Source organism: Cajanus cajan, chromosome 7, assembly GCF_000230855.2.
Source record: "Cajanus cajan strain Asha chromosome 7, NIPB_CcT2T_4, whole genome shotgun sequence".
Classification (NCBI taxonomy): domain Eukaryota; kingdom Viridiplantae; phylum Streptophyta; class Magnoliopsida; order Fabales; family Fabaceae; genus Cajanus; species Cajanus cajan.
The window spans coordinates 6,808,703-6,865,404 of record NC_138523.1 but is presented as its reverse complement, the minus strand read 5'-3'; the positions used below and the strand labels follow the sequence as shown (position 1 = coordinate 6,865,404).

Below are 56,702 nucleotides of genomic sequence, written 5' to 3'. Positions count from 1 at the left end.
GTCCGTGTTACATTTAACAAACCTAACACACCCGAGGGTGCTAATCAACTTGTTTTATAATTGTACTTTTAGGAGGACGAATAGTAGCATGCAACCTTTTAAGCATTAATATACCTCTCACCAAGTGTGAGATGCAAGCCCCGAAGATAATGTACTCGATAAGGATGTGGCCGAGATCATCATATGAGGTAGTTTCTAAAGCGCAGTTTTCTTGTTAAACCAAACAACCCAAATTGTATGTACTATTGCAAAGGCAATGATATCTTTTGCCTGGGTGTTCCAATAAGCTGCTTAATAATGGACTGTAACTAGGGCCACAGTTTCATATGGCAGCCGAGCACCTAAGGAATAAATGATCAGTTGTTGTTTCTTCCATTTGACCACAAAGACTATTGATAGAGACAACAACTACTCAACGAGGACATAGGTTCTAATCTGTTCTTAACAGACGCCAAAATAGAAACGACCTAGAGAGAGGGATAACTTTGGACCATAGAAGCATAGGCCATGCAATCTGTTGTCTCAAAGGCTGAACATGTATCAGTCCAAAAGTTTACACTTTGTGCATTTTCAACAATCCACCTTGTGTTATCAATGAAATATTGCTAGTGAAGAAAAACTGAAGGCCTAATTGAAGACGATTTGTAGCTGATCATAAGGGATCGGCGTCGCAAAAATCTAGCTCTTGTAAAATGGCCCATTGTTATTTGGAATAGATAAAATTCCAAGCCAACTTTAAGGTGGCTGCTTCATTGAGAGCATCAATAGAGGTCAGCCCCAAGATCAAAGATTTCGGTCAAGGGTAGATATGAAACTTCTTGTTCCATTTGTTGTTTTTCTTATTGTGCTTTTATATGAAAAGCACCTTGTACTACCTCATCATGTCTCATCATTCTGCTCTCTTCTTGTGCTTGTAAAGCATTTACCAATTTTCTAAGGGTGATATTTGACAAGTATTTTGACTCCTCTAATGATATTTCAGACTCATACTTTTTAGGTACAGTAACAAGTGTTTTTTGCACTATCCTTTAGTCAGAAAAATCCTTACCGAGTAGATGTACCTTGTTTGCAATGCTCAACAGTTTGTCAGCATAACTTTTGATAGTTTCTGTCTCCTTCATGCTCTGCATCTCGAATTCTCTGGCCAAGTTTAGTGCCTTCACACCTTTGGTTTGCTCACTACCCTAATACCCTGATTTGAGGTAGTTCCAAATGTCCTTCGCAGAATTCAAATTCATAATTCTCATAAATATGAATTTTGAAATCGAAGAGAAAAGACAAGCTTTGGCCTTGACCTTTCTTATCTTCCTCTCTTTGTGATTCTTTAGTTGAGCCATGATAGGATTTTCAGGTAGTGGATGAACTACGTAGTCTTCTTCTATCGATTCCCAAAGATCTAGTGCTTCAAGATGGGTAGTCATCCTTGCAGCCCATAGGTCATACTCCTCACCATCAAAAACTGGTGGTGGTATTATGTGTGATGTGTCTGCTTCCATTATGGTTTCTCTCAACTCACAGATCCCTCAAGATGAAAGCTCTTGATACCAATTTGTTGAAATTAGATCAAAAAAATGAAAGGGAAGAGCATATATATTTCACGAAGAATATCATAGTTGTTATTCATTTTCTCTTTAAATAGAGCTAGAGTCAAATATACAAAACAAAATATCCCTTATTTTTAGGCATGACAAAAACAGTTTCTGAATTGATGAAAACAGAATCAAAACTCCTAAAAAATAGATTCTAAACAACATAAAATTTTAAAAATTAAATATATTGGCTAAAAAATCCACGTATGCAACTATTGCAGACACACTTTCAACAAAATTAATAAACATTTCTCTTCTCAAGAAGCAAATAATGAAGATAGACAAAGGAAGGCATGAGAGAGAAACTCATGAATATGGAATAATCATTTTCACTAAAATTCTATAAAAGGAAGTTTGAAATTTAAAAAGAAATGACAACAATCAAAAATGAAATATTATTTCTTCATTCTCTCTGTAACATCTTTTTACTTAATATGGTGTATTACATCTTACAAGGAAGATGAAACCAATCAGTAAATATTTTATAACTTTTAGTTATTAGGTTTGAACTTTGAGAGGCTTGTATCTAAAAGAACATTTGTTGCTTGAATTTGGAGAGACTTATCTGTAAAAGATATTACTCGATATTAAAGCATGAAAAATTGTGTAAAAAAGAATACTTAGGTAATTGCTTGAAGAGACAAGTCAAAAAATACTTAAGATTAAGTCAGAAGTGGCTTGGTAAAGAATACTTGTATCTTTGATACGATAGTATAATTTAATCTAGTTAGATCAAGAATTGGACATACTCTCAATAGTTGAGACAAACCAATATAAATTCTTTGTTTTGTCTACCTTCTCTTATCTATTACACTACTACTTCATTGCTCAGTGAGAGAGAGTGCGAAATTTCGAGTAACATTATTCAACCTTCCTTCTAGTATCTCTTTTTTCTCCGCAAGAGCGAATTGAGAGGGTCACTCATTCTGTGATGATCTGATCCATGTGCTCCAATGATACCTCATAATGTGAGCACTTTATCTGGAGAGAATGATACAACATGCATATAGAGATAAGAGTATAAAAGTTTATGTGTCAACTACTATGCCTAGATTTACAAGTCAATTCCACCATACTCGTAACTCATCTAAGCCGGTCACCTAATGATAGCGTTATCGAGTTACTATCAAAAGTAAGCTGAGTTTCCCCTAAAAATTTGCAATGTAGGGAACAACCTAAGTCATTCTTCACAAAGATACAAGCATGTTAAATTTGTATTTTTATCACACAATTAGGAAGAGAATTTTTAATATTTGAACAAATTTCAATCAACAAATTAAGAATTAAGAATCAAAAATTCAATCAGAGGAGTATTGATACAAGGTTTCAATCTGTACCGTAAAATTTTCATAGTTCAACAATAAATTTAAATTCTCAATCAACCTAGTTCAATATGTACTTAATAAAAAACGTAGATCTAAATCTAAATATATAGATTCCATTAAAACATGAAACAAAATTACGATCTCATAATTTTAATAAAATGCAAGAATAGTGAACGGTTGAATTAGACACTTTAGGTTATTTTAGGTATAAATCTAAATCTAAATTTAGATATAAAATTATTCTTCAATCTATATTCTAGATCCAAAACAAAATTCGCATTCATGAAAATGAAAGAAAAACCTAAAATAGAGAAGAAGAGAAACAAAGAATTCGTTTTGTAAAAAGATCAAAAACTCAAATTTTAATGTAGTTATTGAAACCCAAAATCGAATAATGAACTAACAACACATCGTAATCATGTTGCAACAATCCAATTCATGTAAATAAAAGAAAATCACAGAGAAAGAGAGAGAGAATTTTGAGAGACTTTTAAGAGAAATAATAACTAAATTTATAAAAAATGAGATATATGATATCAAGTGTATATAGTTACACATGATTATAAACTACAGTAATGGACCTAATATGAGTAATTAAAGGCTCAGCCCACTAAATCAACTAATTACATCACTAAATAAATCCTAACATTATAATTTAAAAAAGAAAAAAAATATTGTGTTGGGCCGCAACTTTGCAATGCAATTTTAGGTCACTTAATATCCGAGTTGACCTTTCCTTACCATAGAGAAGTTGTAGAACTCTCTCTTATCTTTCTAGGTATACAAAGAACGTCTAAATCTAACATTAGGAGCTTTAGATATGACCTTCATAAGAAACAATGCCAAAATAGGAAACAAATTACAAAAATTAACTAGAATTTACAACTAAGACCAAAATAACTCAGTAGAACAAATTAAAATCAATATATTGCAGTATGATACTAATAAAAGTTAAATAAACAAAAAATAATGCATAGAAAGATATACAAAGATTGGTCTATCACCTAATCAAACCATAAACTCTAATATCACTTGTTGTGCACTATGAGCTCACATACATATATCCCATGTTAGTATGATATTGTTTACTTTAGATGTAAACCCTTAACAAATTTACTTTTGGTCATCACCTAAAAGACATCTTATCAATAAAGACATTTGTGTGTTTATTAACACAAGTTCGTCTTCTTATTCTAACGACGTGGAATTTTGATTGTATCCCAACTCTTATTATGCACCAAGAGTTCACATACACGTCTTTACATTGACATAATATGGTTCACTTTGAACCTAAGCCTTCAAAAATTTTCTTGTAGATCACCTAAAAGACCATTACAATGAAGACTTTATGTGTTTATAAACATATGTTCATCCTCTTGTTCTAATGATTTGAGAACTTTGATTATATCTCAACAATTCTCTTTTCAAACATAGGACCATAGTTTAACCTCCTTACAACGAAAGCTAGTCCACGAGTATATCTAATGGTTGTCCATGGAGTACAAACAACTCTAGGTACTTGCACCGTTGCTTTATCGTTAACTCACGATACATGGATCCATTATTAGGAAGATGTTTTATGCAAGAAATCTTATATCTATATCTACCTACCAACACCATCATACTCGTTGAGCTGGTCACCTGTTGAAACTATATTGACTTTGATAGCAAGTATATATTGTGTACTAGATGTTCAAACACATGTCTCTACATTGATATAATATTATTCACTTTGAAACTAAACTCTCATGATTTTGTTTATATAGTTATCATCAAAAAAGTCTCTTGCTAATAAAAATTTTATGTGTGTTTATAAATTCATGTTTATCTTCTTGTTCTAACAATGTAAAACTTTGACTGTATCACAACCCAACAAATTACCATTCAAAACATTCAATTAGTTAAACTTAAGGTATCTCTCAACACAAGTTGGTAGGCTAATTTTGTTTGTAGATTTTGGTTAATGGTTGATCTTGGTAATTTTTTCTATGATCCCTTAATTTATACTTCTATTATATTTTTATTTGGCGGTGTTTTCTGAAATGAGTATAATATTAGGTCCGTTTTCTTTAATACAATTGTTCCTTGTACAAGGTAAAGTTAAAAAATTGTTGACTAGGCTTGCATAAATCTAACGATGATATTATATGTAAGAAATGATGCTTAGGAAGAAAAAGTGACTTAAAATTCCTCTTGAATCTCGATGACTCATTTATTTTATCTTGATCTCACCATAATACTTGCAATTCACCTCGTAGCATTTTTTTAAATATCTTTTCTTTCGGTTTTTTAATGAATACGTGAAAGTTTGTTTTTAGACTTATATTTTTAAAACATTAATTTTTAATTCTTTATCTTTTGAATGTATAAAAAAATTTATTTGTCACTAATTATGTTAATCTAATTTAATAATTGAGCATCACTATTAGATTGATTAACATAATTAATAACGAGATAAAATTTGACACTTTAAATAAAATAAAAATTAATATTTTAAAACTAGAAGACTAAAAATAAAGCTTTGTATATTTATAGAGAAAAAATGTTACATATTTTTTTACTCCAGCTGATTGTTCATTATAACGCAGGATTTGAAGAGCCGCAATGAAACTACTCTTTACCAAATTAGTATTAAGCGTTTGATTGGGTGAGATTTGTAACATTAATTTTAAATAAAGTTAGTTTTGTATCAAGTGAAATAATTAATATTTAAATGTTTTATTAGAAACAAGTTAACAATAAATTTAACATTAATTTTTTGATCTAATATAAAAGTTATTTTAATTCCAAATTAATTTTAGATATTTTTCGATAAGATTAATTTTAGATCATATCCTTAATATAACAAATATTTGGCTTTAAACAAGATTGAAATTTTTTAAAGGATAATTAATCTAAAAAATGTTTAATTAATTTTTTTATTTTCATAATAATTTTGCCTTTTAATTTTATAATTAAAATATTTTATTTTAGTCTTATACATAATTTTCTTAATCACTATAATTTTGTTAATTTTACTTTATAGCTCTTATATAAAAAATGACAAAGGTTAAAAAAATACAAATAATTTTAAAATAGCATATTTAACTAAATAAAACATAAAATTTTAAAAAATTTAATTAAAAAAGTAAAACTATTTGACAATTTTTCTTAAATGGATATTTTGTGTCATAAAAATCCATGATAGCTATACACCTGTCAACATAATGATGTTCTTTGAACTTAGACATGGGAGTCACATGGGGTTATACCCTTCTTGCCAAATTTCATTAAGTGGATCACTAAGCTGCCCTAAGAAAGTAACCATGTGGCATAATTGTGCAATCCATTTTTCCTAATCATAGCAAGACACACCAGAATCCTTCTCTCATTCATTATGTCTGCCTCATCAGTTTGTGTGTGAAGTGTGAGATTAGGCTAAAAATTGATTTTTGGAGCCAAAGTGTTACTTGTACTTGCAGAGTTCTTTTGTTCTGGGCATTATGTTTCAACTTCAAACACTTCTTAACTTTTGTTCATTTATTTAGTTTGTGTTTAATAAAGAAGACAGAAGTGAAGGGGAAAAAAGTAGAAGATAAGAGAAGTGTGAAAAAATATAGAAAAGTAGGTAAAAATTATTTGATAAAGAAAAATAGATGAAAAATAAAGAAAAAATTTATTAATAATATTATTATTTTATTATTATAAAATTATTTATTTTATCAATGTTTTTTTCTTTTTTAACTTTATATATTTCTTAGCACTTCCCCTTATAAGAGAGGGGGAGTTTTTATATGTGTCTCACCTCATTTTCATCATAAATTTTTATAATTTTCCTTTATGAAATGATACCAAAATCTCAACTCTTTACACTTATTTTTTTTCTCTCTCTCTCTTTTTTTTTTCTCTATTTATTCCTTATCAAATAAGGATTTAATGTTTATTGGTTTAAATTATTCTTTTTATTGTTCTACTCAAGTGATATACAATTTATTTTTTATTATTAAAAAATGATTTAGTTTTTTAATTGATTATGTTTGTGCATGTTTGATTGACACCAAGATCCCTATTCAAGACTAAAATTTTGTTCATAATGCAAAAGTTATTTCAAATAACCTCACTATAGATGTAGAAAATCATATCACTAACATGACCAAACATGCACTTCATGTAATTAAGATTAGTGACATTCAACTTTTGTATATGAAATTATCATGTCAATATTTTTTATTATGTCATCTGTAGGATGAGTTAACATTGTTGGCCTAAATTAAATAAAATTATTATAATATTCTTTTAAAAATTAAGAGAAGAAATTAAAATTTTGATAATAAAATAATAAAAGTACGCCAATTAAATAAAATAAGTAAAAGAGTAATTTCATTGTTTTCTCTCTTGTTCATTGTGCCTTTTATTATTTTAACCCTTAAATCTTCTTAAAATAATTTTGCCATACATAAGTAGGTCACTATCATTTGTTAGTTCAACTTAATTATAAATGGGAATCTAAACTAAACTTATTAATAGGCATGATTGTAATATATCCTAGTTAACATTCAAGTAAAATTTTATCTTTAAAGTAACTAATAGTTGCATAATGTAACACCCTGATTTTCATATTTTATATTAATAATATTTTAGAAATTATTTTAATATTTTAATAAATTTATTAAGGATTTTTTGGTATCATTTAATTATTGATATGAATACTATTTTATTAGTGATATAAAATATATTTTTATGAAATATATTTATGAAGGGTTACACTCATGTCATTTATTAAAAAGGAGGAAAGATGATTTAATTATTTTTAATTATTTTATGAAAAAGATGAAGGAAGAACGTGGTGGTAATTTTGTTATTACTATTATTATTTATTTTTATTATTTGAGAAAAAGGAGTGGAGGGGGTTATTAGAAGTTATCTTACATGTTCTCATTCTGCTCTCATTTCCTTCACATGCTCTCTGAAGACTAAGAAGAATCAAGAGAAGGAGACTAATATGATTCTGGCCGTGCTTCATCTTTTGCTTATCAAGGTAAGAGAGAGTGAGAAACCTCACTTGAGAGTGTGAAAATATCTGTTGGATAGTCGAATTGACCCTCAATCCCATGCCTAATGCATGCTCTTAGGAACAGACACTTTTTGAATGTTTTTTGTTTTCATGTTTGAGTTTATTGTTGTGTTCCTTGATGTTTGCTGAGTGCGAATATGTGTTCAATTTTAAAAATAGATAATTAAGTTTTTATATGAATTAGAGTGTTCTGTGAGTTCCTGTGTGAGACCCTATGAGGTAAAATTAGGAACATGATCTTTGGTTGAGATTTGAGTTGCTTTTATGTAAAATTGAGTATGCATTCGTGTTTTGGGTGATGTTTGAAGTGTTTTGACCAATTAAAATGATTAATTATCTACCTAGTTGTATAAATTATAAGAATTTCGCAAAGTGAACACCTGCAGGTTTGCATTGGGGTGTCAAGCGTAGTTCTTGATGTTAGGTGCAGATTCATGAGTGTGGGAACAAAGTTCCAAGGGATTCTCGCATCGGGCGTGTGCATGTTGAGTCCCATGGACACTTTTGGGAGGAATCACGTTTGTAATTTTGTGTATGAATCAGTAGTTTTGTGGTTTAAGACTTATCCCATAGTTATTGTTCAAGGATCAATTGTGATTCAAATTAATAAGGGCTCATTGTGCTTATTAGATATTAGAGGAAGCATATCTGATTGACACATTGGTTGTGATTTCTTCAAATAGATTCGGAGCCTCTTCAGTTTCATGCTTTGTGTGGCATTCCTTATGAAGAAGTGAATTGTATATTGTTTGTCTCTATTGAAGAATTAAATATGGAAGGCATTCTTTTAAAATTCAGGTTATATTCCTTGTTAGCATAATTTCTATATATTATTTGTGTGACACTCATTCTATCCTAAGATGTAGTACAATTTAGAAAGAAATAATTTCAATAAATTCGCAGGTAAAATAAGTTCACATATCCACCATCTTTAACATCCAATCCATTCAAAACAAAATTATAAAATATAAAGTTTACAATTTCATCCAAACAAGTAATGCAATTCAAAAGTGAAGTATAATCTCCTAATCTAATCCTTTTGTCTCGATGTCACACTTATCAGAGCAACCCATAACTTTAACTCTCGGCACCTTGAATACCACCCTCATCATGGTCATCATTACCTAAAATAAAACCACAAAGTATATGGGTAAGAAAAATCAATATTCATATTACAAGAAGAGAACTCCATTCCAAACATATAGTATACTTAACATAAAATTCAACTACAACCATCTCATCACAACATATATTCAACATTTATTATCACCCTAGTCACATCATTATACAACTCATATTTCGTGCTCATTTTGACCTCAATGCAATGCAACCTCATAAAAGCATTGACTTAGAGTGTTGCACGACAGGTGAACCTCGTCGATCTCCTCAGGCACTGCCACGCATAACCACATTATTCACATTACTTATAATCGATGTCACATTGTTAATTACCACACAGGTCAATGTATATAAATAATGCATCCCCTGTTAATCACAACACAAGCCAAGGTATAAATAATGCATCCCATGTTAATCACCATACAAGCCAAGGTAAATGTGTATGCAATGTGCACCCATGCTCATGCCATGTCACATCATACATTCCTTATTTTTATCCATACTAATGCACAATTAACAATAGAGTCACATATAAACACAATTGTATATCACTCATCTAAATACAAACCATTCATACTCAATTATACTCAACTAAATAAACACCATTTATATGTATTCATACAATAGTCATCAAGGACCTTATACAACTCACAATCATCTTCAAACACGTCAATACATATACCACATCACAAATTCATGCCTGGCGCCATAAATTCTGACAACTTGACCTTTATTCACTATTTTGACCATAACTTGAGTTATACACATCCTTTTTGAGTGATTCCAACACCATTGGAAATATAACATCCACGGCTACAAATTTTATCTAGAACATGAAGCCTTAAAATGTAGTTAAGATCACCTTGTATGACTAACAACACAAAAATTAATATTTCGTGTACTAGAATGGAGACCGAACTTATAACTCACATAACTCGATCAATTCTTTTTGGCGCGATTCTAGAGTCTACGTTATAGCCTCAAGTGTCTACTTTCTAATCCAACAAATGGAAATTGATTTGGTTAATCACATAGAATGATATTACAAAAAAGATGATGTACATCCATAAGTAAAATTTCCCAATGCAATCAATTATTATCCTATTCGTATTTTGCGTTGGGCTTCACCAAGTTGCGCTCAACTTTAAGCCACAATAGAGAGCATGAGGTCCTCTCTCGCGCCCGGTGCCAAGAATCCACGCCTGACGTTAAGGAGCCACAAAGAGCTCACCACATTATCACGCCCAGCATGATACATCTCATGCCCAGTGTGATTCTGTTTGGGCTTCACATTCATCAACATGAATGTAAGCCCCGCGCCAAGAACTCAAGTCCAACGCCAACATGTTTTCCAGGAAATACAGTACGAATAGAACATTCCAAAATTCACATTTAATCAAACAACCATCCTTTTTCTAATCCAATTGGTCAGAAACACTTCTTGTCACACGAAAACACATCATACATCATTAATTTCCTGAATCACACATCAATAAGCATTATCCCAATTCCTTATGCAACCCTGATCCATAAAGACATGCATTTCAAAAGGATTAAATTTCCACCCAGATCATCAATTTTAACAAACAATACAAGAAACACAGACATAATACAGAACTTAATTGAATTATCAATTTCAGTTTTAAAAAAGAATTGGGAAAATCTTAAGAATTTAGGGACTTCTCCCACTACCCAATTTCTCTTGTAATCCCACATTTGAATCACTCATTTCCCCTTGTACCTTGTTGTGATGATTAGAACAATCTTGGTGCAGCTTGGGACAAATTCCGAGCACTTCTCCTTAAAGCTCTTTCCTTCTCTCCCTTTTCTCTCTTAATCCTTCATAACACAAAATGAGGCAGATGAGATTAACTCAGTCTAATCCCTTTCTTAAAATTGACTGGACTGGATCAACCTGATTCATTCCTCTTTTCTCATTAAAATAAATAGATAAGAAAATAAAATAATTCCCCATGTGAAAAAATAATTAATATATCTTACTATAATATAATAACATTAATAATATTATTATTATAAAAAAATAGGATGTTACAATTTGAACTCAAGTATGCTAGTTTTTATATATTTCTAGCTTTACACTGTTATCCTGTTTAAAATCAAACAATAAGTTCATTTTTACTTAGTCAAGTATTTTTTGTCATGCATGTTAGTCGTGAGTCATATTTGCTTAAATAATTTATTTGATGATCAATTTTCTCATTACCAGGATCTTAAGTTTATATACCATATTTCAAAAGAACAGGGATGATGTTCTAACCTTTTTTTGTATTGACTTTCATTATGGTGTTCCACTTTTCTGAATGACATAGTAAAGATGCATTAGTGGACACAAACTGAGATTTAGCATAATATAGTGTTATTATTAAAAAAAGAGCAGAAGAACATGGATGATGTTCTAACCATTTTTTGTATTATCTTTCATTATAGTGTTCGTTTTTCTAAATGGCATAGTAAAGATGCATTAGTGATATACAGACTAAGGTTTAGCAGAATACACTGCTATTATTAAAAAAGTGCTTGCTTTTCAGAAAAGGAAGAATCTATCTTGTTCAATATAATTGGACTTTCAACATGACTGAGTTGACATATGAAATTGTGATTAACTCACTAAATCAAATGGCATTGGATTGTCAATGAATTTCGCTTTAATATAAGTTGTGCGTGCATCGATTAATCCAATCATTTATTTTAAGATCAGCTTTATGCTTTAGTTTTCCATCAGGTAGTGTCAACATAACCGTCTAGTTGCTCAAATAACAAGTTCAATGTATGAGTGAGACTCTTCTGTGGTTTGCTTTGAAGTTGTTATACTTCTTGAGTTGTCTGTCTAAATTTCCAAAGTTTCAGAATGCGGTCTTTGTCATGCTCCTTATGCTTTAATCTTCATATAGAAAATGAATTCTGGTTTCAGCATTGCATGATCATGCTTCCCTTGTGTTAGATTTTCGGCCAACTTTTAGTGAATTGATTTGATTCTCTTTTTTGATAAATAGTCACAGTTTGACCTCCGAAACATATGAAGTTAACTACTTTCTTTTTTGATTTAAATATGTTTTTATGTTTTATAATATGAACAAATTTTTACTTTGGTTCTTATATTTATTTTTTATTGTTTTAAATTTTGAACTATTGTTTTGTCTGTATTATTACCTAATCATTTTTAATTACTTGTTTATTTTTTAAAAAGTTAGGTGACCCTCTTATTAAGTATTGTTTACAAGCGTTATGTTAGTATTATCATGTAATGTTAATGTGTGATACTACTAAAATTTTTTTTTCTATAATCACTTAAAATAAATGTTATTTATAAATATTACAAAATTGCTAGAGATAAAAATAGTGATTGTTTATTTTAGATAGATGAAAATCAAAAAGAAAATATTTTACTAAAATTGAAATTTAATCATTGCAGATGCAAAAAACGATTTCAAAAGGACTAAAAATAATATTTACAAATTTTAAGAAGTTGAAAATAAAGTTTTTTTCACTCATTTTATGTAAACTAAAAAAATATTTAAGTCTTATTTTAATCAATCAAAAAGTTTAATTTTATTTTATAATTATAATATTAATACAAAATATTTATATATTTTAATTAAAAAAATACAAGTCATTATATTTATGTCAATTAATATTAATAATTAAAGAATTTATTAATAGAGATTAAATTAATCAAATGAATAAATTAAGGAATCAATTAAGAAATTAAGCGGCGTATTTGCGTACATTTTCTTGATTTTTAAGTCAAAACTTTCTTTTCCTTTCACATTCTCCCATTTAAAACTTAAAACAGTGGTTTCTAGTTGCTAGTTTGAGAAATAATTTAAGATAGCATTACAGCCATGTAGTTATACAATACATTTAATTTAAAGTATCCATGATTTTTAAGTATGAAGTACCTACGGATTAAAAAAAGTAATAAATACATTTTTTTATATTAAGTACTAATAGACTCAAGAGATTTTATATCTTTATTAAAAATAAAAATAAAATAATAAAAATATGTTGATCAAATTAATATTATAATTAATTTTGGATCTTCTAGATATAAAAATATTATTTTTAATATAAAAAATAAAATAATTATCAAATACAAACATCAAAGTAATCATTAAAATATATTAGTATAGATTTTATTTTATGTTATAAAAATAATCATTTTTAATTTTTTAATGAGCACCAAAACGACCTTTGCCAACATTTTGCATAATTGATTTTTTTTCTGCATGCCTTTCAACATTGATTGACGTTCACAAAGGGCGTTTACGGTGGAAGGAATCTTTAACTTATATAAGCAAGAATAGCTTTCCTATTATTATTATTATTATTATTATTATTATTATTATTATTATTATTATTATTATTATTATTATTATTATTATTATTATTATTATATTAAGTCATAGGTTTATGTCAATATACTAATATTAATCAAATAATTTTTTTGAAAAAGCATCAAAGGAAAGTACATGAGTTGGTTGAAGAAGTAAATATAACTTTTTTACTCTAACATACTTGGGGAATTGTTTTTTCAGTTCCGGTATGATTATTTGAATATTTTTATATATTTAATTAACATTATCATGCTCATTTGTATATATTTTTTTCTCACCTATCTATGTAAAGTCTAATAATACAAATTTCCTCCACCTAAATGATATATACTCAAAGAAGAAAACGATGTATGGATATTCTTTTGAGTAATAAATATTTTTTGTGTTTGATTTTTAATATTACCTTCATTTGTGTTTATAAATTTAAAGTTAAATTAAGATGTATTTTGGTATCATATTTTTGTAAGAAAAAGCTTTAAGTTATCAAATTTTCAGATATTGGATTTCTTACTTTTTTAAAATCTATAATTAATTTTATTTGTTAAAATTATTTTAATGGTAAGTTTTATAATATAATTGTTACATTTTACTTTGTTTTAAAGATATTTGATTTTTTAAAATTAAAAATTTCAGTCAATTATTCGAAAACAATATAAATAGTAAGTTGTATCACATTTTATTTCCATTTTTTTATATTCATATTCAATATTTTATTTTCATGAACTTTGAAATAAAATTGTTAAATATTATTTTATTGTAACAATGTTACTATGATACAATATAGAAAAATATTAAATATTACGAAATTAAATTTCTCTAGCCTTAAAATTTAACTTAACTAATAAAAACTATATTAAAATTTTTTTATTGTATTTTTTTTTACCTGTCTTTCTATTGAAATGGTGATTTTTCTAAATATATAAATTTTGATTTAAAACTCAGAAAATTTGGTTAAGTTATAAAAATGTTTTGGTAATTTTGAAAATGAAGAAATTATAATTAAAAATGATGACATGTGAAATATTATTTTATAAGAATTAGTTTATGATTATTGTCCATAAGCTTTATTATTATTGTGGGCTTTTTTTAACAGGGGGGTGGGTTTTTTTAAAAATTTCTAGAATGAGTAATTTAAAAAAAATGAAGTCCTTTTTAAAATATGAATATATTAATTTTCCTACAAATATTTTTACGGTAAGGAATATTATTTTAATAAAAAAAAAAGCCAACAAAAGGATAAGTTGTGTTCTTCAAACACTACTTAGTATTTTTTAGAAGAGAAATAAATAAAGCAGTTTTATTAAACATGATTTCTATCTTTAAAAAATTTAAGTAAAAGTTTTATTTATAAAACATGACTTCCACTACTTCCATTTAAAAGTCATGTTACATAAAGACAACTTAGTCGTTTCGAGATTTTTTTTTAAAAAAAAAGTTACCTATCTTGATATTTTTTTAAAATAAATACCTTTCAAAGGTATAAAAAAATCCTTTATTAAGTTATCACTTAATTTTGAACTCTCTTATCCAAGTTAGAACTAAACTTAAAAATTAACACATATAAGTGGCGCATGGGATAGAGAAATAATTATTTTTCATATTTCATTATTCAAGAAAAAAACTATAGAGACCGAGCCTTTTATCATTAAGATATTTTAGTTGGGTATCATTATTGATTTTGGAGATAAATGTCTAATATTGATGAGGTTTGAAACATAGTTATATAACAAGTTGTATTTAATATAAGGTAGAGATTGATTGGTTTTATTATATAGAAGAAATAGTAAATAAAATATAAAATATTATATTAAAATCAACCCATGATGAATTTGAGAGCTTCATATATTATCATACCTCAATAGAATAAGAAGTTTAGATAATCTCAAAGTTCAATACTTAAAAAAATAATATTTATTAAAACTTTTATTAAAATGTAATTAGTTAAAAAAGTCGGATTGTAAATTATTTTAAAAAAACTTATCAGGCCTAAAATATCAACTTATTTAAATAAAAATATAAAAGTAAATGAATATTTATTATTATTATTATTATTATTATTATATCAAAATTATTATAATGTATTAAAATTATAGATTTATTAATCTTTTCAAATATATATTAAGTATGTTGACTCATAAAAAAATAAAATTTATCAATTTATTAAAAGATAAATTTATGTCATATTTAGAGATTTTATTATAAAACATATTTTTAAATAAACTTAATTTTTGTAAAACATATGATCTGTATTTTCACTTCTATCTTGATCTTAAATTAATACAAACTTATATAGGTCAAGATAAACTTGAATTTATGTAGGTTAGGCAGTAAAAAAAGTCACGACTAATAAACATATCTAACTCATACTATATATTTTCTATCAAAGTCTGACTCATGCTTAACAAAACCTAACATATTTTCATCCAAAATTATCGATCCTCACATCTTAACACAATTAACGCTTGTCTAGAGTCCCAGTTAAAACATGTCTAGTTTGATGATTCATAAGAAAACCTACCAAAATAAAATATTATAGCAAAAATAATTTAAGACCAATATAGATAAAGTGTTTGGATAAATTGTTTCATAAATGCTTATAAGATTAAAAAATCTAGAAAAATAAAATAAAATTAACTTTTTCATAAATTAAAATTAATTTAATAAGTTAATTTATAGAAACTCTCATATTATTAACCTTTTCAAAATTATATTTATTAACTTATGTACAAGATAACTTTAACTTATAAAAAAGTTTATTTTATTTTTTTCTTCTAAAAGTACTTATAAAGAAATTTATTTGAACAAGTTTGAAATCTAACTCAAGATTGAACCGACAATCAACAAAAAGAAAGCAAAACACTAACACTTATTTATTTATTTATTATTATTTATAAAATATAATTATTTAAAACAATAAATATTTACAACAAAAGAAAGAGAAAGAAAAAATGAGATGTAGTGGAGATAGAAAGAGAAAGTAGTGGAGATAGAAAGAGAAAGTATAGCATTATAAATTTATGTATCAATAGAACGACTTATTATTTTATTAATGGTTAAAAATATATAGTAGTTATATTTTTAATGACAAGTTTATAAAAGATAAAATTTAATATTTTTTTACACAAAAATATCTTCCAACCGATAGTTCAGGGCATAGACATCATAAATATGAATATCATGTCTCCCAAAAAAAAATTAAATTCTATTCACATGGTTTAAAATAAAATCTCTAATATAATATGCTATGGAAGAATTTAACTATTAACCAATTGTATTAGACTTTTTTTTATGTGTACATATAATCGTATTAACAAAATTATAACATAAAACCTTATACATATTACTTAACCTCCTTATTAACCTTAATTATTCATGTTGGACTATGTATACATATAATCGTATTAACGAAATTATAACATAAAACCTTATACATATTACTTAACCTCCTTATTAACCTTAATTATTCACGTTGGACTTTGTTAGTATGGTAAAATTTACCACTAATCACAACCTACTATTACTATGATAATTATAATTAACCAATATGAACCGCTAACAAACTAATAATGAATCAACAACCAAATACTTTGTATTTAGATAAAATAAAACAATAATAAAAAAGATTTTACTTTATAATTTAATTATTATTATAACGATCTATCATAATTTTTACTTAATAATTCAATTACTAAAAACAAAAAATAAATCTACGACTACCTAAGATTAATATATGACAATACTTAGATATATTCATAACAATATATATAATATATACGTGTAAAGGGAATTTGTGACAAGTAACTCAACTACACTTGCTACATCAAGTAACACAAAAGACTCAACTTTACCATCAACCAGAATGACCTCAAAACCTGACATCAAGCCTCTAGCCTATCTTTGTCCTACTCCCATATAAACTTGATCATCGCAGTCTAACTACAAGAAAAAAGGGTAAACTAGTATTTAAAGAGATCAACATATAACAAGTATAGAAGTAAAACAACTATGCTACCAACAATATCATGTAAACCATACACATCACCTTATATGGCTTACAACATGTCATTCAACAACCTTAAAAGGGTAAACAACAATCTCATCATACACCAACAACCATGCCATCCAACAACCAAACCAAGTAGCATATGAACAACATTAAAATAACCACATCATTTGTATAACACCTCAACTACGTGTGTCATCATGCATTCACCTACGATGATCTCATACAATAAAAGTGAGCAATTTAAAGACTTAACCTTACCAAACCAACACAATCTTTTTACACCTTCTAGATCAATAACAAATATTTATTGATAAAATACAATAATTAATAATAAAAAAAATATAGTGTTACAATTATATATTCATTGCTATTTAATGATAATAATTTTTAAAACAATACATCAATGATTTCTAGTGGGCTAATTTTCGGCCTCAATTTTCTTAAACAAAACTGTTGGAAAATTATAACTTGAACCTCATGTATATATTCTCACCCACGACTGTTCCAAAAATCCAACCATTTCGCTTCTTTGTTCCACACACTAGAGAAAAACTCCCAGGTTTTATCACATTATTAGCTATTAGCTTGTAAACTAAGAGTGAAGAATATGGCATTTTCCAAACTCCATGCAATAATAGAAAATGTTGGAAGTTGTTGGAAAACCACCAAAGGCTTCACCCTCCAAGTTCTTACAGGGCGTTGGTTCATGGCGTTCTCCTCATTCATGCTCATGTCAGTATCAGGAGCAAGCTACATGTTTAGTCTATACTCAAGGGAAATCAAGTCAGTTTTGGGGTATGACCAATCCACCCTCAATCTCTTAAGCTTCTTCAAGGACTTGGGCTCTAACGTAGGCATCATTTCAGGCCTAATCAATGAGGTCACACCCCCTTGGGTCGTCTTAACACTTGGTGGGGTTCTCAACTTTTTTGGCTATTTCATGATTTGGCTTGTAGTGACCACAAAAATATCCAAGCCCCAAGTGTGGAACATGTGCTTGTACATCTTCATTGGAGCCAATTCTCATTGTTCCACTGACACTGGAATCATTGTCACCAGTGTAAAGAACTTCCCATGCAGCAGGGGCATTGTAATTGGCATTTTGGGTGGGTATCTTAGTTTGAGTGCAGCAATTATCACTCAGATGTACTATGCCTTCTATGGAAATAATTCTAAATATCTAATTTTGCATATGGCATGGCTACCAACTGCTGTAAGTTTTTTTATTTTACCAGTTATCAGGCACCACAAGGGAGTTGTACAGCCAAATGATTCCAAGGTTTTCTATAATTTCCTCTATACCACTTTAGTCCTTGCAAGTTTCCTCTTGGTAGTGATCGTATTGCAAAAAAGTTTCACTTTTACGAAGAGTGAGTATTATGTCACTAGTTCTCTAATGCTTCTCTTGCTCATCCTGCCACTTGCTGTTGTTTTGGTTGAAGAACAAAAGATATGGAAGAGGAAACAAGAAAACATCAATACTGAAAACCCTCCTAAGCCTTTGAATATAACAACCGAAAAGCCAAATCTAGAGAAGCCTGCAAAGGCTACACCAAAGCAAGTTTCCTGTTGGAAAAACATGTTGAGGCCACCAAGTAGAGGTGAAGATCATACAATATTTCAAGCCCTTTTTAGCCTTGACATGGTGATTCTTTTCTTAGCCACAATTTGTGGACTTGGAGGTACCCTCACTGTGGTAAATAACTTGAGTCAGATTGGTGCATCTTTAGGATATTCAGGGCATAGTATAACCACATTTGTGTCCCTTATGGCCATTTGGATTTATATGGGTAAAACTGTGGAGGGACTAGTGTCAGATATTATCATAACCAAATTTAAAGTCCCTAGGCCTCTCGTACTAACATTAATCTTTGTGTTACCTTGTGTTGGTTACCTACTAATTGCTTTCAATGTCCCAAATGGTCTCTATGCAGCCTCGATTATAATTGGTTTCTGCTTTGGGGCAACCTGGACTGTAATATTTTCCATTATATCTGAACTTTTTGGTCTTAAATTTTACTCAACGTTGAGTAATGTTGGGGCAGTGGCAAGTCCAATTGGGTCATATTTGTTCAGTGTAAGGCTTGCAGGGCATTTTTATGACAAGGAAGCCACAAGGCAAATGGAAGCATTAGGACTAAAGAAGAAACCAGGGGAGGAGTTGAATTGCAACGGGAGTGAGTGTTACAGAAAGGTTTTCTATATAATCACTGCATTTAGCTTGGTTGGGGCACTTGTGTCTCTGATCTTGGTGCTAAGGACTAGAGAGTTCTATAAAGGTGACATATACAAGAAGTTCAGAGAGGATGTTAGAATTGCTGAAGCTGAAAATGGTGTGAATCAGAACAAGATTGGACAACCTGCTACAAATAAAGGATAGATATCTTTGGTAAGGAATTGGTGAATACTTTCTGAAAGGCATAGACAGCAAAAAGATACTAGAAGCACGGAGCTTGAGCTATAACAACTGCAATAAATATCCATTGATTTGTAGTTTATTTACAGGAGGTTCTTATGATATGTTTTTTCTTTCCGATGAATTACTTAATTTAAAAGGTTGCGTTATTTGTACAACAATTCATATATTTTATATAATAATATTTTTTTACTTATAATTTTTTTCATTATATCATTTATGAGGAGGTATACGGTTACTTTGAGAGTAAGTTTACCTAAACTTACTTCGTTCAATAATTCATGTTCTATATCAAATTTTAATGATTCAACGATTAAATTTAAAGTTCTTAATGTATATATCAAGTGTATAAACCTTTAAAAAATTTGAAAATTATTTGATACTTTGTTTCATTAATTTAAATTGACGGATAATCATAATAACATTTTATAGGTTGATTTGAATTAATAAAATGAAATATTAAATAATTTTCAATTTTTTTTAAAAAATTTGCAAACTTGATCTATCTATTAAGAACTTTAAATTTAATTGTTAGATCATTGAAATTTGATGTAAAACATGAATTATTGAACGGAGTAAATCTAAGCAGAGTTACTTTTGGAGTAAACGAATCCCTTCTCATCATTTATTATATCTTATATTTTTTTCTCTTAATTATATAAATTTTTGTCCGAGTTGATGTGCAAATAATATTTCTCAAAAAGTACAATTTATATCAACTTATAAAAAAAAGTTATGTAGTATGAATAATTTTTATCAAATATGGACAAATGGTAATTTTTTGTGTTTAGAGATCAAAGATAAGGAATTGCTTTTGAGAGCTCTTAGACTTAGTTAAATTTTGCAATACAAGGAACTCTTGGTCAGAATGTTGAGACACATATCATTGAACACGAATTTTACAATGCGAATTAGTAAGGAAATTTTTAATAAACATTTTGTATGCAATGCTAAAATGTATGAAGATTTCATAATATAATTGAATTCCAATTGGAGAAATACCAATTTAAGAAGACAATTGTTGTGATTTTTAAGAATAATCTGAATTCCATCATTTAAAAATTAATTCAAATGAAGAAATAAAGAATGCAATCGCGTTCTATGAAATTTCATCAAAATGCAAATGTAATCACAATTAGCAAGTCTCTGTGAAATTCTTTCTGAATTGAATCCAATTCACTGCTTTAAGAAGTTCACATTAAAAAAGAGAAAACAAAATTGAAATTCAAATAGAAGAAAAGTTACCGCAACTATTGAATTCTTGAATTGGTAGAATGAATTTGGCTGAACATCTTCATCAAGATGCTACCAAAATTTGTGTAGAGATGAAAAAGCAATAAAATTTGGATAGAGAAAGAGAAATAAGAGAGAGAGAGAGAGAGAGAGAGAGAGAGAGAGAGAGAATTTCTGGAGAAAGAGAGAGAATTTTGAGAGACTTCTAAGAGATGAAACTCAATTTTTGAAAAAAGAAGTATGATATCAAGTGTACATGTGTTACACTTATTTATAGACTAACTAATGGGCCTAATCAACTAAATCAACTAATTACATCACTAAACAAATCCTAACATTACATTCTAAAAATAAAAAAGAAAATACTAATGAGGGTCACAACTTTACAATGCATTTTTGGGCCACTTAACATCTTAATTAACCTTTTATCCCATCAAAGAAGTTGTAGAACTCTCTTTTATATTTCTAGGGACACCAAGAACATCCAAATATAATGTTGGGAGCTCTAGATATGGTCTACACAAGAACCAAGTGTAAAAAGGTCAAATTGCAAAAATTAATAATAATTTACAATCATTACTAACTAAATCCACTAATACAAATCACATCTAATATATAAATTATTTACACTATTAAATGTAAAATAATCCCAAATTAATGCATTGAAGTATGTTTCCCAAATGCACTATCAAGCATCTACTAGAATGGAGCCTAATGCCATGGTGAGCTTGATGGACTAGTAGGAGATTAAGGTTACTCCATTAATCATCACCACTACAATGGGATACTACTAGAAAATTGCAAAATAGCGACCGAAATTTATCAGTCGTTATTTAGCGACCGATTTAGCGACCGATTATGAATAATCAAAATAGCGAACGATTTAGCGACCAAAATAAGTCTCGCAAGAAAATAGGTAGCTATTTCGGTCGCTAAATAAGAAATTTTGATTTTTTAGCGACAGAATTAAATTCGGTCGCTATTTCGGTCGCTAAATTATAATGTTTTGATTTTTTTAGCGACTGTAGACCCCTAAAATTGTCCGGGTCGGAAATAAAACTCGAAGACCCTCAAAGATCGAAGGAAAGTCAGCCAGAAGGACTCCTAGAAGACCATAGGATGGCTATCTGTAGGTTTAGAGGTCTTAGAGTAGCTTAAAATAAGGAAGTGGAGGGAATGAAGCCCAATACGGCCGTACTAAACTTAATACGGCCGTATTGAAGCTTCAATACGGCCGCAGTGAACTCAATACGGCGTATTGAAGTTTCTGAAACTTCAATACGGCCGTACTGAAATCAATACGGCCGTATTGAAGCTTCAATACAGCCGCAGTGAACTCAATACGGGCGTATTGAAATTTTAGAATTTCAATACGGCCGTATTGAACTCAATACGGCCGTATTGAAGTTCAAAAATTTCAATACGGCCGTATTGATTCCATAGCCCGTATTGCGCCTGTTCCCTATAAATATGGCGTCATTTTGACGTCATTGGACACTTTTCCACTGAGTTTTGACTCCCTCCTTGAGTATTCTGGGGTTTTTGAGCAGTGTTCTGCCCTAGAAATCTCTCTGGGAGTCGATCCGACGAAGTTCTGGAATTCCGAGCATTTAGCTTGGAGATTCGAACTTAGTCGAAGGGAAATCCATCGGATTTCCAAGTCAAAAATTATTTTTAGGAAGGAGTGAGCGGGCTTGTAGAGCGAGGGAACGCCAAAAAGCTTCCCAGTTTTACTTGATATATAAAAAGCACGCTTCAAGAGGTTTCTTTTCTAAAAATCCCTTCTTTTACCGCTTTCTGTGTGTACATATTTAACTGTCATCATGTAGATAGTTAATTTATAATTGCTTAGAATAAATAGGGGTAATTTAGTAATTTCGCACTATAATTGTTAAATAATCTGTCATAGGGAACCCGAAAGGGGCGCTGTGGGGTGCTAACACCTTCCCCACGCGTAACCGACTCCCTTACCCGACTCTGGTTGTAATGGCCGAAGTCGATTTTTGAATCGATTGCCTTAAACTTCTTTTTCCAATGTTTTGAGTAAAACATTGGTGGCGACTCCATGAACCCTTCCTTTTTATGAAAACCGCTAATCCATGGAGGGTCCCGCTTGGGATTAACATGGATTGGTGAGCCTTTTAATAAAATTGCTCGTTTGACAAGGTCTCAGTTTGAGAATAAGTCATTCTAGCAATCCATATTTTCAAACAAACAAAAGAGTCCAACCATCCTTCGCGAGTGCCGAAAGCCCGTTTCGGGCCGGTGGCGACAGATGGCGACTCCACTGGGGAAGCCTCGAGAGTCAGTCCCATTTAGTGACAGATTATTTTTAACAAATAATAGTTAAAATTACTTTATTACCCCTTGTTTGTATGATAACATGCTTTATTTATATGGCTTTAATAACTGTTGTATGTTTAATTTTACGCAATTGTTTGAAATAAAAACTGCACACAAACCTTTGCACACAACAGTTCCCTCTATACCCGGGGGCATGAGTGGTAAGCCATAGGGAGTGGATGTTAGTACGGCCGGTTGTCGAATGGGTCTATAGGTGCCCGTAGACCGTTGTCGGAAAGCATCACTCAAGGTGATAACCATGAACTCGAGTCCGACAGTGCGTTGGAGCTTTCCATCGGCTTACGACGAGAGGAATTGGGTCCCTATAATGGGGGCACCTTGGGGGCCTCAGACCGGTGAGAACAGTTAGAACCACCTTGAATATGCACTTTTCTGCAGGATACCCCTACCTCGTGATTCGCTCGTGACTGTTCGTGGATGAGTGAATTGTTTGTGCATTGATTATGTGAAATTGTTTGAGCATACATTGCATTTCTTTAAACATACAACATTCCTTTTTTAAATAAGAATAAATAGGAATAAGAATCTTCTATTGCATGGTGTTAACATCTACCTTCATCACATTCATGTAGGTAGTTTCCCTTTTCACCCAAAAAAATACAAAAAACAAAATACCCAAAAAAAAGGAAAAAAGGGTTATTTATCCAAACCAAGCAATATCATGCATCATCTTAGGGACATCCTAAAAACATGATAATGCTTAGTTGAATAAACACAATGCATGCATATTCATCGCCATCATCTCATATCATGCATTCTTATCAAAGATCATGGAGGGATCTAGGTTTGCATTTCATACATCTCTCCTAGTAATCCATTAATAACATTAATAAAAAGGAAAAATTAATCGATGCGTATGTTCAAAGAATGGATCGCACGCCGTTTGTTATCAAGTGTAAGCCAACAACCGCGCCAAGCGAACACACGTCAACTCCGTTGTTGGTAATCAAGACAAACAAAGGGGAAGGTCCAACACCATTAAGGATCACCGCTCCAAGGCCTTTCCCTTACGAATCAAATAAGGCTGTGCCGTGGATATACGACATCCACTCTTCTGCCGACAGCGATATCTCCAACATCGCTGGACTTGGGGGCATGACTAGGAGTGGCAAGATCTACACTCCCGAAGATCTTCAGGATAAAGCTCCCAAGAATAAAGGAAAAGAAAAGGAAAAAACCGAGGAAGATAGAGAATCCGAGGAGGAGACTGATGAACTGTTAAAAATCATCAAACAAAGCGAGTACTCCATCGTGGATCAACTTCATAAGACGCCAGCAAAGATTACTCTGTTGTCATTGATCCTATGCTCCGAACCGCATCGACAAGCTCTGTTGAAAGTCTTGAACGAGGCATACGTTTCGCACACTATCTCCCAAGACAAGTTTGAGGGGATTGTTAGTCACATCACGACTAATGATCACCTCACTTTCACCGATGAAGAGATCCCCGTCGAGGGACCAAATCACAACAAGCCCTTGCACATCTCTGTAAAGTGCAAGGAGTATCACATCGCAAAAGTCTTGGTGGATAATGGATCTTCCTTGAATGTGATGCCAAAGAGAACGTTCGACCAAATGACAATCAAGGGAGTCCAAATGCGCCCGAGCAACATGATCGTTCGAGCTTTCGACGGCTCTAAAAGAGAAGTGGTGGGAGAAATCAGTCTTCCAATCCAAATTGGGCCCACTATCTTTAATGTCGAATTCCAAGTAATGGATATTACTCCTGCATACAGCGATCTCCTGCCGAAGCTAGTGGAAGCACGTCTTCTAGCTTACGTTCCACCAAAGAAGATGGATCCACCTTATCCCGAGTGGTACAAACCACAAAATAAATGCCTATACCACTCGGGGGCACAAGGGCATTCAACAGAGAACTGCCTAGCTCTCAAACACAAGGTCCAAAGCCTTATTGATGCCGGGTGGATCACTTTTGATTCGACAGCGCCCGACGTGAGCAAGAATCCTCGGCCAAAGCCGGATTAGAGAGAAGAACAAGCCACGATAGGGCCCCTCCTTAATTTTCCATATTCTTCTTTTAGGGACTCATGATCAGTACCCGAGATCATGAGAACTTTTTCATGTAAATAAGGGTTTTACAGTTTTTTTTAATACATATCAATAAAGAGGCATTTTTCACACATTATTCTCTTTTTTGTTCTTTTCTCTCTTCCCTCATTAACATTAATAATTCTAAACCTAAACAGAACCAATAAAATAATTGTGTCTGTAATTGTTCGCTCTGACCGGGATCCAAAAGTTGAGGATAAATGGGTTGAGTTGGACAGTAATGAGGAGACCATTTCTCCGAATCTGCAAAGATTGCTCGTCAAGAGAAATTAGAGACTGTGAATTTGGGGCATGGCCAAAAGATATAAGAGGTCAACATTGGGACCCATATCAGTGATGAAATAAGGACACATGTTTCCGCTATGATTATAATAAAATCATTCTTCATTGCTTCTTTTCTTGCTTATAATAAAATTCTAAACCGCATCATTTTTAACCCTGCTTGAATAAACATGAATGAGGTTAAAATCATCTTAATAATAATAAACCCACATCATTTTCATGTGGAGGTGTGTGTGACAACTTGGAGCACCTTCCCTTGGCCTTGACAAGTGCCATCATGGATAAAAATAAATCCTTCAAAATAAAAGAAGCTCGGCAGGAAACCCAAAAAGGGGACTGCGCAAAAATAAGAGCAAAGAACCCGCTAGGAATCCCACGAAGGGGTGACCTAGGCAAAAATTAGGGTTACAAAATAATGAACAAAAACAAAAGTCCGCTAAAATATCACGAAAGGGTGTTTTAGGCAAAAATAAGGACAATCAAAAAACAAAATAAATCCATGATGGTACCATGAACTGAATTCAAAAAGAAAGGTTCAAGGGAAGCTATCCAAGTTGTCAAATCACAACACGACTTTTTAACTTCATAAGTGTTTAATCAAACAAGCCTAAACAAATAAGCCTACCTTGGCCATCCATTCTTACAAAAATCATTTTTGAAAAATAAATCCCCTCTAAAACACAAACTTCAGAACAAAAATATCTTTCCTTTCTCTTCTCTCTTGTCCCAAAAGATTTTAGAATAATCTAGTGGAAGCATGGAGAAATAAATCATCACTGAAAATGGATCTAATCTGAATAATAAAATGGTGGAAGAACTGTGCCAAGAATTCAAGATCCAACACCGCAACTCTTCCCCATATCGGCCAAAGATGAATAGGGCAATCGAGGCAACCAATAAGGACATCAAGAAAATAGGGTAAATGATGGTTGCCTCATTTAAAGACTGGCACGAGATGTTACCCTTCGCTCTTCATGGTTATAAGACTTCAGTACGCACATCTACAGGAGCTACTCCATTCTCCCTCGTCTATGGGATGGAGGCAGTTCTACCCGTCGAAGTCAAGATACCTTCTCTAAGGGTAATCATGGAAACAAAACTTTTCGAGGTAAAATGGGTTCAAAGCCAATACGACCAGTTGAACCTTATCAAAAAGAAACGGCTGAACGCCATATGCCATGGTCAAGCCTATCAGAGGAAGATCAAAAAGGCTTTTGACAAGAAAGTCCACCCTCGAGTCTACCATGAGGGAGAGTTGGTAATGAAGAAATTGCTACCAACTCAAAAGGACAAAATCGGAAAGTATGCCCCAAATCACGGAGGACCATACGTGGAAAAACGAGCCTTCTCAGGAGGAGCATTGATCCTCACAGACATGGATGGAAAAGAACTTCGATACCCAGTCAACGCTGACGAGGTAAAGAAGTACTATGCTTGAAGACGTTGCTTGCATAGGCCCGCTAGGATGAAAACCCAAAAAGGGCGTCCTAGGCAAAAGTTAGGGCAAAATAAAAAGCCCGCCAGTACAAGGGTACTAGGCAAAACAAAGGCGAAATTATCCCCGCTAGGATACGTCCTAGGCAAAAGTTAGGGGCAAAAGAATAAGATGTAAAAGCAAAGCAAGCAACGATCGCTTGAATCGAAAACCGAAAGGCGGTTCAAGTGATTATCTTCTAGAAGCAAGCGTCTTGCAGCATCTGCGCTCCTGGCTCAGGCATCTCACCCGAAGCAACTAGGGAATGTAAAGAGCAACAATTACAGATATAATTGTTAAGTCCAATGTATATAGCCTACCCTGGCCAGCCATTCTTCAGAAATTCCTTCTGTATATCTTTCTGTAAAAACACTTGTGAATATTAATAAAATATCTATTCATTTCTTTTCTCTCTTGACCATGTGATTATGCCTCTAAATTGGTATTTCTAAAAATTGTATGAAATTCCTTAATAATCGGTCAATAAAGAAAATTGGAGGGGTTCCTATAAAATCCATAATCTCCTGCATAAAAGGCTCACAAAAATATTCCCTCACGTCGATGACAGAAATTCCTCCAAGAAAAGGAGGATAGGGAGAGCCATTCATTTTTCTAAAAACATTAAATAATAAAACTTGCATTTGTGCATCACACACATTAGTTGCACATTCAAAGACCTTATCATGAGGCAATTGCATAAAATAGAAAAAATAGAAAATTGCTTGTGTATGACAGCAGTCAACAAAAGCCGAAAACGAAAAAGGCAAGGATACAAACAATACTCCTCAGTTTGTACAGAATAATTGAGCCTGGAGAGGCTTGCTGAAAAAATACTTCCTCAGAATAATTGAGCCTGGAGAGACTTGCTGAAATAATACTCTCGCAGAATAACTGAGCCTGGAGAGGCTCGCCGAAATAATACTCTCTCAGAATAATTGAGCCTGGAGAGGCTCGCCGAAATAATACTCTTACAGAATAATTGAGCCTGGAGAGGCTCGCAGAAATAATACTCTCCAGAGATATCTCAGCTTCCACTCACGGGCCAAATTCCCCAGTGAAAGCTATCAAACCAAGATCAGCAAAATTCCCCAAGGGAGGCTTGATCATCTAAACAGAATATCCAAGTCGAAAGGACTTAAACTTCCTCAGTGGAAGGTAGCTTTCCAGCTCAAACGAAGAGTGAAGCTAAGCCTGAAGAGGCTTTCTAAATAATACTCTGGGATACATAAGAACTTCAAATCCCCAGTCGCCTACACAAGAGGCACTCCTTCAAAAAAGGAAAATCAAAAATCCAAAAGATCAATAATCATTCCCCAAGTGGAATCCGGCTCTCAGCCAATCATTGAACGTCAAGCTGATACGCCTAACAGAAGAGGCCAATTACAACCAATGACAAAATCCCCTAGCGGATAACAGCCTACACAGAGGCAACAAAATCCAAAAATCAAAAAGAGTTACCCGAATAAGGATAACCGGGATACTCCACCAACGTCAAAGGACGTCAGCCAAACATAAGGCATCGCTCAATTCAAGAAGAGCATCTGTGTCTACACCCCAAGGAAACAGAAATTCCCCATGGGTACCAACTAAGCAATGCAAGTTGGGGCACAAAAACCTATGAATGACTGCACATCCCCTAGACGGATCCCTGCATTATCCAGCCCTCAGTGGCACCAAAATCAAAATCAAACCGTCGAAGCAGCATCGTGGACTGTGGAGACAAAATCATCTCAAAGCCTAAGAGGCAATACTTAGCTACCCAGTTGTCGAGAGCACCGAGGTATGCAAAGCCTGGAGAGGCAATACTCAGCTACCCAGTTGTCGAGAGCACCGAGGTATGCACAAGCCTGGAGAGGCAATACTCAGCTACCCAGTTGTCGAGAGCACCGAGGTATGCACAAGCCTGGAGAGGCAATACTCAGCTACCCAGTTGTCGAGAGCACCGAGGTATGCACAAGCCTGGAGAGGCGGTACTCAGCTACCCAGTTGTCGAGAGCACCGAGGTATGCATGAGCCTGGAGAGGCGACGACTAATACTCGACCTGGAGAGGCTACTCAACAATTTTCCACCGGAAGACACTACAAGTCGGAAGGATGGCTTATTCCCCGGACAATTGGGTCAACTCCTTTACTTGTCAAACGATACACTAAAGGCCGTCCGACTAAGTAAAGGGGGGGCAGCTGTAGACCCCTAAAATTGTCCGGGTCGGAAATAAAACTCGAAGACCCTCAAAGATCGAAGGAAAGTCAGCCAGAAGGACTCCTAGAAGACCATAGGATGGCTATCTGTAGGTTTAGAGGTCTTAGAGTAGCTTAAAATAAGGAAGTGGAGGGAATGAAGCCCAATACGGCCGTACTAAACTTAATACGGCCGTATTGAAGCTTCAATACGGCCGCAGTGAACTCAATACGGCGTATTGAAGTTTCTGAAACTTCAATACGGCCGTACTGAAATCAATACGGCCGTATTGAAGCTTCAATACAGCCGCAGTGAACTCAATACGGGCGTATTGAAATTTCAGAATTTCAATACGGCCGTATTGAACTCAATACGGCCGTATTGAAGTTCAAAAATTTCAATACGGCCGTATTGATTCCATAGCCCGTATTGCGCCTGTTCCCTATAAATATGGCGTCATTTTGACGTCATTGGACACTTTTCCACTGAGTTTTGACTCCCTCCTTGAGTATTCTGGGGTTTTTGAGCAGTGTTCTGCCCTAGAAATCTCTCTGGGAGTCGATCCGACGAAGTTCTGGAATTCCGAGCATTTAGCTTGGAGATTCGAACTTAGTCGAAGGGAAATCCATCGGATTTCCAAGTCAAAAATTATTTTTAGGAAGGAGTGAGCGGGCTTGTAGAGCGAGGGAACGCCAAAAAGCTTCCCAGTTTTACTTGATATATAAAAAGCACGCTTCAAGAGGTTTCTTTTCTAAAAATCCCTTCTTTTACCGCTTTCTGTGTGTACATATTTAACTGTCATCATGTAGATAGTTAATTTATAATTGCTTAGAATAAATAGGGGTAATTTAGTAATTTCGCACTATAATTGTTAAATAATCTGTCATAGGGAACCCGAAAGGGGCGCTGTGGGGTGCTAACACCTTCCCCACGCGTAACCGACTCCCTTACCCGACTCTGGTTGTAATGGCCGAAGTCGATTTTTGAATCGATTGCCTTAAACTTCTTTTTCCAATGTTTTGAGTAAAACATTGGTGGCGACTCCATGAACCCTTCCTTTTTATGAAAACCGCTAATCCATGGAGGGTCCCGCTTGGGATTAACATGGATTGGTGAGCCTTTTAATAAAATTGCTCGTTTGACAAGGTCTCAGTTTGAGAATAAGTCATTCTAGCAATCCATATTTTCAAACAAACAAAAGAGTCCAACCATCCTTCGCGAGTGCCGAAAGCCCGTTTCGGGCCGGTGGCGACAGCGACGGAATTAAATTCAGTCGCTATTTCGGTCACTAAATTATAAAATTTGATCTTTTTTAGCGACGAAATTCAATTCGGTCGCTAAATATTAGTTAAAATTTGCGACGGAATTAAATTCGGCCGCTAAATAGTAGTTAAATTTAGCGACAGAATTGAATTCGGTCGCTAAATAATAGTTAAATTTAGTGACGAAATTGAATTCAGTCGCTAAATTATAAATTTTGATTTTTTTAGTGATGGAATTTAATTCGGTCGCTAAATATTAGTTAAAATTAGCGACGAAATTAAATTCGGTCGCTAAATAGTAGTTAAATTTAGCGACGAAATTGAATTCGGTCGCTAAATTAGAAATTTGATTATTTTAGAGATGAAATTGAATTCGGTCGCTAAATATTAGTTAAAATTAGCGACGGAAGTGAATTCGGTCGCTAAATAGTAGTTAAATTTAGCGAATTCAGTCGCTAAATATTAGTTAAATTTAGTGACCGCATTGAATTCGGTCTCTAAATCATAAATTTTGATTTTTTTAGCGACGGAATTAAATTCGGTCGCTAAATATTAGTTAAAATTAGTGACGGAATTGAATTCGGTCTCTAAATCAGAAATTTTGATTTTTTTAGCGGCAGAATTAAATTCGATCGCTAAATATTAGTTACAATTAGCGATGTAATTCTATTCGGTCGCTAAATATTAGTTAAAATTAACAACAAAATTCTATTCGCTCGCTAAATATTAGGTAAAATTAGCGACGAAATTATATTCGGTCACTAAGTAAAACTTAAAAAAATCTATAAATTGCTTAAAAGTGAGGATAATATTGTTGTTGAGTATCAATCCCATTTTTTTTTTTTTTTGTAAGAGCAAGATATTAATTTATAATAAAAAAATATTTATATACACTCCTACATAATTAATACCAATAATTATTTATGTCAAAAAATATTTAGAGTTTTTTTTTACGATTAGATTTTTAGGTAGTTTTTTTAATTAGAGTATATGAATTTTAAAATTTCTTATTTATTTTGATCCATATTTATAAGGTTTATAGTCATGTACTTTCAATTTAAAACCTTTTACATTATCAACTTTTTTTAATAATCATAGTATTGTACGAAATATTCACTATCTATCGTTAGAAATAACGACTAATCTAAAGTGAAAACAATGAGTACACAATGTGTTAAGTGAATATTCTCTTCTCAATATAATCTATTACATATTTAAAGCCAAAAGTCAAACATAAATGTATATTACGAAGATGAAATCTCAATTTTAATTGTTAAACAACAACATCATCACGCATAATATTGTAATAAGTTTTTTCCCATGCATAATTCTGGACAATTCTTCTCACTTTTTATGGAATAATTCGTACTATTCAATAACAAAACATTGTCCAATTTGTTTTAATTTAAAAGAAAGATTATAAAAAGGTTCTTTCAAAAAAATTAAAAATTAATTATTTTTAAATAAATAGTTCAGATGAACTTACTAAAAGAATTAATTAAAAAAAATAAAGTTAAAAAACAGACACGTTACTAAGCAAGGCCCTAATAGATTACAGAAAAGCTTATTGATCACACAAAAGACTTCAGTAAATCTCTCTAGAGAGTCTACCCTGCCCAGAAGAGTTGTAATTCAATTTAAATTTCTTGTGAAGATGGCTGCAATTTTGGAAATTACTTCTATCTTCATTTGTCAATCTCTATTTAATAAATCAGAAGATGAAAACAAGCAATCATAGTTCGTTATGCTAAAATAAAGTGGCAGAGTGAAAAATGAAAAATTTTCATTTTCTTCTGGTGTTCATTTATAATTAATCTAACATTACAATCATTACACATTTATAGTTATTGAAGTTTACAAATTACAATCATTCCACTGGTAAGGTAATTTCATAGAGTTGGAAGTTCTCAAAAGGTTGAACCTTTTTGTTAAAATTATTTTTTTAATTAACTGCATGATTGAGCCATTGACTAAAAACTTGACAAAAATCTTCATATGTATGATGAGAAAGGTTCACCACTTGAAAACTACACACACCAATAAAATTACCCTAGAATAGGATATCGACTTCTCAGTATTTATTCAAATTCAGAATTATTTTCAGAATATTTGCTAGAATACAAAAGTAGAAGTTTCCAATAAGTTGTTTAGCCACCACTTATTGGAGGTATTATGGCCAATTCATCCGTGTCTTTAACAATGGCTGAGTCAGTTGTATACTCCTCATTCAGAGCCAAAACCATGCACCTTCTTATTTCTTCCAAACCTGGAAACTTGATAAAAAGCTTTTTCAAACAATCATGTGTAGTACTTCCGGATGACACCTCCAATGGCATCTCACTCAGGCCAGTGAGATCACGGGCTCTAGCGAAAAAAAATACTTTTATCTTCACCAGAGAACTTTCTTTCTTGTTTTGAGTGTCATCTCCATTCAAAATCTCAATATCTCCTTCCATCATATCCCTTTTCTGCATAAAATAAGTAGTTAGATACAAACTACATATTGTACACTAAACATGTTTCTACAAACTGCAGAAAATTCAATCTGACAACATAAATATATGTTTGCAATTTATTCACTGCTAAAACTAAATCAGTGGAAGCAATTCTATCCAAACCATCTCTGGCTGCTAAAAATATTCAAATGAAAATATGTTAATCGTCTAACTGGCATAATCTATATATATACAGTGAACACAAGAACATGCTTATGGAAGCAAATGTCATTGGCAAGTGTCACAATGAGTCACAATCACAGAGGCAACCAGATTTTTAAAGTTAGAAGCTACCACTAATTTTTATTTGAAATGGGAAAAGATTTTAAAAAATACATTTTTATTAAGAAATTGTCTTTAAAATAATATTAAATTTAGTGCTGGGAAAGATAGAAACTTATGGGCTAAAATGGTTACCGTATAGTTGGTGGTGCAAACATTTGATAACTCATTCAAAATCAAATTCATTCCATATAAAGCAAATAAATAAATAAATGATAGCGAAAAATCACAAGCTATGAGAAAAAGTGCAACTGTTGTCCAGACTCCAGAATAATAATTTGCAGAACCTGAACCCACTTTCAAAGCTAACTAATATAAATTGGAATGGAATAAAGGGTGAGCTAGTGCACAAGGTTCCCATTAATTGGGATCTCGAGAAGGTCAAATAAAGTAGCCTCACCCATACAAGTAGAGGCTATTTCCAGAATTTGAATCCACGACTTCAAGTTCTAGGTCACAAAGTAGCAACTTTATGGTTGTGTCGAGTTTCATCCCTTATGAAATGGAATAGAATTAAAATGTGAAATTTGTATGATTAAGGATCATATATGTTTATCTTTCCAACAAGCCAAATGGTGCATAATTTCCAACTCCCTAGCCTACGCTATACACCAAACACTGCTGTCAAACAGTTACAACATTCAGAAATAGACCATTATGAAAGAAAAAAAAAGGTAATGGATGGGAGAAAATCAGTAAAATTTATGAAGGATAGCCCCAAAATCAGTAAATTTTATGAAGGATAGCCCCACATGTTAGGTTTCCAGAACAATAAATCAATGCAATCCTAATTTGTGTAGCCCAGGTTAAGTGTAAAACAAGTGCTGCAAGAAAGGGGAACTATGCATAAATAGCACCAGTTTTGACAAAAATATGATATCTATAGGCGAAGAACTAAATCTGGGACTATGCATAAATGTTAGTGCCCTGATAATCTACCTCACCTTCCATAAGGATCCTAATCACCCGACATGAGGATATATTGCAAAATCCTTATCATTCTAACATGTTTAATGCTCATAAGTCAGCCTGCTTCAGAAGCTACATTGTATTTTTCCATTCCTGCTTAACTCTCTGTTTCCAGTGTTTATTTGGTATCTCTAAACCCTTGCATACTATAAATATGTGGAGCTTCTACATCACAAGGCAAGACCTCCTCTGCTCTCAAGTACAACCTCAGAAGATTCAAATTAATCACCATGGCATTGGCATTGTCCAACAACGTAGCTGCAAATACCACCACACTACAACACTTTGATCTCAGCTTCAGCTCAAATTTCAGTTGTCGTGGTGCTTTACCAAATTCCATGATTGCAACAAAGAGACTAGTACTAAAGAAACCTCTATGCCCCTGTACTAATGCCAGCCTTTGGATCCACTAGGATATAGTCATTGTTGGATGACATCATGTTTATTTAATTACATTGGAACCAACAGTTTCGTTATTAGTAACAAAATGCAGCAATAACCACCATTTCTATCCTAATGTTGCTCTGACTTGGTAGTTAATACCCACTAGCCATTACCAACCAGTCACAAGTCTTGACAAGAAGAAAAAATACTAGACACATAAGAACACATCAACAAACTCACTATGACTGGATCCAAAGGGCGTGAGCTTCCTCCAGAAATCAAAAATTACAATATCAATATTGTTAATAGGGAAAAAAGAAATATCATTAGATCAGCAAGAACACCTCCTAGTTCTCAGTTACACCCAGCTTGGAGACTACCACAAGTTAGCAAGAGTGGGAACAAAGAAAGAAAAATGGCTATTTGTCTAAGCTGAAGAATATATGGTATTGAATTAGCCTTAGTTAAGAAGAATTTGACTTATTCATAAGATCATAAGTGGCACAAAACTTTACAAACTACGATTCAGTGCGACAGTTCAAATACATATCATCATTTAATCATAATTACAAGCAAGAATCCAAAGGAAGCTAATCAATTCATATGCTAGAGAATTCAAAATCCCTAAAATAGTCTTGGTAGAAGAACACACAATCAAAATCCAGTTTCCCTAAAAAGGCAAAACCAAAGACACAAATCAACAAATCCTAGGACCAAACCTAAATCAACAAAGACTAGGAGGAAATGAAACAAAATAGCGTGATTGGAAATGAAGGCTGAGGCGTGAACCTGAAAAGGAAGCTAAACAATAGACGATGAAGACTCTGGTGGCACGCTGGAGTATTTTGGAGGAAGAAGGTTTATCAGAACTGGTCCCAGATGAATTCGTTAAGGCTAGGTATGTTGTTGGATTAATTAAACCACATAGGTTTATTATAAAAAAAATTAATGTTATATCAATATACCTATAAGATAATAGAGATTGTCTGATTTGGTATATACATTTTTTTATATGATTTTATCTTTAAAATTTAAATAATAAAAAATTATTTTAAAAATTATTCTTTTCTATAAATAAAATTTATATCAAATTTAACATCTTTAGATTTAAAATTTAAATATAACTTCAATTGATCTATTAAATATTAATAATTTTTAAATATTTTTATAAAATAAAATAAAATAAAATAAAATATAAAATATCTCGACCCATTATTATTATATAAAAAAGTTTAAACAAAGACTTGTTCGTCTAGTTTTTTTTTATAGCTCTTAAAAGACACTTGTGGTAGGCATATAAGAGTTTGGTAGAAATAAGAGGATATAATAAGAATAAGATAAATTTTAATGATGTAAGTTTCACATATATTATCATAATTAATCAGATAATATTATAGTTAAAATACTTTTTTATTTCACATATTTTATTTTTTTAAATGTTTGTAGTTTAAAATAAATATTTTTAGTTTTTGAACTTATTTGTTTCGTTTAAATATATTTTTAGTCCTTTAAATTTAGGATAAATTTATCTTTAGTCTTTCAAATATAAAATTATTGTTTTTAGTCATTGTAATTTTTAAAAAAATTGTTTTAGTCCCTTAAGTCATCAATACTACATATGAAAGCAATAAATCGAGACAATTATATAATATCAGTTGGATTTAATGTAATATTTTTAGTAATAAGCATACTAATAGGTAAATTTTATGCGATAATATTTGACAAATTTTTAACAAAATTTGAATATAAAAAATAAAATAATATTGTTTGAAATTATAAAGAGTAAAAACAAATTTATCTCAATTTTAAAATATTAAAGACATATTTAAGTCTTTTTTTAATTCCTATAATTTAAGGTATATCTTTTTAATTCCTATATTTGTAGTATCTAACATTTTTAGTTCTTGTTATTTTTTTTGTAACATTATTTTTTTCGTGTTGACGTGATAGAGATATTAATTCAACTTTACCATGCCAGCATACAAGAACATAAAACAAAAGAGTTACAAAAATAACGATAGGGATTAAAATGATTAAAAGTAAGTATAGGATTAAAAAATCTATATTAAACTAAAAGAATTAAAAATGATTGAAAAAGATAAATATAGAGACTTAAAAAAGACTATTTTAAATTATAGGGTCTAAAAGATAAAGTAAGTGAAACTATAGGGACTAAAAATGTATTTTAACCTAATATTATATATATATATATATATATATATATATATATGTTATGATATTATATAAATTACATTTAAGTAATAAAATTTTTGTTTTATTAAAATTACATATAATTTTTTAAAATTTTAAATTAAAAGTGTAACCTTGTGTTTAATTTTATTAATTAATTATATGATTAATTATAATTGTTGTCGTTTTAGAGCCCTAAAAGTCAAGGATCTTAAAGAGTTAAGTTGTCTCTGTAATAGTTTTGGTTAGAGTTAGTTGGGTCACTTTAAGAAATGATATATGTGATTTTTCTTAAGAAGTGAACTTCAAAACTTTAGTTTTAAAGAAAAGTAGAAAGAAATTAGAGAGAGGGGCTTTGGAGCCAATGACGTTCGTTCATTCTTTTGCTTCTGGTGATCCTTTCTAATCCCTTCCCTTAGCTAGACAACGATAGTAGATCATCGAATTTGAAACTTGGAGGCCAAAATTTTTTAAGTTGTGAGCTATGTGGTGCCTTTTCTATTCTTCTTCCATATTTTCTTTTCTTCCTCTGCTTGTTTTCGAATTATTTGAGGTAAGGAAAGTTTGTGACCGATGAATTATTGTGTTGTATTACTTGTAAGTTGATTGAATGCATCGAATGTTAATTATTTTGATTCAATTCATAAGGACCGTTTTGACTTAGTCACACTAGGTGTGGAGTGATAAGTGTCAAGCATGAGTACTTGAAGAACTTTCTAATTTGGTGACACTAGGCCCCAAAATGAATGACATCAGGTGTGATCAAGACAAAGACTCTCTATCTAGATGATATCAAGCACTAGTATTGTGATGTCGGGCATGAGTCAAGCAGAGACTTTTTGCCTAAAATGAGGTCAGACGTGGGTTTGGCTATGCCAAATGTGATTGACTTAAAGACTCTCTATCTCATTCATGCAGGATGTAGGTGGATTGGCATTGAGTGTGGACGAGCCCAAGACTTTCTACCTCAATGATGCCCAATGCAAGAAAGATGGCGTTGGGCGTGGTATGTTGAAATAAAATGTGATGTTTTAAGTTGTTTAACTTAGGGATGAGCACCAACCCAAGACCCGACCCGAAATTGAAAAATCTGAAAGAAAAAAAAGGGTAAAATGGGTGGGTTTAAGCGGATTACCAGTTTAGACGAGTTAAAAATAATTCGTGAAATATTAAGTTTTGTGTTGTTAGCCATGCGAGGTGACCTTAATGACATTATTAGACTTTGTTCTCTTCATAAAAGTTATAGCCTTGTATGTTAGCTTTCAGTGGCATTGGAAACACCTAAAAAAAGATCTAGAATAGGGGTCAAGTTGTCAGGATGAATTATATCTGTTTCAGTTTTTGAAATTTTTACCTAAGTAGATGATTTCTTTTAGAATTTCATGTCTTCACAAGAGTTGTAGATTATCCTCTTATATTTTTTTTTGAGATAGGTTTGAGCTTATTTGGCTGAGCATAACTCTCTATGTGTTGTTTTCTCTAACATTTGTCGAAGGGAGATGTATGTTGTTTTGATGTTCTAAGGTGTTATCATATGGATTGAAAAATGGTTTAAAGTTATATGATACTATGTTGTAGAGTTAGTTGATATATGTATGATGATGTGATGTGGATTCATGGTGAATTGTGTGAGGGGTATGTGAACCATTGTTTTGTGTGGATTTATCGATATTGTGTATATGATGTGGAATTGAGTTGTGGATTGTGGTATGTTGTCTTGGCACAAATGTATGCATGGCACGACGCTGGGCATGTGATGTGACAACAATGGTGTGAGCATGAAATAGTGCGGGATGTGTGGCAAAGCATAAATGTATGCGTGGTACGACATTGGGTGTGTGATGCGACAACAGTGGTGTGAGCATGACATGGTGCTAGTTATGTGATATGACGGATATAGGCTTTTCTACCGAAACTCTATTTCAAAAAATGAATGTTTGTCACCATCAAAAAGGGGGAAGAATGCTAGGTTTAAAGCCAATATTATACCCATTGGTCTTAAGTTTTGTTGTTAACAAACATAAAAGTTATTTTTATCAATAGTATAAAGTTTTTGAAATGACTAAGATAAATCTTTCACTAAGACATAAATCGTTAGTAAGACGAATCATGATATAAGATGATAGATACATTAAGACGATTCTATTAAAGAATAAGATGAATCCTTAGTCATAAAAAAAGATGTGCATTAAATCTTTATTATTTACACTCTCTAAATAAGAAACTAATTACATCTGATCAATTCCTTAATAGATCAAATTTAAAAAATGCTCGCTCGATACCAACATTTTACAAAAAAGGAAATAAAGACATGCATTGAGGTAGAAAAAGACAAGTAAATCCCTACAAAAACGGAAAACAAAAATCAAAAGTTTTTCATCACTATAATGTATTGCAACACACATGGTTCTACCTACTTGGTGCTAAAAGGTGATAAATAGCTTTTTTGATCATAAAAGAAGTGACAAGTTGGTGAAAGCCTTTAATGGAAGCATTTATTACACCAACAGATACTTCTTTCCTCAAGAAGCAAATCATGAAGTCAGATGAAGCAAGTCATGAGAGAAAAGCTCAAAGATTTGCAACGATTATCTTCACTGAATCCATATAAAATGACGCTTGAAACTTAAGAAGAATGTGACAATAATAAAGTGTCTACAATAGAAATTGATCATTCTTTCTTTATGTAAAAATTCATTATACGTAAATTTGTTGTATCACATCTTAATAAGAAGAGGAAACAACCTTGTAAACTTTTGTATTTTTAAGCTATTGGTTTTGAGACTGAATAAGCTTCTCTATAAAAGAATACTTGTTGTTTGAGCTTGGAGAGACTTGAATGTAAAAGAATAGTCAATGTTGAAGCCTAGAGAGGCTTTGTGTAAAAAGAATACTTGGATAAATTTCTTTAAGAGGCAATTCAAAGTATACTCAAGCTTAAGTCAAAAGTGGCTTAGTAAAAAAATACTTGTATCTTTGACAAGATAGTGGAAGTTGATCTGATGGATCAAGAATTGGACAAAGTCTCAATGGTCAACCAATGTAAATCGCTGAGTTTATTCTTTATTTTGTCTGATTTCTTATATCTTTTACAAGTACTATACTTCATTGATAGCATTGTCGAATCACGATAAAAAAAAACTACTAGAGTTTCCCAAAAGTTTTGTAATGTAGGGAACAACCCAAGTCATTCTTCAAGAAGGCACAAGCCAATAGAATCTAAAATTATCAAGCAATTAGAAAGGAGATTTTTATGAACAACAAAGAGAAATTAGAATATTACAAACACAAACAGAAAATTCAATCAAAAATTACATCCATTTAAGATTTTAATGTTACGGTAAAATTTTCATGGTTCAAATTATAATTGGAATTCAATTAACCTAAATCAACACGAATGTGGTCTAAGTGTAGATCTAAATCTAAATCTATTGAATTTCATAAAAACATGAAACACAATTACAATCTCACAATTTCTGTGAAATTTAAGAACGGTGAACGATTGATTTAGGAAATTTAAGTTGTTTTACATTTAGATCTAAATCTTGATCTAGATCCAACATTAATCTTCAAATATGATCCAAATATATGAAAACAAAGTTCATGATCATGAAGAATGGAAAATAGATCTAAAATGAAGAAGACAAAGAGACTTCGTATGGTAAAAACAATTTAGGAACTCAAATTTTATCATAATTCATGAAACCTTGAATCGGATGAATGGCTTAGTCAAACATCTTCATCAAGACACTACAGTTTCTTTGTGTAAAAAATGTAAAGAGAAATTCCAAGAGAGAGAGAGAGAATTTAGAGAAACTTGTAGAGGAAACAACTCAAGAATATGAAAAATGAGTGTAACATATACATAACAAGTCTCGCAACACCTATTAATAGAGCTATAATGGGTCTAATTAGAACATTTATAAGGCTCAACCCACTAAATCAACTAATTGCATCACTAAAGAAATCCTAACATTATATTCTAAAAAAAAGTGTAGAATTACAACTTTGTAATACATTTTTGAGTCATTTAGCGTCTAAATTGACCTTTTCTCTCAATAGAGAAGTTGTAGAACTCTGTCTTATCTTTCCATGGACATTAATAATGTTCAAATCCGATGTCAGGAGATCTAGTTATAGCATGTACAAGAATAGATTAAAAAAGTGGGTCAAATTGTGAAAATTAATAATAATTTACAATCATCACTAATTAAACCCACTTATACAAATCACATCTAATATATCAATTATTCACACTATTAAATTCCAAATCATACCAAATTAATGCACTGAAATATGAATCCCAAATACACTATCATTTATTACACTATTAAAAATGATTGTTTTTGAGTAATAGTATTCAACCCCCTCCCTTTTCTAGTGTTTGTCTTTTCTCTACACGTTTTGTTGGTAGTATGCTTAGAATTGTTGGTCATTAGTTGTGGGACTAATGGAAAGTAAAAAATATAGCCCATATGAGGCTTTGGTTTATTGGATAAATAAGTACAAGGAGGGTAGGCAAAGTTCTTTTAGTTCAAGAAGGATAAGAAAAATAAATAGTTCATTAAGTGAGAGAAATATGTGTATTAATGGTTGGTTTAGTGGGAGTTCATGGTTGGGTGAGGGAGCTATTGGAAGGATACATAGGTGTTAAGCCATGGATGAAGTCATGGAGGTTTGAGGGTGGGATGTGCAAAAAATAAAAGATGTGGGAGGAGAGTGCATTCTTGGTGTCACATGAGAGAGAGTCTCATAGAGTTGTTAAAAACAAAAAGTGCAAGAATGATGATCTTGTGGGTGAGTGTGTGAGACATGAATCAATGAGAGGATAAAATATGTACACTTTAGTCCCACAATATCGCAAAATGTGCAATTTTAGTCTCTAATTTTTTATTTTATTTTTTACAATTTTGATCTTCCTAATTTTTAAAAATAATTGAACAATGTTGATCTATTATTACATGTCATTCAAAATAAAATAAAAATAGCTAATGTATCTGTGAGCTATGTTGCATGGACATGACATGAGATAGTCTGACACTCTTTTGGAGTGGACATGCCACAGATGCGTCTTAAACACTTTGACAGACTTTGTCCACATAAATCTGACACGTCTCCATCGTAGACAACTACAAAATTAATGTGTCTTCATCATGAATACTTACAAATGAACAAATCTCCATTTTGACGCATGTGGTCCAACTGTCTGATATGCAAATTCGAGATTTTTTGTAAAGAAAAATATATTTCGACAAAATAAAGGGAGGATTTGAAATTTCTTTTTAAAAAAAAGAAAAATATATATTGATATAAACAAAAATAAAGAATGGAGAATTTGAAATTTCTTTTGAAAAAAAAATATCGATAAAAATAGAAACAAAGAAGAAAGAATTTAAGTTTAAAAAAAAAAAACCAAAAAAAAAATCTTGATAAAAACATAAATAAGGAAGAGAATTGTTCTCATTTCTCCTTACTTAACCTTCACATAATAGAAATGAAAAAAATAAAACCAAGGAAGAGAGGATTCAAGATTTAAAAAAAAAAATTTGTTGTAGACTCATGCCTCTTAATAATTTAGTTTTGAGATTAGTAAGTTATTGTTATATTAATATATAATTATTTTGTCAGATTACATATATTATATTATATTATATTATATTATATTATATATATATATATATATATATATATATATATATGTGTGTGTGTGTGTGTATGTATGTATCATGTCCATGTGTCCTATATTTTTATTTTATCATATTCTCGTGTCCATGTTACGTCGTGTTTAAATCTGTGCTACACAGTTTGTGAGTACCACATTTTCTTTCATGTAAAGAACAATATTGCTTTTTAATAAATATATATATATATATATATATATATATTATGTTTTTTCTTATGTAAATTAAAATTTATAATCTATGAAAAATTATTTAAAACTTTTAATACTACTATTTTTTAATGTAACTAACTAATTACTTCAACTATCACTCACAGACAATCATTAAATTTTTTTTAAAATTTTTTTATTTATTTTTACATGAGATGTTAATGGTGAATCATCATTGCTTTATTTATAAAATAAAAGGATAAAATTTATATTAAAAAATTAGCATATCAAAATTGTATATTTATAGGATTATAGGACTAAAATTAGATTTAAGTTTATCTCTTTAATTTTTTTTATATGAAAGAGAGAGCAAACGAAGAAGATATAGGGTTCTAGTGATCCTTAATGATGTGAAGAGAAAGATAAAAAAAAAAAAAAAATTTAAATGGGAGAACACGGTCAACGCAATAGGACATTAGGGAAGGAACGTCTCATTGCTTATCACTAGAAAGGAAAGGTGTGTAAGGGACATTAAAAAAAGAAAAAAGAAAAAGACATGTATTCATATTTTAAACTTTTTTTTTATTTTAATATTTTATAAATTTTTATTTCATTATATATATATATTGTTTATAAATTTTTATTTCATTTATATATATATATATATATATATATATTTAATATAATTTATATTTTTGTCTTTTCTTCACTTCTTTATTTTATTATTTTTCTATTTTAATATGCCAGATCTAACACCACGAACAATTATTAGTACAAACTTTCCATGATTGACATTGTGAGAATAAAAAATTATATACTTTTACAAATCAATGCATTATATGGCATGAATTCTGTTTATCATTGTCATTTCGTATTTTTGAATAATGCACTGCAGTAGCATTATCTCTGCGTGATTTTTAGATTATGCATACGAGACATTAATTAATAAATTCAGATGAAATTCCGTAATATTTTGTCACGTTATGTTTAAGTATTTCTTTAATGAATATAACGACGATAATGGGAAAGGAAATTAAGTTTTTATTAAACTGATATATATTATATAATAATTTAATAAATATGTTTTAAATTTTTAAGATAAATTTATGTTTAATTCTTTAAATTTAAAATTGATCTTTTTCATCTTTAAATTTAAGTCTTTATAGTTAAAAAAAAACATATTAAATATTATCGCATAAAACTTATCTATTAGTAGGGATGTCAACGAGCGGGTCGGGTACGGGTTTCATGATACCCGTCCTCACTGTTCAAACTCATCCTCATTCTCGTACCCATACTTATTGAGTATGAAATTTTCATCTCATTCCCGTCCTCGTCGGGTATTGGGTATACTCGTACCTATACCTGTATCCGTGAAAAGTTAATTAATTTTTTTACAAAAAAAGATACACAATATTTTTAGCTTATTTTTCCATTATATTAAAATTATAATTAGGTTGTTTGTCTATCTCATATTTTAATCAAGAGACTTCTTAATAATTAAACAACTAAAAATGTTTCACATCATAATAAACAATTAGACATAATTAAATATTAAAATTCTTTAAAACAATCAAATCAAGGGAAAGTATTAAACCAGGGACAAGGACGGAGACGGAACGGGTAAGTATATACTCGTACTAGTACCTGTACTTGATTTAAGATATCGAGTTTTAACCGTACCCATACTTAGTCAAACCAGATATTCCTTGTCAAAGTTGGTACGAGTTTGAGTATTATTCACGGGTACAGATTTATTTGTCATCCCTACCTACTAGTGTTGGTACTAGTAAAACCATTACATTAAACCTAACCAATGTTGCATAATTGTCTCGATTTGTTACTTTAAATATGTTATTTGTAACACTATATAGCTTTATTGAGTATCACTGATTTTGTAATGATTTGTTATTTTTATGTTGAGAAGCTATGGGGAATTAAGGAGTTTTTCTAAGTTTCAATTGTTAAGTGATTGTTCTTAATAGAGGTCAAGTTTACCAATAACAAAGGGTATATAAGGCCTTCTTTAAGAAGTACACCTCATGTAGACACCCAATTTCGTTTAGACCCACAAAAGCAATGAAATGAACGTCTATTATCAAGGAAAAGAACTCCCGAAGCATGGAAGCAATAGGACATGACATCAGAAAGCCTAAAGCCCAAATAAGTTGGTTTTAGTAGCTCGGAACGGGCTGTTCTAAAATCGGAACGGGCTGTTCCAAGTTACAAAAAGGGCCTAAAACCCTAGTTTGGAACGAGTTTTTCCCAAACTGGAACGGGCCGTTCCAAGCTCCTAAAAAGGGCTAAAACCTAAGCTTAGAACGAGCCATTCCTAAATTGGAACGGGCCATTCCAAGTTACAAAAAAAGGCCTAAAAACCTTAGTTTGGAACTGGCCGTTCCAACATAGGCAGTTATGTGTTAAACTCACCTCTGAAACGGGCCGCTCTGGTTTTAGGAACGGGTCGTTCCAGTTACAAAATTAACACAAAATAGTCAGATTCAAAATGGGTTGTTCTGATTTTGGAAATCAGAGTAAACACAATGTTGTGCAGAGTCTTTAGAGAGCTTCATTTTCTTCTTCTTTTTCTCTAAAGTTAAGTCTAGAGGGTTTGTTGTTCATGAATTGAATAGAGGTGAAAAATTGATGTTATTGATCATGATGCGTGTTGCATGTTGATTTTGAAGATGGATATGAACTATTTAATGTGTAGATATGTTTTTTTTATTGCATGTTGGAAGTCTTTTGAGTTTCAGGTGGATTGAACAAAATTTTGATTTTGGTAAGTATAGATTTCACTATTGTGTTGGGCGTACCTTCACGGTGCCGAGCGTGACTCACGTTAGAAGATCTCTGCCTCACTCACTTCAAATGTGAGATTGGTAGCGTTAAGCGTGGGTTAAGGAGAAGTCTTTGACTTGATCATATTGGGTGTGGTTTGAACATCATCAGGCATAAAGAGAGAGAAACATTTTTGACTTGGTGATGTCGAGCCATTAAGTAGCGCCTAGCATGGCCAAGACAAAACTCATTTCATAGATGACGTCAAATGCTAGTATGGTGACATTGAGTGTGAGTTAGGTAGAGACTTTCTACCTAAAATGAGGTTGGGCATAGGAATTTACCACACTAGGCGTGAAGGCCTAGAGGTCTCTCCCTAATTCATGTTGAGCATGGGTTGTATGACATTGGGCATAGATGAAATAGGGCTCAAGGTGGATAGCATTGGGCACGAGTTGCCTTAATTTAACTTGTTTTATGATGAAATTGCTGAACATGTATAAGATAGTTGGATTTGTTACATATTGTATGATGATTAAGTTGTGTTATGTATTGTATATTGATGCATGATGTTGAATCTCTATACATTGATATAAGATAGTGTTTAACTGGTAAAATGGTTGAAAGTTGAGTTGAGTTGCATGTTATTTAGTTGAGTAGCTGTGTTGAGAATGCTTTGACATTAAATTTGTACTATGTTGATTGACCTAAGACTAGATGAGACATTGTTTTTAAAGTTACATATCCTATTTTGAGGATATTGTGTTGCGGTGGGTGCTCCAAGAGCCCAATTTGTTAGAAAACCCTTCTTCAGAAGCTGACCCTTGAAGTGGATAGTTGAGGTTCCTCTAGAACCTTAGTTGATGCGATATGTGGGTCAGGTCAAGGCATATTGACTATAAGCGATCAATATTGATCTTTATGTGAGCAAGGTCGAGGCATACATATATAAAACAACCGAATAAGAGTAAAATATAAGGTCGTCGGGGGTTAAAAGCCCTAACTAAGCACCAGAAGGGTGTAGTGTTTGGAGGGTATTTCAGCAGGCTAATCACATATATGGCTTAATTGTGTTAGCTAATGTCATGGTAGACTCACACCTAAGTTGTTCTATCCTTGCATGGATACTAGACTTCTTAGTTTAAGTGGTGACATTTGAGAAATCATGTTGTTAGGGATTGGTAACCCCATTGGCTGTTGATCTAGCTAAATTAAAAAGATCAGGTTGTTGGTTTGGTAAGGTCAAGCCAATTAAATTACTCACTTGTGTCATAGAAGATCTCTTAATTGAAATACATGACGACACATATAGTTGTTGTGTTGTGCATATGATAAGTTGATTGAGTTATGTTGTTCGTATGTCATGTTGAATTATGATGAGTTGCATTGAGGTGTTGTTGTGTTGTTCAAGTTGAAGAACATGTTGATTTTGTTGATTCTCTAAATACTAATTTACCCTTGCATGTTTTCATGGGATTGGAATACGATGATCATACTTGATATGAAAGTAGAGTAGAAATAAGTTATTATTGGAGCTTTTCTTGAGGCCATGTTGGACAGTGAAGGCGTCGATCCTTTGAGCTACCATAATGTGGTTGGTTGTTAGTAGTCTTGCTCAACCAACAACTAACATTCCTTTCATACTTTGGTACCAAATTAGATATGTATATATTGTATATGCTTTGATAGTTGATAAACTTTTAATTGTACACTTATATATTATAATTTGTATATCCAGGTATTACTAGTATATTAATCCTAGTTGATTATAGTTCTATATTCTTCCACTATTAGCTGTTGAACCGTTAAGTGTAATGTCATCGTTACATTATTAATAACTTGAAAATTTTTAAAAATTATAAAAATTAAAAAATTAATTTTAAATTTGAGAGACTTAAAATATATTTAAACCTTCTAAATTTGATGATTTTATTGAAAAGAAAACAACATAACATATCACACGAAATTCCATTATATATTCTACAATCTAATGGGAATTTATTGCAGTTTTTTTTTTTTATCTATCATAATCTAACTTGATAAGAAAGTTTACTTTTTGCTACTATGCCAAACATAGAGTATTTACAAACAAGTCCTTGCCAAAGATATCTAGCCTTCATTAGCAACTGGTTGTCAAATCTTGTTCTCAGTGAGACTAATTTCAGCTTCAGTAGCTCTAGCTTCCTCTCTGAACTTCTCGTATATGTCACTTTTATAAAACTCTCTAGTCCTTAGCACCAAGATGAGAGACACAAGTGCCCCAAAGAGGCTAACTGCAGTGATTATAAAGAAAGCCATTTTGTAACACTCACTCCCATTGCAATTCAACTCCTCCCCAGCCTTCCTCGTTAGTCCTAATGCTTTCATTTGCCTTGTAGCTTCCTTGTCATACAAATGCCCTGCAACCCTTACACTGAACAAATATGACCCAATTGGACTTGCCACTGACCCAACATTATACAAAGTTGAGTAAAATTTAAGACCAAAAAGTTCAGATATAATGGAAAATAGTACAGTCCAGGTTGCCCCGAAGCATAACCCAATAATAATTGAGGCTACATAAAGACCATTTGGGACATTGAAAGCAATTAGAAGGTAACCAACACACGGTAACACAAGGATTAATGTGAGTATGAGAGGCCTAGGGACTTTAAATTTGGTTATGATAATTTCTGAGACCACTCCCTGTAGAATTTTACCCGTATAGATCCAAATGGCCATAAGGGACACAAATGTGTTTATACTATGCCCTGAGTATCCTAAGGATATACCAATCTGACTTAAGTTATTTACCACAGTCAAGCTACCACCAAGTCCACAAATTGTGGCTACGAAAAGAATCACCATGTCAAGGCTAAAAAGGGCTTGAAGTATTGTATAATCATCACCTCTACTTGGTGGCCTCAACATGTTTTTCCAACAGGAAACTTGCTTTGGTGTAGCCTTTGCAGGCTTCTCAAGATTTGGCTTTTCTGTTGTTATATTCAAAGGCTTAGGAGGGTTTTCAGTATTGATGTTTTCTTGTTTCCTCTTCCATACCTTTTGTTCTTCAACCAAAACAACAGCAAGTGGCAGGATGAGCAAGAGAAGCATTAGAGTGCTAGTGACATAATACTCACTCTTTGTAAAAGTGAAAGTTTTTTGCAATATGATCACTACCAAGAGGAAACCTGCAAGGACTAAAGTGGTATAGAGGAAATTATAGAAAGCCTTGGAATCATTTGGCTGTACAACTCCCTTGTGGTGCCTGATAACTGGTAAAATAAGAAAACTTACAGCAGTTGGTAGCCATGCCATAAGAAAAATTAGAGACTTGGAATCATTTCCATAGAAGGCATAGTATATCTGAGTGATGATAGCTGCACTCAAACCAAGATACCCACCCAAAATGCCAAGTACAATGCCCCTGGTGCCAGGGAAGTTCTTTACACTGGTGACAATGATTCCAGTGTTGGTGGAGCAATGAGAATTGGCTCCAATGAAGATGTACAAGCACATGTTCCACACTTGGGGCTTGGCAATTTTTGTGGTCACTGCAAGCCAAATCATGAAATAGCCAAAAAAGTTGAGAACCCCACCAAGTGTTAAGACGACCCAAGGGGGTGTGACCTCATTGATTAGGCCTGAAATAATGCCTACGTTAGAGCCCAAGTCCTTGAAGAAGCTTAAGAGATTGAGGGTGGATTGGTCATACCCCAAAACTGACTTGATTTCCCTTGAGTATAGACTAAACATGTAGCTTGCTCCCGATACTGACATGATTATGAACGAGGAGAATGCCATGAACCAACGTCCTGTAAGGACTTGGAGGGTGAAACCTTTGGTGTTTCTCCAAATACTTGCAACATTTTCTCCACCATGCAGCTTGGAAGATGCCATAGCTAGTGGCCTAGCACCACTTTGTTAATGAGCTGAAAGCTAAAAGTGGGCGTTTCTCTGGTGGATGGAGCAAACAAGGAAAAATGATTGCTGAATTTTGGAGTAATTGTTGGTGAGAAATGAGAATATATACACAAAGATCGAGTTTGAACTTTGGAGTTATAATTTTCCGAATGTTTTGTTTAAGAAATTTTCGAGGCTGAACATCGCCAATATATTCAAATGAATTATCTCATTGGTTCAAACACGTGCTAATATCCGGATTTACTCCAAAATTGAGCTACCAAATTATATTTTCTTCCTCACTACTCAAACAGTGGGGTCTAGCTGAAAAATTTGTGGTCTAAGAATGTCGTCTGCAATCTCTGGTAATTTCACCAGTTAACATTATCTGTACAGTATACATATTTTTTAAATGTTAACTAATCTTCATCACTAGTTAAGGAATAATATATATATATATATATATATATATATATATATATATATATTTATTTGAGTAATTTAACTGGCAACTTTCATATTTATTAATAAATAACTTCTTATGGTTTCTTTTAAGACACTGATTTGTAAGATTATTTTTATTCAAATAAATAAATAAACAAAAGCACATTTCTTGCTGATCACCTGTGCAGTCCATGTGTCTTTAACTACCAAAAATGGTTCAACTCGGTTCACCCTTCTTATGACACCAAAACTAACAAACTAAAATAAATTAGCCGACCTGAATTAAGAAAACAATAAAGAGTTCAAAAGTTTAAAAATATAAGTTTAATTTTTATAACTTAATTTAAAAGATATTATAAAATGAATGTTAAAACACCTATGAAATTCAATAATTTTGAATTATATAATAATTTATAATTAAATGAAAAAGTGAACAAATTATTAAATTATTTTAACTCTACAAAAGGAAAAACAAAAAGAAAAATCTTCGAATGAAACTAGGACTAGTTCCATTAAGTGTTTTAAGAGTTGAGGAAGGGAACACATAGCTTTCCAATACCCCACAAACAAAACAATAATCATTAGGGATAATGAAATTCGAAGTGAGGAAATCACTTCATCTTCTTCATCATCCTCAAGTAAAGAAGATGCTAGTCTTAGTTCTAGTGAGGAAGTACCATGTGGAGGTGACCTATTAGTTGTCCAAAGGTTACTTACGAACCAACCAAATGAACAAGACCAATCACAAAGAGAGAACCTAGATGCAAAATTTTTAAGAACACTTGTTCTCTCATCATTGATAATGAATCTTATAATAACTTTGTAAGCCAAAGGTTGGATGATAAGCTTAAGCTAACTACTATATCTCATCCTAAATCTTATAAACTTCAATGGCTTAATGAGGATGGACCTAAAGAAGTTAAGGACCACGTAAATGTTCCTTTCTCCATTAGAAAATATAAGGATGAAATTTTATGTGATGCAATTCCATTAGATGCAAGCCACATTTTACTTGGAAGGCCTTAACAACATGATAGGAAGGTCATCCATGATGGTGTTACCAATAAAATTCGCTTGATACACCTAGGCAAGAAACACACCTTGACTCCCCTTTCACCTTCACAAGTGTTGGAGGATCAATTGTTTATGAAATCAATAAAAAAAAAGAGAAAAAGAAGGTTATAGAGTTAGAGGGTAGGGTCTCCACCAAGGAAGTTGTTCCTAGAAATAATTTTTCAATAAAACATTCTATTAAAAAATGTCTTTTAGTTGAACAATCTCCTTACCTTATCAATACTACAAAGACACTATTTTTAGGAAAGAGTAAGGAGGATAGTGTCTCCTCCAAAAATCTTATGATAAAGGAAAATGACTTTTCTATAAAAGATGATTGTAAAAAGACTTTTCTTTTTCACAAAGATTTTAGCTCTTTTTCTACTACTGCCACAAACTTAGAGCTTAAGATCCAAAACCAAAATATTTTTGAAAAGAAAGGATCTCAAGTTCTTAGTCTAGTGAAGAAGAAGTGGATTTCACCTAGTTCTACTTCTTATGCTACTACTTTGGTGGTGCCCAAAGTAGACAATTATTATCTATTTAGGACTTCTTCTACTTTAGTTGTTCTAATAAAGCACCGAACATTTGATATATATTGTTTATTAGATACATCTCATGGTGTCTTATTTTGTATTTTTTATCTTAAGGGAAGTTCAAACTTCTTTGAACTTAACTTGACTACTTCCCTTCAAGACCAAATTAGATTATATGACTTCTAAATTTTTTACACCTTTTTCTATGTTGTATCTAACAAATAATATGATCAAAGGTTGTCTAGGTAGTTTCCTTATTATATTCACTTTGTTTTCTTGTAGGCTCCTAGGTTACTACATAGGGTACTTCAAGCAAGATACCTTAGTATGTAGGAGTACTTCATTAGTTTCTTATCGTTTTAGTACTTTCACATTTTTAGGATTTAGTTTTACACTTAGACTACACTATTGTGAGGATCCTATTCTTATTCTTAGGGAACCCATCTTTCCTAGTCTAAGGACCCTTGTTAGTACTATAGAAGGAATTCCTCATAGGGTGCACTTTCCACATGTATTATATGAATATATCATCCCTAATACTTTGTTTTTTGTTTTCCTTGTATGTGATGCTATCTTTGTGGAAGGACCATTGGATTTGAGGACAAATCCTTTCGAAGGGAGAGGGTATGATGAAAATCTAATCCCTAAGGATCCCTTTTGAAGAGGTAAGACCAAGAAGGGTGAAGGTTGATCCATAGGAGAGCTCACACTTGAAGACCATTGGGCCTTTAACTAGGTCTATTGTTAGGAGGCTAGAGGAGGCTTGTACAGAAGAGGTGCTTCTTAGACCTATGCTCAATGTGAGCATTAAGTATGATTCCTCTTTTTAGTCTTATAGTCTCTATTGTACATACCTTGTATAGTTTGAGTTCTTGTACCTTGTATATAGTAGATACTAGTATAAGTGTATTTTGCCTTGTATTTGTAAGGCACCTTTTCCTTTTTTATTGGTCATCCTTTTAGGATTTTAGGGTATGATGTTTGGAGACTTTTGGTCCATTTGACCTTCTTTTAAGGGTCATTGATTTTCATATTTTTAGTAGTAGAAGTGGGGTGACAAATAGTAAAGTGTGTAGGTGAAGTTAACAATTGGGCCTGTAGTGGGCCTAGGCTAATTTTTACATATTGGGCTTATTTTGCTTCATTTAATCCAAGGAATTGATGTAGCTAGGTCTCACCCTCATTAGGTGAACCTAACTAAACCAATTCCAACATTTTTGGATTAGATTAAGTGAAGGAAAACAAGATGGTTGCTTAGCTCTTCTAGCTTCTCCTACACACTTGGTTAGCTTGTGCTACAAGCTTTTAGCTTGGCTTGCTCCACAAGCTTTGAAGCTTAGCTTGTTCCAAAATATTCCAAGTTACTAGACCGGTTAGCTTAAGTGCAAGAAGGCTAACCATGGTTCTCCTTGAACTATAGTTAGCCTAGCTTGAACCACACGTCACCTCCTCACTGTATAAGTCTTTTTCTTCACTTTGTAAACACTTTTGATGATATATTTAAGATATTTTGGAAATTTTTCAAAAGTTCTCTCTTCCAAAAGTCTCAAACCTCTTTGATTTCAATCCAATTCTCTTATCCTCTTCATACAAGAGTGTGGTGAGTTTTGAAGTGGCTAATCTTTTTTTAAGGAGTGACGCCACTTGAGAGTATTATTCACCTTCTAAGGTGAACCTTGTAGCTTCTACCTCCATTGGAAGCTTCAACAAAGCTTAAGGAGAGGACCAAAGAGCCAAAGATCTAGGGAGGAGCTTAGAGAAGACACCAACACCAATCCAATTCTTCTACAAGTCTTCCATCAACTAGAACACGGCTTTTGATTGTTCCCATAGCTTTATACCTCAACCTAAATTCTGTTAACTCCACTAACCATTTCATCATCTAACCTGTTAAGTCTGGCTTATGAAGGACTTGCCTTAATAGTTGGTCAGTCTTGACTACTACCTGATAGCTATGGAAATAGTGGCAAAGCTTACTAGCGATGGCTAATATAGTGAGGGCTACCTTCTTGATTTTGTTGTATCTAACCTCTACACCATGAAAAACCTCACTAAGGAAGTAAATAGGCCTTTGTTTGCTATCCCCATGAAAAGAACTATGCTCATTAATTGATCCAAGACTACCACATACAATAATAAAGGATATTTATCATCGACTTTGATAGAATGGGGGGCTCCCTAAGTATTCTTTTAATAGAAAAAATTCTTTTTCACACTCTTCTGACCACATGAATATTTTCCTTTTCTTCAGGCAAAGAAAGAGAGGGAGGGTGATAGAAATCTAATCCCCAAGGATCCCTTTGGAAGAGGTATGACCAAGAAGGGTGAAGGTTGATCCATAGGAGAGCTCACACTTAAATAATATTGGACATTTAACTAGGTTCATGGTTAGGAGGCTTCTACAGAGGAGGTGCTTCTTAGACCTATGCTCAATATGAGCATTGAGTATGATTCCTATGTTTAGTCCCATAGTCTCTATTTTACATACCTTGTATATTTTGAGTTCTTGTACCTTGTATATAGTAGATACTAGTATAAGTGTATTTTGCCTTGTATTTGTAAGGCACCTTTTCCTTTTTTATTGGTCATCCTTTTAGGATTTTAGGGTATGATGTTTGGAGACTTTTGGTCCATTTGACCTTCTTTTAAGGGTCATTGATTTTCATATTTTTAGTAGTAGAAGTGTGGTGACAAATAATAAAGTGTGTAGGTGATGTTAACAATTGGGCCTGTAGTGGGCCTAGGCTAATTTTTAAATATTGGGCTTGTTTCGCTCCATTTAATCTAAGGAATTGATTTAGCTAGGTCTCACCCTCATTAGGTGAACCAAACTAAACCAATTCCAACATTTTTGGATTGGATTAAGTGAAGGAATACAAGTATTGTCGCTTAGCTCTTCTAGCTTCTCCAACACACTTGGTTAGCTTGTGCTACAAGCTTCTAGCTTAGCTTGCTCCACAAGCTTCAAAGCATAGCTTACTCTATAAGCTTCCAAGTAACTAGGGTGGTTAGCTTAAATGTAAGATGACTAACCGTAGTTCTCCTTAAACTATGGTTAGACTAGCTTGCACCATAAGGCACCTGCTTTCTATATAAGCCTTTTCTTTCATTTTGTAAACATTTTTGATGCATTCTATGAGAGATTACTGAATTGAGTTCTGAATTTTCTCTCTTTTAAAAGTCTCAACCTCTTTGATATTCATCCAATTCTCTTATCCTCTTTAAACAAGAGTGTGGTGAGGATTGCAGTAGCTCATCTTCTTCCAAGGAGTGGCGCCTCTTGAAGAGTGTTCTTCACCTTCTTTGGTGAAATCTAAAGCCTCATCTACCATTGGAGGCTTTGAAGAAGCTTAAGCAGAACCAAGGATTCAAAGATCTAGGGAGGAGCTTGGAGAGAAATCCACATCAATCCAGTTTCTTCACAAGTTCCCCATCAGAGGGCTTTATTAGCAACTTTTGAGAGAAAGTGTGATAGTGAAATGATTCACCATGTTAGTTGTTGGACCTCTTTGATGTTTCTCAGACTTCTCATATTAATGACAGTCGAGCATCTCTTTAGGTTGGCTTTTATCCCTCAATGAGTTAACATGAAGCCTAAGAACTTTCCAGCCTAAACACTACTAAAGGTTGAGCTTTAGCTAGTATTTTCCGATCGTATCAAAGAGTTCCTACAAGTCCAAGGCATAAGAGTCATTGTTGGATGACTTCACCACCATGTCATCCACGTAGGCTTCAACATTCCTTCCCATCATTTCCACTAAAACCTTGTCCATTAAACGTTGATATGTGGCACCTATGTTTTTCAACCCAAACGACATCACCCTGTAGCAACAATTAGCTTTGTTATCTATGAATAAAGTTTTCTCCTCATCACGAGGGTGCATTTGAGTCTGGTTATAGCCCGAGTACACGTCCATAAAGTTTAGCAACTTGTAGCTCGATGCCCTATCTACCAAACAATCAATGTTTGGAAGGGGATACGGATCCTTAGTGTAGGCCTTATTCAAATTTGTGAAGTCAACACACATCCTCCATTTTCCATTGGACTTTTTTACCATCACTACATTTGCGAGCCATGTTGGGTATTGGATTTCCCTATGATGTCCTATGGATAACAATTTTTGCACCTCTTGCTTAATTGTCTTTCTCTTGTCTTCCCCAAATTTCCTCATTTTTACACTATAGGCTTTTCTCGAGGGTCTATTGCTAACTTGTGACACAAAAAATTAGGGTCTACTCCTAACATGTTAGTTGGGTGGCAAACAAATGCGCTGACATTTCTTTTAAGAACTTGTACCAAAGCATCTTCCACATCAGGGTAGAGTGAGGTTCCCGACTTGACTTGCTTCCCTAATGCTATCATGACACTGTTCAGATCCTCCACAGGCCGAGGTCTTTCCTTGGGGGTGTCCTTCCTTGGATCAAGATCTAGAAATTATACTTGGTATGGAGGTCCAATGACCTTCAACGTTCTCCTCTTCCTCATATCTTTTCCTTAACACTTTCTGGTCGACTTTAATCATACCTATGCCTCCACTCTTTAAGGAGTACTTGATTTTGAGATGTGGAGTTGATACTACTGCTTTTAACCTATTCAAAGAAGGTCAACCAAATAGTATGTTGTAAGAAGATAGAGAATTAAACACTAAGTACTTTACCGTGATGGTTTTCATTAATTATCTAGTGCCAAAGATTGTTTAAGCTTCATGTAACCCCTTATTTCTATCTTGTCTCCTGTAAAACCTATAAGCATGTCGTTGAAGGGTTGGAGACAATCCAAAGGGACTTCCAAACCAACGAACGTGTTCTAAAATAAGACATCAGCTAGTTGAGTTGCCTTGATTTACTAACACTCTTTTGATATTTTTTTCATCATGGTTACATAGATCATTATTGGGTCATCCTCGTGGGGAATGACTCCCTTGTAATCATCATCCAAAAATGTGTTTGGCTCAAAAGGTTGGGCTTCTTATACTCTATCAATGGTGAAGATGGAGCGTGCATATCTTTTCCTTGTTGCTGACATTGACCCACTACCAATGAAGCCCCCTACAATTGTGTTAAAGTCGCGGAGCACAGGGCGTTCATGATTGTCATTTCATTGATCTAAAGCTAATCCCCTTAGTATT

General features: G+C 32.3%; 3 protein-coding genes across 3 annotated transcripts; 1 reads left to right on the top strand and 2 right to left on the bottom strand.

Moving 5' to 3' along the window:
- The first annotated feature begins 16,524 nt into the window (after positions 1-16,524).
- LOC109806322 (protein NUCLEAR FUSION DEFECTIVE 4) lies at positions 16,525-20,677 on the top strand. The gene has a single exon (XM_020368692.3). It carries the CDS (start codon positions 18,055-18,057, stop codon positions 19,825-19,827), a length of 1,773 nt encoding a protein of 590 aa, XP_020224281.1. The 5' UTR covers positions 16,525-18,054; the 3' UTR covers positions 19,828-20,677.
- An 11,816-nt stretch (positions 20,678-32,493) lies between these two features.
- CNX7 (co-factor for nitrate, reductase and xanthine dehydrogenase 7) lies at positions 32,494-35,800 on the bottom strand. The gene is made up of 2 exons (XM_083060556.1): positions 35,647-35,800; positions 32,494-33,195 (listed from the first exon to the last, which is right to left on the bottom strand). The coding sequence occupies exon 2, from the start codon at positions 33,184-33,186 to the stop codon at positions 32,875-32,877; it is 312 nt and encodes a 103-aa protein (XP_082916682.1). The 5' UTR covers positions 33,187-33,195; positions 35,647-35,800; the 3' UTR covers positions 32,494-32,874.
- An 11,762-nt stretch (positions 35,801-47,562) lies between these two features.
- LOC109811782 (protein NUCLEAR FUSION DEFECTIVE 4) lies at positions 47,563-49,797 on the bottom strand. Its single transcript, XM_020375615.3, has one exon. It carries the CDS (start codon positions 49,535-49,537, stop codon positions 47,792-47,794), a length of 1,746 nt encoding a protein of 581 aa, XP_020231204.1. The 5' UTR covers positions 49,538-49,797; the 3' UTR covers positions 47,563-47,791.
- Positions 49,798-56,702: the final 6,905 nt, after the last annotated feature.

What these genes read in the sequence shown, in the direction of transcription:
- LOC109811782 (XM_020375615.3), bottom strand. Translation starts at nt 49,537, where the DNA reads ATGGCATCTTCCAAGCTGCATGGTGGAGAAAATGTTGCAAGTATTTGG.
- LOC109806322 (XM_020368692.3), top strand. Translation starts at nt 18,055, where the DNA reads ATGGCATTTTCCAAACTCCATGCAATAATAGAAAATGTTGGAAGTTGT.
- CNX7 (XM_083060556.1), bottom strand. Translation starts at nt 33,186, where the DNA reads ATGATGGAAGGAGATATTGAGATTTTGAATGGAGATGACACTCAAAAC.